A 72,089-nucleotide genomic window follows, 5' to 3' on the forward strand; every position below is an offset into this window, starting at 1 on the left:
TCAAATCTAGATCCTTTAACCCTTTTTCTTTCCATTTTAATGTTCCAAAGATCCCAAGCCCTAATTTATTTTTTCATTCTCTCCTCTCCATCTCTTTCAGACCAAAGCGCCGCCGCATCCTCTCTTCTCTCTCTCCCGTGCTCTGGCGAGGACCACCGGACGGCAGTCGCCGCCTCCCCTTTTTCCCTTTTTTTTTTAAAAAAATTGTTTGTATTTATTTGGGGTATCTAATTAATTAAAAATGTTCTTCTTCTATATACTTGTGTACTTCCTTGCTCATCTCCTTAATTGTTTTATGTCAGTTATTTGTATTAAACGCTTTACTTGTTTATATTAATAGCTAATTTTTTCATTACTTAATCTAGTCCAACCAAAATAATTAAATAAGAGACCTTATTTGTCAAATTGTAACCCCCACATAAATTGTATGAGATATGGTCGGGACCCACAATTATGGACCTCGAGGGGTGCTTAACACCTTCCTCTCGAGGTAACTTGGACCATTACCTGATCTATGGTTTCGCAGACCCTTAAGTGAAATTAGAATTAGTTAGGTTAGATAGGTGCCCTAACGCGCCTTTAATTCGTTAGGTGACAACTCTTCTCTTAAAATAACCCTAAATGAGTTGTTAGGTCGTTGCACTAACCTGTTTTGCGAAAAATGGGGCATGACAATATATATACATTAAGACCATAGAAAAAATAAAGCTTTGTTATTAAAATGAATGAAATAACTTTAATTATCAACTGTAAGAAGAAAAAAAAAGTTATGCCTTCGATTTATTTTTTTGTTTTAGACCACCAATTAGCTTGAGCCGTCCCTAACTTTTTTATGTTTGATATCAATCCATGCTGAGTAAACATTAAAATGATCAGTATTTTTATAAACAGAGTTGAGTTTGACCTAATTGTAACCATCATCATTAGAAATTAACATAATATAAACGTGAATTAATTTGAATGCAATGAATCATGCATTAACGAGACATAAACATAAATGAATCATGATAATAAATTAAGAACAAGACATAATATAAAAGTGGAAATAAATATCGAAAAAAAAGGAAAAAAACTTTCAAAGCATATTAGAGATGCCACATTGCCTTTGTTATTCCAATGGTAATTATGGACCATAGAAGATTTAGCGCTCAAATGAGTCAATCAACCTAATTTCCATCTTGAAAATTTTTATGTTTGTTTTCTCCCTTTTTTCTTTCTTCTTTCATGGAATTTTTTACTCATTCAAGAACGTAGCACGTACTCATGCATGTTCGTGATGATTTTATATGGTCGACAAGATATTATGTTTTATCATTTTTTTGGATCTAATTTTTGAATAAGGACAAGGTAACATTGGAGAGGCAAAATGGCAACAGACGTTGTAACGGTGGGAAATAAAACAGAGGAAAACATAGTATGTTATTCACCTTCCATGATTACAACGAATGGAGTATGGCAGGGTGAAAATCCACTTGATTATGCATTGCCACTCTTCATTTTGCAATTGACATTAGTTGTTATCTTTACTCGTATTCTCGTTTTCATCTTGAAACCATTTCGACAACCTCGTGTTATTGCTGAGATTCTTGTAAGTTTCCTTTCTATATATATTTATGTCATTCTCATTTGTCATAATCTTGAGAAAATTTGATGTTCGAATGGTTATAAAATAAGATGATGGATGTTGATTATCTGGTTTTATGTGAATGTTAGTAGATTGTTATTATGATGGGCGGCTTAAATATTGGTTTTAGGCCACTAATTCTATTGAACCGCCCCTGATTGTTATATTTATTTGATTAAATAGACTAATGTTGTGTTCAATGTTAACAGGGTGGTGTAATTTTGGGGCCATCGGTATTAGGAAGAAGTAAAAGTTTTACTGATACAGTGTTTCCTCTACGAAGTGTGATGGTGCTTGAGACAATGGCAAATATAGGCCTTCTTTACTTTATTTTTCTGGTTGGAGTAGAAATGGACATTGCTGTTATCCGAAGAACAGGGAAAAAGGCGATACCTATAGCTCTAGCAGGGATGGTAGTGCCATTTCTTATAGGGGTTTCATTTTCCTTCATGTTGCATAAAAGTACACAAGAGACTAAACATGGGACTTTCGTGCTCTTCCTTGGTGTTGCACTTTCTGTTACTGCATTCCCTGTTCTTGCACGAATTCTTGCAGAGCTGAAACTTATTAACAGTGAAATTGGTAGGATAGCCATGTCGGCTGCTCTTATAAATGATATTTTCGCGTGGATTCTCTTGGCGTTTGCCATTGCCTTTTCTGAGAACAAAACTATGGCTTTGACTTCTGTTTGGGTACTTCTTTCTACAGCAGCGTTTGTTGTTTTCTGTGTTATAATTATCAGGCCTTTAATTGGATGGATGATAAAGCGAACTCCAGAAGGCGAATCCATTAGTGAGTTCTCTATATGTATCATTCTCTCAGGAGTCATGATATGTGGATTTATAACAGATGCTATTGGAATGCATTCTATTTTTGGGGCTTTTATGTTTGGTTTGGTTATTCCTAACGGTCCTCTTGGCCTTACACTTATCGAAAAGTTAGAGGACTTTGTTTCGGGGATTTTGTTGCCTCTTTTCTTTGTCATTAGTGGTCTCAAGACAGAGATTAGCGCCATTGATGGAGTTGGTTCATGGGCCATATTAGCTCTGGTCATAGTCTTAGCTTGTGTTGGAAAGATTGCTGGAACATTCCTTGTAACACTGTATTACAGAATACCAATCCATGAAGGCATTACTCTTGGTCTCCTCATGAATGCCAAAGGACTCATTGAGATGATTGTGATCAATGTTGGTAAAGACCAAAAGGTTCTTGATGACAAATCTTTTGCAATTATGGTTGTGGCAGCTGTGCTTATGACTGCAATTATCATCCCATTCGTGACGCTGATTTACAAGCCAGCAAGAAAGTTCGCGCCATATAAAAGAAGAACAGTTCAAAGTACAAAACCAGATAGCGAATTCAGGGTACTGGCTTGCATCCATACACCTAGAAATGTTCCAACAATCATCAATCTTCTTGAAGCATCTTGTCCTACTAAGAAATCTCCAATATGTATATATGCCCTCCACCTTGTCGAGCTCACTGGACGCTCGTCTGCCATGCTAATCGTCCATAATACACGAAAATCTGGCAGGCCAGCGCTTAACAGAACTCAAGCTCAATCGGATCATATTATCAATGCATTCGAGAACTTTGAGCAACATGTTGGAAGTGTCTCCGTGCAACCCCTCACTGCCATCTCCCCTTACTCCACCATGCACGAAGACATTTGCACCGTGGCTGAGGACAAACGAGTGGCTTTTCTAATCATTCCTTTTCACAAGCAGCAAACAGTTGATGGTGGAATGGAAATCACAAATCCAAATTTTCGAACGATAAACCAAAATGTATTAGCAAATGCACCTTGTTCTGTTGGGATACTTGTCGACAGAGGACTAAGTGGTTCCACAAGGTTAGCAGCAAATCAAGTTTCTCACCATGTGGCTGTACTATTCTTTGGTGGACCGGATGATCGTGAAGCATTGTCCTACGGATTGAGAATGAGGGAACATCCCGGGATCAACCTCACCGTCATGAGATTCCTCCCTGGACAATCTGCACTTGAAGAGGCAAGATCAGGTTCAAGAAGAAGTAATATGAATGATCCAAATGTACTAACAATAGTAACAGATGACGACAAAGAAAAACAGCTAGACGAGGACTATGTCAGCGCGTTCAGGTTAAGAACAGCTAATGATGATTCAGTTGTATACATTGACAGAGTAGTGAATCACGGAGAAGAGACAGTAGCAGCAATAAGGACTATAGATCAATCACATGACCTGTTCATAGTTGGCAGAGGACAAGGCACCATATCGCCATTGACAGCAGGACTTACTGATTGGAGCGAGTGCCCGGAGCTAGGTGCAATTGGAGATCTATTAGCATCATCAGATAATGCAGCAATTGTTTCAGTGTTAGTAGTGCAACAATATGTAGGAATGGGGCATGGGGATCATATTCTCACACCAGACAGTCCTGGACAACAACTACATGAACATTTCAACTTCGGCTATACGAATAATCGGACACAAATCAGAGGACAACAACCTCAATTCCATACACAACCCTGAAAACAATGTACATAAGATTGTTTTTTTTTTTTTTTTTGGTTCTGTCAATTAATATTTCAAGATAATAGTGACATTCTTCCTTACTTTTTTCGAATTTTTGAAAGACCACCTCCAAGAGTGGAAGGTAGTAATTGGATCCTACCCTATCTATTATGTATATAAACTTACTGATTGAATTACTATTTCTCTGCAAAGGACTAGTCATTTCCTGTTCTCATTCCTTATAAAAGATATATACATAACTTGAAGAGATGAACATCACATTTTATCCAAACTTTACTAGCCCTGTCTACAATAGTTGAGACTTGAGATCATATATAGGTTATTAAGTTGGCCTTATGCAAATGAGCCCAACTTCTAAAGCAACGTTGTATTAATTACTTGCGACCTTTAGGGATGTAAATGTGGCAGGGCAGGGCAGGGCAGGGAAAGCCTTGACCTGCTAAGATTTTGACCTTAATGTTAACTTTCATTTCTCCTCTTTATTTTTTTCACTTTGCAACATGGTATTTGCTTATTTCAATCAACAATGTTGATCTTCAAAGTGTCAAAAGAAAATCCTTCTTTTTACACAATTTCATCTGTGGCTAGAACGTAACAGCAGGATATTCACACAGAAGAAGCAGCAGACAAGCACAATTGTTAGGTATATTATCCAGGAGGTGCATGGACGAGGTAGTAGATATCCTAAGTTAGCCAATAGACTACATGCTATGAATATATATCCGTAAAAGGTAAAATGAGAATGTTGGTTGAAGATAGCAAGGATGGAGCTTATGTCCATGCCTGCTAAGTTTTTTCTGCTTTGTAATGTTCACTTGGTAAATAAAATCATTTAATTACCAAAAAAAAAACTGAACCTTTTGGAGAAAATTCAATGTATCAATTGTTATAGAACCACTTTATCCTATTCAGTGGGCTGCATGCATTCTTCCTTAACCAAAAATATTAATAAAATGAAATTTATTTTTCCTAATGTAGTCTGCTTTTGGTTGAGGAATAGGCTGCTTTTATTTTTCCTCTTTTTAAGGCGGTCAATAGTTGAGGGACTACTAGTTTATCTCTGGTTAATATTCAAACGATATAAATTATTCTAAAAAAAAACCATATTATCTAGCACTGAAAAAAACCAGAGGACAGGAGCCTCAATTCCATTCACAAGATTTTGTTTTTTTTTATCTATATTCTATATATATATATACAGAATATAGACAAAAACGTCTAAATTCACTTGACTCTCTCGATCCGCTCCTGAATTCATAAATATCCATTTTTATTAATCTCATCAGAAGATATCATTTTCATAACTGATAAAAATGGGATACAACAGACCGAAAAGAAGGATAGGACGAGCCTTCCTTAATTCAAACCAAATAAAATAACTCCACACATATTTACTAAAAAAATAAGCAAACCATGCATATACACTCATAAATAATACTGATAGTGCAAAAATTATTTACACTGTCAGTATATATAACTTAAATCCAAATGAAAAAAAAGAAGAAACACAGAAATGGTTTGATAATTTACGCGCATTTGAAACCTTTAGGGGCAGTCTTTCCACAGTTGTTGAGCAACAAGCTGAGTGAAAGAGCAGCATTAAGGTGAGCTCCCAAGACATTAGCTTTAATGGCAGTGCAAAGACAAACAGCAGCATCAACATCAGCAAGATTCTCAATAAGAGAGCAACATGAACTCTTTGATGACAATAATGGGCTTCCAATAACAACATGCACCAAGTCATTCAATAAATTGGCACACACCTTTAATTTTAGTGTGTCCTTTGGGCACTTATGGTATGTTGATGGGGGATTCTTGTGTTGAGTCTTTGGTGGACATGAGATGTAAGTTGAAGTAACCATTGTGAAGAAGAGAAGGTTCAAAGTGATGACGAGAAGAGCAATGGATGATGATGCAATAGCCTTAGCCATTTTTACAAGTGAAAATTTGGGAAGTGTGTTTTTTGCTAGAGCTAATTAGAGGGTACTTGGTGTTGGAAATGAACAAGTGAGTGAGAATTTATAGATGGAAAATGTGAGTTTTTTTGTGTTTTGCTATTTTATGCTCCATGTCCAAATTGATGCAGCACTTTTTTTTTTTTGGAATCTTAATAGCTTAGTTGGTTAACTACCTGAACTCTCATCTTATTGGCAAGAGTTCGATTTCCCACATTGCAATCTCTTCCCTTACTCTCAATAATTTTTTTTTAAAATGTAGCACATTTTTGTTTTTAGTTTATATTGTTTTAAAAATGTCATATTTCTATATTTTGAAACAGTTCAAGTTTATAATTACACAAATATATTTACAACTTATTTAAATTTACAAGTTTCAAAAATCATTCTGTCTTTTTTAAATTTTGTGCCTAATTAAGTAATGNGCGAGAGTTCGCTTTCCCACATTGCAATCTCTTCCCTTACTCTCAATAAATTTTTTTAAAATGTAGTACATTTTTGTTTTTAGTTTATATTGTTTTAAAAATGTCATATTTCTATATTTTGAAACAGTTCAAGTTTATAATTACACAAATATATTTACAACTTATTTAAATTTACAAGTTTCAAAAATCATTCTGTCTTTTTTAAATTTTGTGCCTAATTAAGTAATGTCACATAAATTAGAACATCGGGAGTGACTAATTATTAGTGATCAAGAAAATTTAGAGAGGGACGTGTCCATATTGTGGGCTATTTGCATTAGATATAGAGAGATATCAGGACAAGCTGGCATATTAATGCAATTCTAGATAACCCTATAGCCTATTAATGGCTCCTAGAGAGGCAGAGAATGACATGCAGGAATAAGTTAAGATTAAGTTGTGTTAATTACTACATTGATTTATGAACTAATAGCGCATTAATCAAACAATATTAAACCAAATATATAAAGTGTTAATTTGTAAGTAATTAACAACAAAAGAATATTAATTTTGTAATGGTTAAATTGGTCACGTGAACCCTGTCCTCAAGATGCTACGTAGAGTACTATTTTTGTTAAGAATATTCATGTAGAGAAAGGGAAAGTAATAATAATAAGAAAATCGGTAGCACTCCCTAACATACGTGATTCCATATTCAAGGGGATTCGAACTTGAGACTTCTGATTAAGGATGAAAGAGTCTTTACCACTCACTCACAATCTTATTGATAATAATTATTATTATATAACTGCAGATGACATGTACCTATTTTATAAATTTATAGTCTTTCCTTGGCTATCTTTCTTCAATTTCTGCCGCTCTCCTATCATTTCGTTTTTCGAGAGTCGAAATATAAGAACTTTAATCAATATTTTAAAGTGTAGCATTTTTTCATTACAATTTGTAACTTATATAGTAATATTTTTTGTATAGTTTTCAAACATTAAAATTTAAAATATTGAATTAATCTAATTCAGTTTAGCTTTGAAAATTAGTCAAATTAATTTTCGTGAAGCGAAACGTGACAAGTAAAAGTGAACGGAGGGAATATCATTTTATGTTCTTAACGTATATATATATATATATATATATAATGAAGGATCAGTATTGGTCATGGCCAAGCTATATGAAAGTGGGAAGGATGCTTCTGGACTTGATAAAGACAGAGCCTCAAAGCTCACTGATGATATTTGGGATCTTGTGGTTTTCAATTCTTGCCTTCTTGGCATGGCAATTAGTAGTTGACATGATTTTAATGTCTCTCCATTAATTAATACCATGTGTCCAACCTAAATTCTCTGTCAGAATATTCACTAAAGAGATTCATAATATAAAAAATAAACATACGAAGAAGTCAAGAAAATTCAACATCTACTATAACTTTGTATATGTGGTATAGGAATTTTTAGCAGTAATTAAGTTATTTTCTAATATCGCCACAAAAAATTTTAGCAGTAATTTATCGCTTAAGTCTTTTGCAAACATGTATTAGAGTATTGGTTTAATCTGTTGCATTCTTGATGCCCATAGAAATGTTCTCATTTATGATAGTATGAACTATGAAGATCATTATTATCCTTGAGGCCAGCCTTATTATTACTTAGTTACTTGAGTAAAACTATCAACATCGTGGTTAGTATCAGCCACTTATATTATATTATTTTACTATCGTTAAATATATAATATAGACAAATAAATAATGCCACTAAATAATTATTGTAAAAATATTTAGTTAATGTCATTAGAATCGTAAAAGTCTTTTAGCGGCATTACATTTATTAGAGTATTAGTTATAGATACTAATAAATATTATTGTCGTCAACTATAATATAAAAACATATATAATTGTGGCTAGATAATTGTAGCAAAATTCTTTATTTATCATAGTGTTTGTAGAGCCGTTAATATGGGCTAATCCCGTTGTGACTGCCTGGCCTAATCCGTGATTTGATAGGACTGGGCTACAATTTTTGGAGTCCATTTAAGAAAAGGGTTTTTTAGCCCGACCTGAATAAGCATGTCGATTTGTTGGGCTTGAGAAATATGGATAGGGCCGGCCCGTGGGCCAAATAAAAATTAATTAAAAAATAAAAATAAAATAGAGTATTCAAAATAACAAGAGTCTACACTCAAAATATGTTTAAAGTCTGAAATATTATAATTTAAATACAAATTATGTTTATAAAATATGTACTACATAAAATAAAAAATTTCTAAATTTTTTAGGAAATCACTACATAGGTCATAGCCTGTGGAATATTGTCATAGTTTTTGTATTTTATAATGATCATTGGAAAAGAATTAAGTTAATATTTCTATTTAACTTTTTATGTTTTTACTTGAAATCAAACTTAATAAATATTATATAGATAATGTTATTTGTGTATTTGATTAACAAGTAGTAACACTAACCCCATGTAATATTGTCTTGTCGATATTTATGATAATATTTTTAAATTATAATTTAATTTAAAAAATTATATAAAATATATTTTAAGAAAAGAGGGATTGTCGGGCAAAGCCCGTAACCCACGTACTTGTGGGCCGAGCCAACCATTTTCTGGCCCACACAAAAAATGGGCTAGCCCGGCTTGACCCGTTAAATTGCAAAGCTTGTATGGGTTAGCCTGGATGAAATGGGTCAGCCCATATTGACAGCTCTAAGTATTTGTGTATTTAGGTATTGTAAATATGAAAAAGGAAATAAAAAATTTCAAGCATTTTCCAGAAATAACGGATCTATAATTAGCTCCATTATATATTTATACTACTTCCGGCGATAACGTTTTTAAGATAATTATATTTGTCATCCCAAAATTGTGGTGAAATAATTGGAGAATAAATTTCAAACCAAGTATATATAATATACTGTATGAAATTTTATTTAAACAATACTTATACTTAAGCATATTACTATTAAAGAATTGTGTATATTTTGAAGAATTTGTTTTGAAAATTTGTACGTATTAAGTTGTATTAAAACAATTGGTGACAAATTCTTCGCGTTGCTCTACGTATGAAAGTCATCGTAATTCGTCAATATTAACCATCAAAGTTAATATAACTCATTTGTATATTTTTATCATATAAAGGATCGCTATCATTTTATAAGCAAATTAAATGAGACAATTTAGTAACGTTGAGATTCTTATGTGACTTTTTCATTTGAAAAAAAAACTACTAAAAGTAAATCCAAATGAACTGATACAAAAGAAAAATATAATCGAGATAATTGAAACGTTCAAAAAATCTATTTTCTTATTATGATTAATCAAAAGTAATGATTTAGTGTTTTAATGATTCCTACCTTATTGACGGTTGAATAACTTCGATATTTACAACATAAAACTGAAGATATTTAGTGAGAAGGAAATATTACTATTGAACTGATTTGATAATATGAGCTGAAATTACGGACTCTAGTCACACCTCAATGCCAAATGAAAGCACACAATCGATTGAAGGACTATAAATTGGCTTTCTTTTCAAAATTCCTACGCGAAAAATTATTTTTACAATTTGAATCAGAATCCTAATTAATATAAGGACTTGCATGTACGATTAAAATTAAATCTTGAGGTGTATACATGTTTTGTTCAATAGAATATTTTAGTTGTCATGTTGGTAGTGCAAAGCGAGTGGATCTGGTTTCTTGAGTCTCACATACAATAACTTTCACATGTATCTTCCAAAAAAAAAAAAACTAATCATGTTTCAATTGTACTAATATTTATTACTCCTATTTTTTATTGGGTTTCTTACCATAATGTAAGGCCGGCAAAAAATAAATTTAATTAAAATGATTTATGTATATGTTATGTATCGATATTATATGCCTAATATATAATTGTGTATATATATGTGTTGTATAATAATGTATCATTGATGTATATAATTCATATATATTGTTTATATAATATTTAGAAAAAACAATACGAATCTGACTAGTTTAGGTTATACTAACCTTTGGATCGTGACAGAAATAATTAATGAATCCATACATCTCTATATAGGTAACTGACATATTTAAAATCAGGCCAGCTTGTATATAATAGCAAACTATTAATTTAAATTAAATGTTATAACCATAGTTTGATTTGTATTAATTGTACCCCATAGCAAACTGTTGCTATTTCGCCTCTCTCCCTGGTGAATCTCGCTCGCCACTCTCGTTCTCGCTAAGCAGTCTCTCTCGCTTTTATACAAACACAAATGTGTAAAATGTGTTTGTGTTTGTATAAAGCGAGAGAAAATTGTATATATACATATATTTTTGTTCCCCTCTCTCCCCTCTCCCAGATCTCGCTCGCCACTCTCACTCGCCTCTCTCACTTTATACTGACACAAATGTATACATTACATTTGTGTTTGTATAAAGCGAGATAAAATTGTATATACAAATACAAATGCATATATTTTCGTCTTATACACTTATGATTATACAAATACGATCTTCCCCTACCCAGTTTTCTTTTGTCTTTCTCTCTTTATCGCTTTATACAAACACATATTATACAATTGATTCTTTTGTATATGTATACCGAAACAAATTATATAATTGCTTCTTTTGTATATATGTATAGCGAAATAGCCATAGCAAACATAAAGTTTGCTATGGAGCGCAATTATACAAATTATAGATATAACATACAAATATAATTTTTGTGTTTGCTATATGTGAAAGTTGCATTGGAGAAATGTACTAGAGTACATTATTTCTTGGTAAAAATGTCTATAGCTCAATCTAACTAGATAAATAATTTTTTTAAAAATAAATAAAACAATGCTTATTCTAGAGAGCTAGTCCACTAATATGGGAGGAAGTCTATAAATTACTCCCTTCATGAGCAATAAGACGCTCACACAAACATTTTCCTATAGTATTTAGTATCATCTCTTGAATGGCATTACTTAAGTTTGGTGTTGTTTTCACTATTCTCTTCATGGCAACCACAAGTTAGTATTCATCTTACTTTAACTACAAAATATTGTATTTTTTTTGGGTCACTATGCATAATCTGTATCCACGAAATAGTGATAAGGTCTATATGTACTTTACCTTTTGCAAATTCTATTCAGTGGAATTTAACTGAATATGTTGTTGTTGTTGTTGTGGTATGCATAATGTGTATATATGTATACTCGTTTGTTTCAAATTATTTGTATCACTTTTTTTTATTTCATTTTAAGAAAAAAGTATTGTATTTTTTTTTATAACTTTTTGATTTCAAACCTCCACCTGACATGTTTAAGACCACAAATTAAAGATAATTTTGATACATCCTATATATATTTAATTTATGACTACAAAATTAAAAAATAAAATCTTTACTTTATTAAACTTCATGTCAATCAAAACCAGACAAATAATTAGTACATATGTGACGATAAATATATTTCATACTTATGTAAGTACATGAATGCGCTTGATTAATTACATGCATGAAATATACTTGAATATGTATTTTTCAAGCTACATCGCTCATAATTATTGATAACTATATGTTTGTGTAAATATTTCACTTAATATGTCGTGGTTCTCAAATACGCAACTCATGGCTGCCATTGTTCATCGCAGTTAGGTTCTCCTATATTTTGTAACACATGATAATAGTTCTCAATTTGTAACGAATTAACTATGTTACGGGAATAATAATGGAATATATATATATTTTTTAAAAGCTTTTTAATTAGTACTTGCATGTACTAGATTTATTTTGAATGTAGTAATGCATATGAAATTTATTTCACCAATATACATTATTATCATTCAATTTCTTAGGCGTATTAATCTATCTCAGGATCTCACCTTTTTAATAAATCAAAATGATATATATATATATATATATATATATATATAGTAGTTATATCAGTATTGAGAATATAAGTACATTTAATAGTAATTTAGATAATATATTTTTTGTTTGTCAGTCTAAAACATTTATCGCTACTTGATCGCGTTCAATACATACAAAATGCACTAGTACAAAATTGGAACACTACTATCTCCATAATCAAGATAAATATATTTGCTACAGTCATCCAATAGATTGTCCGATTTCCATCTTAGATTGCGAACAAAAAAAATATACTTACAAGAATCAATGATTTAAGTATAAGTCAAAACTCTATACACTAAAATCATTTATTACATAAGTAAATGAATATATAATCTATTAAATCTTTTATTTATTAAAATTGAATAAATAATTGTTCTATAATAAATATTATGTGAGCAATTATATAACAGTATGGATATATGTGAGTCGTTTATAGAACAATATGGATATATGTGAGTCACTTTCATAACGAGAGGTCTATCAACTTTTAAATAGCGAAATTGAGGAGTATATTATACCCTTTTCCCAATTTCTTTTTAAGTAAATAGGCTACAAACTATTGCAGGAAGAAATTCTCTAGAGATAATACCACTTCATTTCAATTAACAATTCAGATACAATATTACAAACTATTATTAATCTTCATACAATGAGGAAAACTTACTTAAGCACATGGTTAATGATATATATATGTTACCAACAGTACTATTATGCATATGCACTATGAGTAGAAGCTTCTATTTTATCAAGACAAACAAAACTGTATTTTAAATCGGAACTTTCCACATGTTTTTCATGCATAATCAGTAGAAGATTCGAAAAAATGACATTTCTTTTTCTTTTCTAACCACCATTATTATTATATGATAATAACATAATCATGATGGGCAATATGCTGATTTCAACTATAGTTTAGATTATTTTACATACTTGTCTAAAAGAGTACTTGTATGTACATACTACATCTACCTAGTTTTGTCTGGTCTGAATGTTCTGATTATGGTCATGGTGCTTGTTTCGAATTTTGACTTGTAGTCACAATAATGGATAAGAATTTATGTTATGTGTACTAACAAGATAAAATTACTTCAAAAATCTGCACCCTTCCATTACTAGTCTGCAAACTCCTTCCCCTTTTAGCTAGTATGTCCGCAACCCTGTTCTGCTCCCTGAATGTGTGGATTGGCTTTGACCTGCATTCAGATATAATGTTAGTGTAGTGCATGTGATCATCTTGTTCTATCATTGAGATTGCAGTAGTGTTTAAAATTACTTAAACAGTTATGTCACTTAAAAGATAATTAGAGACGCTCTATTTAATAGCATTGTCTCAAAACTTAGAAATTAGAATAAATAATATTTAATGTATTATAACAAGATAAACTTATTAAATGATGTATTAATTTCCCCAATCTCAATTTATATGAAAGTGTTTGACTGAACATGAAATTTAAGAATGAAAAAGAACTTTTGAAATTCGTAATTCAAAATAAGTCATTAATGTTTGTGTAATAGATGGAAAATTAAAATCAAACTATTAGTAAATATAGAAAAACATCATTCTTTTAAAAATGTTTAAAGAAAAAAAAAATGTCACGTAAATTAATATGACTCAATAAAAGATTCATTATACTATCAATGTACACAACATAAATGTAGGAGAAGAAAATATATGAACATGCAATAGAGATGGGAAGATCAAATATCGACGTACAGAAATGGAAACTCTACAAAAAATCTACACATACATCCACAATAATTGCCAGATGATACAGAAATTTTGAGCTAATTTCTTTGAAAATTACCTTAAAACAGAAAAATTGACTTGTTTACACGATTAGAATACAATTGGGGTGTGTTCCGCGGGGTATGTTTTTCAAATTTTTCATGTACGATTTGGTTAAAAAAATTGAAAATATTTTATTTGGACAAACAAGTTATTTAAAAATAAGGATAAAGAAATGACGACATTCCAACTTCCACATTGATTGTATTCTCCTCACCGATCACCTCCTAGGCCCCATCCCCCCACTGCCCACCCACAGTCTCTACCTCCACCCCTACCTCAGATAGTATTCTACTGCACGCCGGGTAGCACTTTTATTGTATATAAATTCTTTTAAAATAATATTTTTTTTATTTATAATACAAGAAAATAAATAAGAAACTGAATTATATTTTTGAAAAAATATTTTCCAAGGAAAACATCTTCCTTTATACTGAACAAACTTTGGTGTACATTGGTTTTCAAAGTCAAGGTCTTTATTCTTCCAAAGCATATAATCCACCCATTTCAACATTGACTGGAGTTTCATGGAAATTTCTACTCTACATGATTAATACTCCTAGTAATAGCAACTTACCTTTTTTATTATTTCTTTTTGGGAAATTATTAAGCAAAAAACAGGGGACTCATTCTTCTTTGGGACTTTAAAGTAATCATAATACCAAAAAGCACCAATGCATCACAAGTTGTAACAACTATAGTCCAAAGATAAACTTATTGCAGTTGAAATGTACACAAAATTAGTTGCTATTGTATTGAAAATTTGAAAGAGAATTCAAACAAAACTGGGAGAAGAGAAGCTCAAATATAATGAACAACTACTATGCATATCTCTCACTTTTTATTATACATTACTCAATAGGTATTCTAATTTCATCTAAACTTGAAGAATCCGAGTCACTGTTAGACGAATTAGTTGGAGTAACTTTCTCATGCTGCTGAATGAATTTTATTATTTCTTCAGTTTCACCAAGAAGACGAATAGCATGTTGGACATTTTCTTCCCTCATCTCTATGGCATTGGAAGAACATTTTTTAGTAATAGCACAAGGCATATTGATCAAATAAGCACCAAGTACACTTGCAATCATAGCAGATATATGATTGAATAAGTGCACTTCTGTCTGATCATCAATTTTTTCGTTGTCCTGTAATATGATTTGGCTCATTTGATACATAGAGTTTCCTGCTATAACTTCAGTTAGCTTTCTTGAGTAATCATCTTTTGTGGCGTAGTCTTGCGCTATGTCTGCAAAATTGTCGAGAATCTCTTTGCTTGTTTTTCCTTGAAGATCCATTTTTTGCAGATCTTGATCAAGCCATCTACGATATAGATATAGCTCCAACCATACTACGTCTGCTGCTTGTTTATTTTTCTCCGAGTTTTCATTGGTTCCAAGGATATCTTCAATGAAGCTGACATACTTGAGACCTTGGCTGACACTAAGCAAGAGACTGTCCACCATTTTGTGATCAATTTTAGGAATTGTTGTGGCAATTGCTGTTAAAGTTACTATAGACATTTTCCAACCAATATGTGGCTCTTGAAAGTGGTTGATGTCAAACTTACTGACTCCTCTAAAATCAGTCAGTTTCTGCAAGAGCTCAATGAGATGTTTTGGCTGCTGTTTTCTACCAATTTCCATCATCCAAGTGGTGTCATCCCTCTTGTTCGCCGTCACCAGAGTCAGCTCCTCCTCGCCTTCCAGATGTAAAACATATCGACTGATGTCTTCCTCCAGATTCTCTGCTGATTCTGATTCAGAGTTGATTATGTTGTTGCACTGCGAGGAAGAATAAAAGCACGAACGTAGCAAACTTAGGAGGAGAATAGGGAATAGTTGCACTATCTTGCTGACTACAACAATTAGTATCTGTACTCTTATGCAATTTAGCAAGATTATATTTTGTATCTGCTGGACTAACTTTCTGCATTTTGGATTCTTGATTTCCAGGGCAAAGGGACTATCTTTCCAATCTTTCAGTCTCTCAAGCCAATGCCTTTCTACTTTAATGCTTATGCTTTTGCTTGACGATTTAATTGTAGCAATGGCAAACCATCTGATAAGTGAGGATACTGTGCCTACTGCCACTCCAGCGGATTGAATCCTCGAAATGCAATATGTTGATCTTCTGTAATCAGACATGGACAGCACATGCGCATCAAATAAGTTGTCACGGAATGACACTTCCAGTAATAGCAGACAATTCAGACAACAGATAGCACAACAAGCAGCACAAGTAGCAGAACGCGCCATCACAAACTGAGGATTTCCTGTTTTTGCCATGACAAAAAATTTACTCAAATTTTCTTTCAGTTTCACTTCAACCGGTTTTTCACCGTCTACTGGATCATCAATTTCAATCATGTTGCCTCTTTCTCTGTACTCCAGTTCCAAATAACTTTTAATAGTTGGAACTGTAAGCGCGGAGAAGCACATGATCACAAATAGAAAAACCATAGAAAGCATAACAACAATATGTTCTGTTTTCTCCGAGTAGATAATACCGGTGCCTAATTCAATGCAGACATTAACAACAAGGGTGATCACAAGAATACCCAATGCTGTCATGCCCATGAGGATGTCCTTGTTATCCATCAGCGCGAGCGATGGCATAAAATTAGCCATTGCTGTAGACATAAAGACAACACTGCTAAGTTTAGCCATCTGATCAATTTTCCCTGGCATGGGATTGTTTAGATCAAGTGGCAACTTAACTACAACCCCTAACAATGTCAATGAAGCAGCATTAAAAGTGAAAAATTTGCATGGAAGCCAGAATTTTCGCCTTCTAATTCCTTGTACTGCATCTGCTAACATTGCAAGTATGCATATCAAAGATGCTGCTACAATATACCTCCCAATCCATGGCATTGGTGCACTGAAATTGTCATGATGAGACATATTATTAATTTGTGATGAGACCTTTTCTTGGAAGAGAGGTAATTTAGATAGAAAGTAATGGCCACAAACTTCCTTATATAGAAAACAACAACATACCTAGCAAAATCCCACTAAGTGAGGTATGAGGAGGGTGTAGTATACACAGACCTTACCATCACCTCGTGGAGATAGAAAGGTTGTTTCGGTTAGACCCTCACCTCTACTTATATAGAAAATTAGACTTTATTCCTAGTCTTGAAGCTCTTTGAGCATGGGCGGAGCTAGAACTCTGGGATATAGGTTCGGTCGAACCCAGTAACTTTTGCTTTGTGTTAAGAAATTCATTAATATTGAGGTTAGAACTCAGTTATTAACACTTGAAGCAGTTGTTTTAGAATGTAGAACCAATAAAATTAAAATTCTGACTCATCTTTTGAGTCTTAGTGTGCAGTTTGACATTTGCTATAGAATTTGATCAGTATGTTCATACCAGAGTACAAGTCAACTAACAATTAGTTAAAACAATAAAAAAAAAATGGGAATTATTCCTTCTGCAATAGAAAAATCCAAATCTTTTGGAGATTATACGAATAAAGTGAGAGCAATGTTTTTGAAAAAATTGAAGATTATAGGAAAAAGTCTATTCAATGCTTTCTTTGACGATAGCGACCTATATTTTGACCTTATAGTACTGAACTGAAATTTCCATGCAACTGATATCTTTTGATTTCTATTTCTAGTATATACACTTTTCAGTGGAAATTTCATGTCATATTTAGAGAATCAAAACATTGAAAATATCAAAATAATAATGAATTTTTTTTACTAATTCTTCTAATGGAAGTAGCGAAAACAAGTTGTATAAGTGACATTCCAAGTTTATTATCTCCTCCCCACCACTCCCATGCACCCCCGAAATCCTCACTTTCCATCCCTATCTGTCTGCATAATGTTTTGCTAGATAACATATAGATATTATTGGATAATATTTTCTTGTTTACTTACCAAACACTAGAAATTAAGTAAGACACTCACTTATTTTCCAAGAATAAAACATTTTCTAGAAAATAAATTTCCATGAAAAACATTTTCCTTCGTACCAAACACTTTAATAGCGGGTTAGAGTTATGAATGTATTAGTAATGTAGGAATTAGTTATGAGTGAATCTATGTAATATATTATGCAGAAATTAGTTATTATGTATTAGTTATACATTTATTAGTTATTCCATCTTCTATCATGCATAAAATAATGCATAGATTCCCTCATAATTATAACTTATACATGTATTAACTAGTTATGTGAGTTTCTAATTGTCTACCAAAGGTCATATTAATTTTATACATGAATGAATATCTTATTTTCAAGATACCTACGGAACGTTGTATAGGTTATACGAAAATTAATAAATGAATAACTTGTTTCTTATCCAACTACCAAATTCCACACTTAGTTGCAATAGTTGTCACAGTCCACAACCCCAACCCAACCCGCTCCTGAGTCAGATTTCCAACTTGTAAGAAGCTTTTTTTTTTTATACTTCATGTAACACTCAAAAATCAACAAAGACTAGAAGAACTAGAAAACTATTATAAATTCTTATCTATGTATGAACAAAAGAAAAGAAAGAAAAAGAAAAAACAAATTAGTAGTAAGTAGTAAATTAGAACCCTTATATTGACTAGCCGAATCTTATAAAACAAAAGTAATATTCTACCTTAATTCCTGCTCAAATAGTCAATGATACTCAGGGTATAGGGTGCTACACTCTAACAATAATTTATCTCAGGGGCGGATCTACAGTAGTGAGAAGTGAGAACGAATTTTCATAACTCAGTAACTTTCATACATATTTATGTGTATATTGACAATTTTGTTTAAATATTTGTTAGGAGCCCAATAACAAAAGTAATTTTTTAATCGAACAGTAAAAATAGAACTTGCTTAAACTTTTGCTACCCTCCTTGATGAGGGTTAAGTTTCTCTTGGGCACATATTATAAAGTTTTGTAATTTGAAACCACAACAAATAGCATTGAAAAAAGAAGCAAATCTACGGTCAAACAAAACCAAACTTCATACGTACTTGGCTATAGAAAGTAGATTTTTCCAATGCAAATTAAAATTAATTAATCTTAGTAGGACCTCAAAATAAATATCGAACATAGGAAGAATAAAAAATAAATACAAATCAGAGAAACATATAGGATATAGCCCATTAGCCATTAGTATTCTTATGACTCATTTGACTATTGAAAAATATATTCTTACAAATGTTACAGACATGAGCAAAATTGTTTGATGCAGAAAAGAACTAATTTTTTTTCTAGAAGAAGACCTTTGAAAATTGAAAATAAAGACAACACTGCATGCAAAGTTTAGTCATCTGGAGTAAGTGATCAATTAACAATAATTAGCTATGTCAATTAATTAAAAATGGGAATTAATTATTCCTTTTGCAACCAAAAAATCCATTTCTTTTGGAGATTTTATACTACATAAAGTTAGTTTTGAACAATTTGAAGATTATGTTGAAATCTTTTTGACCTTAATTACATAGTATTGAAGTGAAATTTCCATGCAGCAGACTTTGTTTTGTTAATTTCTACAATGCAATGTATTCTTGTGCTTCATTTCAATGGAAACTTCATTTCGTATTTAGAGGATAAAAAAATAAGAATTGAGATATGACAAAATTTCAATCTTGATATAAGTTTCTCATAGTAGGATAAATAAGACTATCCACTCATTATTATACCTTTTCAAACTCAATAACATTTTATCAGAGTTTCAACAATATTATGAGGTTCAAACAAGTCTTGCTATTATGACTTTATTATTAGTTTTTGGAGTTTAAATTATGACCTACACATTCAAAATTCAAATATTTATTTAAGAAATATTCAGCATATTGTGTTGGAATTTTTCCGTGTTTTAGTTAGAAGTATTCCAACATTTACTTTAACATTAAAACTAACTAAATTTAAATAATGTCAAAAAATGACTGTTTAGCTTTCTGGATTGATTGAGCCTAGAAGCAATTTTATTTTTTTATAAAATGAAATCAACAAAATAGGAGACCCACAAAAATAAAAAAAAATTAACTAAATGATAACCACTTGACTAGCCCAATCTTATGAAACAGAGTAAGTACCATATTTGTTACTCAATTAATTAATCAACTATGATGATAGCAGGGTAGATATTATTCCACTCATACAAACGTTTGTGATTGGATTTGATTATGTTCCCATTTGTCTAACTTTGTAATCTCTTTTGGTGACTTTTTCCTTATGTTTTGAGAGACATAGAGAATATGCAAAATCTTCTTCCAATCTTAATTTTATTTTCTAAATCCATCTTTTTGACCTCCTCATTTTGGCACTTATTAGTTTTATTATATCTTAATTTTATTATTTGCATATCAATTATTAATTTTTAATTATTATGATCTTAATTATTAAATGTGTTTGTTTTTAAATATGTTTTAACCACCTAATTAATCTAAATAGATTTGAATTATCCTGTATTATGATATGTAACGAAGTCTTATTCAAAAAATTCTACAAAAATAACAGGTTATTAATATAATTTTATTCGGTTAACGCTATTGCTATTGCTATCAACCCACAATTATCAACTGTCGCTGCTGCCGCCCATCTCCCACAACCACTATCACTATCAATCATTATAATAAGACATCACCATTAGTACTAGTCACAATTTACAATGAGCACAATCAACCATCATTACCATGCGGCAACCAATCACTACTGATAATCATCACCACTAGATACTACTCCCTCCGTCCCTTTTTAGTTGTCCACTTTAGAAATGACACACAGATTAAGGCAACAATGATTAGCACAGTGAAGTTACAATTTTACCCTTATGACAACTTTTCACTTCAAAATTACAACCACTTATTTGAATTCAAGTGAAATAAATTGGAGGGAAACAACATACACTTTTACAATTTTCAAGAAGTGTAAAAGTGTAAATAAGGGTATAATAGGAAAAAATTTGTTGTCCTTTCTTGATTTGTCAAAATGGACAACTAAATAGGGACAACTAAAAAAGGAAATATGGACAAGTAAATAGGGACGGAGGGAGTATTATATATTGCTAACCACCGGCATCATTCGTCATCGCTATCAATAATGACATCATCCACCATAACTATTAGTTGTCAACACCAACTATCACCATCAAGCAATATGTCAGCCACCATAAAATACTAATTACTACTCATAATTATCATCATTAGTCATCACCATCAACAATCACTATATAATTTTTAAAAAATACTCTTTTGGTGTAGTAGTAGATTAATTTAGTACTCCATTTATTATGATTTAAATAAACACAAATCTTACATATTCAAATGTTTTAAAGATGGTTTTAATTATTTAGTATTCAGATTCTAATATAGCATTTTAGTATTCATATTAAGATATCTAAATCATAGTTAGAACCATCAATATGAACTATGCATGTTGAACCGGTCAGCCCAATTCTTGATTTGTACTATGATTTTTGAAGTCCATTTAAAAAATAAAAATTTTAAGTTGGCCCGAGTAACCAAACTAGCCCATGAATCTTGAGCAAAGTTGGTTGGGCTAGGACTAGGGTAAAAAAAATAGCAACTTCACATATAGCAAACATAAAAATTATATTTGTAAGTTATAACTATAGTTTGCATAATTGCGCTCCATAACAAATTTTATGTTTGCTATAGAGCTTTTGATTTATATAATTCACTACAAACATCCAATTTTATACAAATTGTTCAATTTTGTATAAATTCATTTATACATTGTAATTTGTATAGTAAGATTTGTATTTGTATAATTATAAATGTATAGGACGAAAATATATGTATTTGTATTTGTATATACACTTTTCTCTCGCTTTATACAAACAAAAAGAACGCATTTTATACTGAAATGTATAAAATGACTAATTGTATACCGAAAATGACTAATTGTATATCGAATCAGATGACAAAAAACGGGGATGTTTGTTGCGAATTACAATTAAAATAAACTATGGCTATAACATTTAATTTGAATTAATAATTTGCTATTTCATACAATTTTTCCTAAAAAAAATAATTAAAAAACATAGAGTATTAAAAGGGTAAATTTCATAAATATACAATAAATTAGTTTTCTTTGCATCAAATATAACCAAATTTTCATTTTCATTTTGCATTAAAAAATAATCCAAAGTTGGTTCTATCGTTAATAATTTGATTTTAAAATGCCCTTATTATTACTTAGTAGGTCAAAAATGTCATTTTTCTTATAAATCTATTATTTATTTTCTTTTAAATACATTTTATTTCTAGTAAAAATATTACTACTTTTAAAAAATTACTGTATTTCTAGAGAGTTTAAAAAAATCATATTATTTTTTTTCCCTTTTTAATCTCATTTTATTAATTAAAATAGCATAACTATATGTACCTTCTCAAGTAATAATATATGTTAGATATATAAGATCATAGTAATCTCATTATTAATTTTATTTTAATAACGATAAAAAAATTTTATAAAACAAAAAATATTTGCATTTCTTAATGTTTTTTGAAGTGAAATAGGATAAACATTTACTAGTAATAAAAAATATTATTTAAACAAGAATATATTTAAAAAGGAAACAATATATTTATTTGGTAAAAAGACATTTTGACTTCAAGTAGCAATAGAAATATTTTTAGACCAAACTACGCATTTTTTGTTCAAATCCACAAACTAGTTGGAGGACCCTTTTTCGTATCCAGCATCGTCCGAAACATTCTTCATAGTCTTCACATCTATGCAGTGCCTTTTCCCTAAAACCCTAAACCCCCAATTCCTTGTCCGTTCCTTCAACACTACTCGCTCAAAGGCCTTCACTGTCCGAAGCATGAGTTCCGGGTCACGAATGTTCCAGCTCAAAGTCGACCCACTTACCGGAAACTCCGAGTGGGTCGTCATTGAAGAAGATGAAGCTTCAGGAGATGCTACAGAACAGCTTCTTGCCAACACTTCTTACCTTGACATGCTTAATGATACTCGAAGAAATAAAGCTTATAGGGAAGCCATTGACAAGACCATAACCAAGCCTTGCCATGTTCTCGATATTGGGTATTCACTAGTTATATTTTCATTAACGAAATCATTTTCGGAAGTTAAATTACTTTGAAATGTTGAAAATGTTATCTCTATCCCGACTGTATTTGCTCCTATCGGATATTATATTTGTAGTACATATAACTATTGAAGAATCACTTGAAGTATCTATGATATACCTTTATGTTCCATTTTGTATAACTTATCCAGTAAATGATTCTCGAGATAAAACATTTTTCATGAAGAATATTTCCTCGACACCGGACGTAGTTTTAATTTAACTTAGCTCAAAAGTCAGGCCCTTTATGTATAAGAATGGAATCAGCAGAAAATGAAGAACTAAACAGAGGGTCTATTATAAGCTCTTTATCGTTTCAGCTTTTTCCGGAATGAGAAGTAAGCAACAAAATTTAAAGGGGAAACACCGAAAGATTGGTTCAAGATGATAATAAGATGAAAGAAAATATATGTTAATAGTAATATGTTAAGTAAGAGCAACCAAATGTAAGAAGGAAAAAAGGCGACAAAAGCTTGGTCTATATAAACTATGACTTTACTGTTGACAAATTTTTGCTACAATTAGGTAGGTCTTAAGACTTGTCTTTGGTAGATGTATGGTTTGTTAATTGGGAGTCAACATACTTATATTTTACATTCTTGTTTTTGATACAAATTGCAGAGCGGGAACTGGTTTGCTATCTATGATGGCAGCCCAAGCAATGGATAATGGAGATTCGGTGGAGAGCTCGGGTTCAAAGGGGATGGTTACCGCATGTGAGTCATATCTTCCTATGGTAAAATTGATGCGGAAGGTTTTGCATGCCAATGGTATGCAAAGAAAAATCCGCATCATTAACAAGAGGTCAGATGAACTAGAAGTTGGTGTGGACATGCCTTCACGGGCAGATGTGCTTGTGAGTACACTAGTTTTTTTTTCTTCCTATTACTAGATCCAGACTATTGACATGGTTATGCTGAACATGTGCCTATGATTGATAAAGTAGTCAGGAAGTTTTTCCACGACATCTAGTCGGGTAAAAAAGAGTACATTGTGGGCTAATCTGTGAAGTTTTACTTACAGAATTTGCTGGATAAAATGAAAGATGCATTCACCTAATTTGCTGTTTAAATATGCTAACAATTTCAATCTTCGTTTTGCCTCGTTTATGTAAACATTATTTAACATGATGCCATTCTACTTCAAGTTTTGTGGATACCGGGCCGGTTGCTGTATATGAAAATTACCAGTCTATATGGCCATTTTGTTTGACACCATTGGCGCAAAGTTTAAAATGTTATGTACTCCCTTCATTTCATTTTAAATGACATTGGTTGACTGGACGCGAAGTATAAGACATTAATTTGACATGTATATTATATAAATGGTGGTAAAAAAAGGTATTGAAGTAGTGGGTCAAAAGGCTAATTTGGAAGAGCAAAAATCACATCAAAGGTATAAAAAGTTTCAATAATTAAATGAATTGAATTTTTGAAAGTTGTATAGAGTAGCTTTATTTGCATTATGGTGTCAACATTGTGCAATGTCTCCAAGTAGAAAAAGTATGATATGAAGCAGAATGGAGGGAGTACAATATAAGTGGTAATGGAATAGTATAATAGTGCTAAAAAGTTGGTAGAGGAAAATTACTTTTACTTGTGTCTTGGTCTCTAACTTTGGATGAGATTCCTCATGCACAACTTTTGAATATTCTTTTTTTTGCGCTCCTATTTCTAAAGGGTGAGGGTGTAGTTATGATATAAACAAAATTCATATCATCACTCTTAAAAATGAACGTCTATTCTCATATATTAAGCTACAACCATTGGTAGGAAAATAAATTTTATCGTGTGTAAATGGTGTCTATTTCTTTAAATGGATACTTCCTCTTCACTACTTCTTACTTGATAATATTTTATTGCTTGAAATAATAACACAGGATCAACTTCTACATAAATTTCAAACTTCCAAGAGTAACATTTACTCAGACTTAAGGGCTTACTTCTTAATTTCTCAAATAAATAAATTCAAGTCTATCTATAGACTCTTCATCATTAAATTGGATGAGACAATAAAGTACTTTATTTTCCATATCATGTAGATTATTTTTTTTGGGGGTAAAGCCGTTTTGCGTTTTTGCGATTTTTCAATCCAAATACTACCGTACTTTATTTTTGTTTGGGTTTCAGTTTGTAATGAGTTGTTTTAATTTGGGTTGGTGGTTTGGTTCCTTTTCTGAACACCTTATCTCAAGTGGAGATTCACGCTGCACATCTGCCATGTTTTATAATGTTAAAAAGATTGAATGGTTGATTGTTAACCAATGACATGGTATTGTTGCATGAATGCTTGCTAATCATTTACCACTCAATTCAGGTAAGCGAAATACTCGACTCTGAGCTTTTGGGAGAAGGGTTAATTCCAACTCTGCAGCATGCTCATGACCAGCTACTGGTAGACAATCCGAAAACAGTGCCTTACCGTGCAACGGTTTATGGTCAGGTGTTTGACCATGGCTATCATATTTAAGTATTCTTTTGCAGATTGTAAGTTTAATTTGTTTCTTGTAGTTTGCTTTGATTTAATTTAATCTTCAGACTACTCTGCATCACGTGGTAATGACATTGACCCGACTAATAGGACTCATGGTCAACTAGGGAGTCAGAGAAGCACAATGACTTACTATGAGTAGTCTATATGCTGACAATAGGGACCAATTTCATAAATCACCTGCCTAAGGCAAGAGGAAACCTCAAAGTAACCAAAAATTAAATGAATTAAAAAAATATCGTCATCTATAATAACATTGTACCATTGTCCTGATTAAAAAAAGGTAGTACCATTGTGATATGCTGTAAAAAGAAAATGGAACATCATATAATTTGCCAACAATCCTACCTGTACCAGGTACTAATTTCTAATGACAGATGTAGAACATTTTGCGTTATAATCAAAACTTTTAGTCTAATTCTTGTTACATCAAAATTAGAAGAATGGGCTTTTATGGATACATATAGATGAATAGAAGAAAAAGAAGAGCTCGTCTTACGCAATACGATCACTATTAAAGAAATTCTACTTTATTTTTCACTATTAGGAAAATTTCCCGTACCAATTGGTTTATATCTGTTCTACTTCTACCAGATGGTGTAGGGTCAGGGTCCTTTGGTTGCAGGCAGTTACTTTTCAGCTAAACCTGCAATTTTCCATAAACTGACTGGTTACTTGTCCTCTCCGAAAACCCATTGGTTCAGTTTTGGGTGGGTCTTGAAAAGTTCACTGACCTTGTTAGCGTGCTATCATTTAGATAGCTCAGTTTCCCTTTCTTGGTTGATCGGTAAAGTCATTTAGATAATTTGTGTGTCCTGATTGTCGGGCTGGGTTTACTATTTTTGCATCAGTTGAAATTCAGGTGCCATTGCAAGTGCTTCTTAGTAAATTTCAGATAAACTCATCTTATATACAGTTGACAGAACTCATTTCAGATCTACAAACTAATCAGATATTCCTTTTATATTTATTGAACTTAGCTAGTGAGTAATAACTTGCCTGCCATCATATTACTTGGTTGCGATATACTAAAATCGTTAGGGTATGTTCCAGCCCACTGGGTTCCTGTGGTTATAAATTAGTTATTTGTTTCCCAACTTGCCTTCCAGCTGGTAGAAAGCACAGATTTGTGGAAGCTGCATGATTTGTATAACACTGAGAAAGAAGTACTAGATGAAATTCGTCTTGTTCCAGAAGGAATGGATTCAGCTTTATGTGTCAAACGGCAACAATTTTCCATGCATTGTGATGCATTGGAAGAAAACATCAAGCTGGTAAAGTACTTCAGAACAAAAGATGTTTCTATATTGACAACTTCTGGGATACCACTCACTTCAATTTATACAGCTATCAGAACCCTTCAAAGTATTTGATTTTGACTTTTGGAGAAGGCCGGATAGTCATCGTGTAATGGAACTGAGTGTACAAGCTACTAATACTGGCACTGTTCATGCTATAATCTCATGGTATTTATTTTGGTTCTGAAGTGATTTTGTTTTCTCACATTAAACAATATATAACTTGGTTACTTTTTAGGTGGTTGCTCCAGCTTGATGAGAAAAGCACTATCTTCTACTCCACTGCACCAAAATGGATAAGTTACCCATCTAGTATGGAAGGATTTAATTCATCTATCAGCTGTGAGTGGAGTATCTCTGTGTTTTTCTTTTCTTTTAACATGAGGGCAAGATTTTTGTAGTTTCTAGAGGCAATTTGGATAGAACTACATATAATCTTGTTTAATTTCTTTTGATATTTCCTGTATGTAATCATAAAAATTAGTACTTCCCTAGTGTTGATTTTGACATAAAAAATACATACCGTTTCATTTTATATTATTTTTGGATAGAACTGGATACTTTTTCACTTGTGGATTTACTGCAAGGAGTACTCTTTCACATTATTATATTTGTTATTGGTATCCTTTACATTCCTATAAATGGAAAAATGAGTAACAGGCTTTCTAGTATCAGAGTCAAACCTAACTCCTTATTTGTGCTTTTATCTGTATGCACTATAGGGAGTCAGAATTGGTGTGACCACTGGAAACAATGTGTTTGGTTCATACCAAAGAAAGGTTTGTCTTTATTGAAGGATGAAGAAGTTAGTTTACTGGCTGTTCACACTGATACTAGCATCTCATATGAAATGAAGACTTTGTCCCAGAACTTGGAACTTGGACAAAGTGAGCTCAGTGCTCAGAAGTACCAAATCACTTCGCTGCCAGAAAAAATTGCATTATATAGTGATGTCAATTGGAGATGCTCAATGCTGAAAGCTATAAAAAATGCAGTAAGTTTTCACATCTATTCCATGGAACCACCAACCAAAAGAATGTTTGTACATCCACATCAATTGTTCAGTTTTTTTTTCAAAAGAATGTTTGCACATGTGCATTCATTAAGTATAGTTCATTAGAATTGAGCAGTGTGAACCTTAACTCAGAAAATAACAACGAAAACATGTTTGGATGTTTGCAATTGATGTTGGTTATCATATCATTGTTTGCTTTTGATGAATCAAAGCCATATGCTTTCAGATTTTCGATGCTTATGGTATTTGGTGCTTCTCAGGTTTACTTTACCCCTTTGAGTTGATTATATTTGATGCATCATTTGATGTTTTATTGCTTCCATTCTCAATGTGTTTGTTCCTTACTATATATTTTTTTATCAAGTGACAAAATTTGTTAAGTTTTCTATGACGTATTTGTTGTGCATATTTCATCATTAGTTTTTGCACTTGTTGTTCACAATGTTGTCGATCCTGATTTTAATCTCTTTATTATCTCACTCAGCACCTTTAAATTTCAATTTGACAGACAGTCATTTAAGTATCTGTTATTAGGTTTAACAAAATCAAGCAGAAGATCAACCTCTTTTCTATTCTCTCCTGCCAACGCCACCGCTCTATCACCCCATTGGCTCATTGTCTCCCATCAGTTAATCAGTTACTTTAGTAGCAGTATTAATAATCTTCAATTGCAAGTCGTTTTTTGTTACAATGCCATATGCCTATTTATCAAGATTGGGACAATAGAGAATGAAACAATGAAAGGAATTCGACAGAGGATCTTTTGTGTGGATTGAGAGGATCGAGGATTTTTGTATGGAATTTCAACACCAATCACCCTCACAAAGCTAAATGTTTACTTAAATCTTTTTTGCTGGACTAAGTTAACCCCTGTAAATTTTTGGACTTCGTCATCTCCCTGATTTTAGATTCACACATCCTAAAGGGCTTAACAAACTGTCTTCTGCTTTTTGTAACTATGCATCCACTTGATGGCTTTTAACAATATACCTTCATCAAAAGGACAAGAAGAAAAAAAGGAAATTGTTGACAACAGGAGAGGGTGAAAGAGAGATAGAAGAGAAGAAGTTCAAAAGCAGAAATAGCTAAGAGGAGATTTTGTACATCAGAAGAAAAAAAAAAGTCATTGTGAAGAAAAGTAGAAGAAATTAGCAAATCAAGAGAGAACAGAAATAGAATTAATGAAAGAGAGTACTGGCTGACCAAAGAAGAAGAAGATTGCATAAAGCTGATTTTCCCTTGTGTTCTTTCTTTGGTGGTTAAATCTTTTAAAGTTGGGTTCAAAGAGAGCACTTTTCTCTTTAATTGCATTACTCTTCACTTTCTGATTAAGTTGTTCGGATACTCCAAAAATGCCATGTAGCCGTGTCAGATCCTCCAAGGATGGCATTTTCGGAGGATCCGAGCAACGTAGCTTTCGAAGCACATTTATTCAAAGAAGCGTCACTTCACCCAGACAAACAAGTAAACTGTAGCTTCTTAAGCAACAGGTGATTACTTCTACTACTGATGGTAGCGTGTAACTCCTTAAGTATTGTTATTTTGGGGGGAGAATTTTTAACTCCTCAAGTATTGTGCCAAATTCATTGTTAAAAGGAAGTTCTCATCAACATAGTTCCTCAAGTTTATTGTTCTACATCTTCTTTTGTTTACTGCCGATATTTTTTTCGTCCTATCCGTTTTCATGTTGTTTCCTATATTAACTATTCTTACTGAGGAACAAAGTAAGCCAGATCATATGTGCTAATAATTACAATCATGCATGTTATTATTGTTTACATGGAACTGACTGCTTGTTTTGCTATTTTTACTAAAATTTTTGACTTCAAATTGTCAGTTGGAGTTAATTGTGCTCCTTTGCTCCTTACAGATGAAGCAGAAAACTCCCTCCTTGTGTGTTGTTGTGGATGATAGCATATTTCTTGCGGTTGCTCTTGCCCATCTCGCCAAAGGGTCTCATGTGCTATCATTGTTTCCAGGACTGCAAGAGAAAGGTGCGCTATATTTGCAAGCTGCTGCAGCTGCAAATGGTTATTCAAAGGATCATGTAGAAGTTCAGAAGATGAGTGAACTGTTGACCTCTCAAAGTAGTCAGGAGAAGGTAGCAAATGTAACAATTTTTCTCTTGAACCTCGACCATGATTGCTTCTTGTTGTCTGTTCTACCCTATTTTTCATGGCATCTCAAAAATGGAACTTTGGCTGCCTAACACTATACCACTTCCTTACAAATGCTGATGATTTGTTGTTTCTCAGCAGATTGACTTGTTAGTTGGGGAACCTTTTTATTATGGTAACAACAGTGTGCTTCCATGGCAAAATCTACGGTTCTGGTAAATATGATGTAACTTGTTCCTTTGATTTTAGTATACTGAGTTGATGCTGTCTGAAATGATTCTGTGCTGCGCTTTTATGGATAGATTATTCAGTACTGGACATTGAATGCTTTAAATTATTTGTTGGAAAACAATCTTGGAATGTGGTCTCTTTAGATCAATGCTTGTTATATTTTTCTTGCATTTGCTTTTGTTGGTGATTTCCCAGCTATACTGTTTTGATAATCTCATCACTGCTGATCAGCGGTTATGTCTTTCATAACACAGCTAAGAGGATTGATGTCATCAACACTGTGGAATTTTTTTACTAGTATTGATTGTAATATGTAATGAATAAAAAAGGGTCGGTTGGCTAAATATGCCACTCTGCCTGTGTGGCGAGTGCTGTATGGCTATTAAGACATATGGCACATAATTTGTGTAACTTTATAGGGTTGGCTCCTTGGCCGACCCTCAAAAAATAAAATAAAATGTAATGAAACTCTTAGCTAGTGCCTCACTGAGTTCCAAATACCACCTGAATCTAATCAGAACACATAGGCACAACATGTCCTGCGAACCGCTTTGGAATTACAATCAGCACTAAAGCACTGCGCCACTGCCTAACAATGTGTCAGTTACTAATAGAAGAGCATCACTTTATTTCTTAGAAGCTGTAGTGGATATAAACCTGTATTTCTTGTTCTAAGCTGACAAGGGAGTGATCGGTCAGTGTTAAAGAACCTTTACTTCCAACCATAAGGTTGGGATTTGAATCACCAAGGGAGTAAAGTGAGAAATGCCACTGTGGCCCTCTTGGCTATAGGGTTTTGAGGAGGGGATGGGGTTAACTGTATCAACGTAATAAAAATTTCATATCATTGTAAGCTGCATTTATAGAGCAGTTACCATTTGACGTAAAACAATCTCCACCTTTGGACATACTGAGATTAGAAACTGCCACTACATGCAATGGTTGAGAACCCTAAGGTCTCAGGTTCAAAACTCAGTGGAGACAAAAAAAACACTAGGTGATTCTTCCCATCTGTCCTAGCCATGGTGGACAGAGTTACCTGGTACCTGCTGCTGGTGGGAGGTGGGAGATATCCCGTGGAATTAGTCGAGGTGCGCGTAAGCTAGCCTGGACACAACGGTCATCAAAAAAATAATTATGTTCCTGTTCTTCAATTCTGCTGCTGCTGTATGACTCTTTATTCTTTTCGTGGAGGTGGAAGTTATTATAATGCCTATGAGAAATGTGAAATTCTTTTCATGGGAATTTACTTATAAAGTATCTATTCTGATTATGATATCATTTGTAGGAAGGACCGAAGTTTATTGGATTCAATCCTATCAGAAGGTGCAGTGATTATGCCTTGCAAAGGATTGTTAAAGGCTTGTGCGATGTCTCTTCCTGTAAGCTCATGGATGCATTCTGTTTGATGCTTTGACCATGAGAAGAGTTAAATTCATGTGGACATGTTAAACTGTTTGTGCAGGACCTTTGGCAAAGTCATCAGTGCCTGCAACATGTTGAAGGCTTTGATCATTCAGTTGTCAATTCCACATTAGGGGCATGTGGAGGTTTACCTCCTGGACAAGAAAATCCTACTCTACCTTTTTCAGTCTGGCAATGTGGGGAGAGCAAGGTAGTTTACATCATCTTTGAGGAAGAAGAATGCTACAAATTAGACTATCTAATGCAACAAAGTTTAAATCTGTTGTTGATACAATTGAGATTTAAAATTGCAGAAAATGAGCGATATAGTTACTATCATGGAATTCAATTTCCTGAAAACAATAAGCCCATGTTCTGGAAAAGCTAAGGTATCAGGTCTTACATGGAAACTGGCAAGATTCTGTTAACAATAAAGACAGTTTGCAACATTAGCTCACAAAACCAAGGTTTCGCAGGTAGAATTTATTACACATGGAAAATGTCATGGATTTGTTCTTTGGATTGACTGGGTGATGGATACAGAAGAATCCATTGTCTTGTCTACAGGACCAGGTGTGTCTTTGAGAAGTCGCTGTCTAGACAATAATTACTAAGACATTTTGTTTGGGGTGTCAAATGCTTGCTTCTTGTTTTCTTCACAAAATTTTGCTGTATCCCTTTATCCTTGAATGAAGTTTCAGTAACTTAGTGATCTTCTATCTGATTCAGAACAAAGATACTGGAAGCAAGGGGTTAAACTTCTGAAGGAGCCCGTGGCTGTGGGGAGCCATAGATCTGCCACCACTGATTGTCACTCAGCAGATATTGAAACGTCTTTCGTTCCATCAACTGGTGACCTCATTGTAGATTATGCTTTCTTATAACCAGGAGTGCATCAGTTGCCTTACCCAATTGGACTTGCTGGGAGTATAATCTTCTCAATGCCATCCAAGTCCAAAGCTGCAAGTCATCGTACTCCTCACTCTAAGTGGCATAAATACATCAGCAATGAAGGTCTAACACAAATTCCAAGGCCACAACTTCAAGGATATTAGGGTGATCAGCACTACTTACTGTAAAATACTGCAGTCTGCAACTCCTTGATAGCGAGTTACTGTAAGATTATATTACCCAAATGTGATCTTGTGTGCAGAAGTTTTGCATCTAGGTTTGTAGTTTCGATTGGTTTGATCCAACATTCTAAGCGTTTTCTACATGTTGCCATTTTACAGGTCATTTTCATCTCACTATTAGTTTGTTGAAAGAATTGCTTCTTGCTGAGCTGCCACCAGAAAGTAAACGTGAAATAGCAGCTACTTCATACTGATAATTTATTACTCTTGGAAAAGAAAGGATCCTTCAAAATTTCATGCTTAATGTGTCAAACTCAAATATATGTTTAAGAGTATTTAGATATCACTGGAATACTCTCCCAGTGTGCCTTATCATATCCATTTTTAATGAGATACCATACATCATTGTGTCAATTTTGTCATAAAACACAACTTTCATGTCTCCATCACTAGAGAGAGGGAGCGCTTTACCCCTAAAGTAAGATTTTTTGGTGTGAATCTGGATTAGTTGGGTCTGGTAGGGAACTTGAAAGAATAAAGGAGATGGTGAATAATTCATTGTTACACTGTGTTGCTGTCATTCATTTCCCACTAAATTTCTATCAGTACGAAGGAACAAAAAATAATACTAGGCCCCAAAATTGGTCCTGATCACATGATATGAAATTATTGCTCAACAAAATTTTCGGTTGAGAAATAATTTCATTTTTCACCTTCAAAAGACTCGAAAACAGTTAAATGAGTGACATATTTGTGGGCTCAAATTACCATCTATTCTTATAGTAGTACTGTCCAATAAGAGTTATTGTGACTTTTTTGTCTTTCAATAATCCCATGCACGTCACTTCAGTTTTTTTCTCTTTTTATAACCTTTTGGAGCGTAGCATCAATTCATCAATGTTTAAGTTCCCTTTTCCCTTTATGGAAGTATGTGTTTCTNNTTTTTATATTAAAAAAAAAGTTTACTACAAATACATTTTCAATCTTTTTAATATACATAAAAACATTGATTATGATAACATTTTTACCCGTCCCCACACTACCCCCACCCCCTTTCTTCTACCCTACGCCTTCTTCTTCATCTTCTTTCCGGCAACATTTCTCTTCTTAAACCACTCTATATCTTCTCAAACTACTTGTAGACTCATTTTTTTAAAAAATAACAACAATTTTTCGTACCTAATACGTGAGAGAAAGATATAAAGTGAGACTCGTACAAGAGTGATGAAGAAGCGGAGTTTGTTAACGAAGTAATTATTTCAAATCGGCTGCAAAGAGAAATCAAGAGGACCCAAATTAATTTTATCTAATTCTTTAATTTTATTTTTTTATAAGTTAAATGAGTTTATATTTTAATTCGAATGGTGATGTTTGTTTGGAGGTGCTGGAAATGGAGCTGACGGCTAAATTTTTATACTTCAATGTCCAATTTTTTTTTTCTGGCAGAGCTAATTAGTTGATTTTCATTACTCCAATGTCCAAAAATCTTGTTTCTTCTTTCTTTAGTAGATCCAATTATTTGATTTAAAATAAAAAATACACTGTAAGTTTGATTTTGAAAACAAGTGAAGAAGACGACTGAAATTAGGGGGAGGGGAGGAAGGGGGTGGAGGATTTTCCTTTTTTGGATTAATTTTTTTTTAAATTATTTACAATGCCAACTGTAAGTTTTTTTTTTTTAAAAAATTAAAATATGATTTCAGATGTCTTCACGCGCCAAAAGAAGGTGAAAAACACTTTTTCTGCCATATCAGCATTTTGTGTTTAATAGGTAATTTTTTGAACAATTTAGGTGTTCAATAGGTACTGGCCCTAGTTCAGGTGTCTAAATGAAATATGCGGACAACTTTAAGGGGCCATCGATGACTTAAGCCTATCGATTTTTAATGAGATACCATACATCATAGTGTCAATTTTGTCATAAAACACAACTTTCATGTTTCCATCACTAGAGAGAGGGAGCGCTTTACTCCTAAAGTAAGATTTTTTTGGTGTGAATTTGAATTAGTTGGATCCGGTGGAAAACTTGAAAGAAAAAAGGAGATGGTGAATAAATCATTGTTACACTGTAAAGCTGTCATTAATTTCCCACTAAATTTCTATTAGTACGAAGGAACAAAAAATAATACTAGGCCCCAAGATTGGTCTTGATCACATGATATGAAATTATTGCTCAACCAATTTTTGGGTTGAGATATAATTTCATTTCACCTTCAAAAGACTCAAAACAGTTACATGAGGGACATATTTGTGGACTCAAATTACCATCTATTCTTATAGTAGTACTGTCCAATAAGAGTTATTGTGACTTTTTTGTCTTTCAATAATCCCATGCACGTCACTTCAGTTTTTTTCTCTTTTTATAACCTTTTGGAGCGTAGCATCAATTCATCAATGTTTAAGTTCCCTTTTCCCTTTATGGAAGTATGTGTTTCTAAAACATCGACTTATAGTATGCTATATAAAGGGTTAATATATGAACAAATTTATACGTCAACATTTAGATACTGCGGCATCTATCTTCCTCTTCATGTCCGAATCATTTTAGTTTTATTTTTTCACATATTGTCCACTACGGAGGTCACTCTCATCTTATCATGTACTTTCTCATTTTTAATTTTGTCTCTCCTAGTATGCTCGTATATTCATCTAAGCATCCTGATTTTTGCTACGTACTTTTATCTGTAGTATGTGTGAGTTTTACCTTTAAACCTTGATGAAACATTAATGACATTTCAATTAATCACTAATTTATATTCAAAAAATTCTGTTTATTTATAAGATTGATTATAACACTTAAAAAGGGGGTTTTCAATATTTGATGTGTATGAGCTAGTATTTTAGAGGAAAGTATTGAAAAAATCTTTGAATTGATGTAAATTATTAATTTTATCTTCGAATTATTGAACAACCTTAATAACACCCTTCTACTTGACTAACTAAACTTAGATACACCATCAATCTGTCACATGACATAACAATTTGTCTCAAACTCTCTGTAGGAGCATGAAACTCTTAATAAAAAATTGAGAGAGGTGTTGAAAATACCCTTAAACTTGACAAAAAATTAGGGTGTATTTTACTCATGTTGCAAAATCGGGGGTGTATTTAAGTTAGTCAAGTAATGAAGTGTTTTTAAGACTGTCAATAATTTGAGAATGAAGCTAATAATTTGTGCCAAGTTTAAGGGTGTTTTCCCTACTTTTCCTATTTTTTATCAGTTGAGCTAGCAAAGCTCTGTTTTTCCGAGGTGGAACTAGGAAGGATAAAATGTGGCATAACAATAAACATGTTCTTTAACTTGGTCTTAACTGTCATTCATACCTTCCAATTTTGGATATATACAAATAGATAATTAAACTTATATGGAGTTACGTTGAACAAGTAGACACATAGGTCCTACCTGACGTACGTCTCACATTAATTGCCGACAGGGGCGACTCTACAGCTTTGTAAAAAAAGCAATTGTCTTAGGCCTCAAAATTTGTGGGGCCTCATTTTTTTTTTTTTAAAAGTTATAAGTATTTTTTTTTTAAAAAAATATAGTTATATTTGTAGAAAATAATTTTTTTTCATAAAAGAGCAAAGAAGTAACAGAAGTTTGACAAATTATGAATACTATGTCTCAAGAAAGATTAAATAATTGGCTATAATAAATTTCATAATAAGTATATATTCGAAATTTAAGGCCTCCATACGGATTTGGCTTTAGGCCACCGGTTTATTAGAGTCGCCCCTCATTGCCGAGTAAAACATGTGTGTCTACTTGTTCAACTTTATACAAATTTAAGTATTTTGTTTTTACATAATCAAAATTCAACAACATATATATCCTGGATAGGTTTTTGTATTACACCCTACAAAGTTGTTGTGATGTTGATATCTCATTCACAAAATGTACCCCATTCGATGTTGACTTACATATACGCATTTCAAACACATTTTATTTGGACTATATTCTCTGTCTCTTATTAATACTACTAAATTAATAATACTAATAATTATTTAATCTCCAAATCTTTCTTCAATTTTTCTCACTTAGCTTATATCATCCATTAGCAACACAATAATAAAAAAAACACACAAACCAAATCCATGGGTTTGCATATACTTATTGTTTTAAAGCTGAATTTGATAGCATCTTCTGTGAGTTTAAATACTCCTTTAATTATAAGCTTATTATGCCCTTTTATAATAAGGCTAGCTGCTTGTTCCTTTAAACCTCTTCACCAAATTCACTATAATTTGGTTCATTCTATGAGCCTTTTTTTGTTCCAGATGAGCCAAATTACCTTCAACTCTCAACCCCCTGCAGCTCCTCGGAGTACTACGCGGTGGGGAAGAGCTGTTCGGCTTGTCTACGAGAGGTTTACACGTGCAAGACACATACAGTTCCATGAGACGGACGAAGAAAGCTTGCGTGATCTTTCCATAATTGCTCTTTGAAGTAGATTTCCCATGGACGTTGAAACTCTTTGGACTAGAGAGGCAAATTTTGAATTTAAATTTGTAGATTCAAGTGCTTGTCCCTCAACCCATCGTACTATTAATGTTACGATTTTGTAATTTTAAAAATTGACTCTTTCGTTTATATATTATCGTGCACACGACATATGTTGGGTTCAGTTGAATTCATTGATTACATTCCCTGCCTTTTTTTTGTTGGTACTGTTATTTTTTAATCATGTCTAATTTCTGCGTCAAAGCTCTTTGGGCACGAGTTCTAATAGTAGTTATGTCAAGTGCCAAATTCATAATTTAAATTTGATAGGTATTGAATAATTGTATTCTTAAAATTATGAGTTTAAAATCTAATATTTTTTTGAAATTCCAACTGTTCTTTCACATAAATAATGATGCACCATACTGAAAATGTTGGCGTTATGGTCTGTATAGGAGTTAAAATTTTGATCAAGTCAAATTGTAGTATACATACATATTTTTTTTTCTGTTTACTTAACTGCATAATTTTATTTTTCAACGAAGGGGCATCAATTGACACATAAAAATCAAAATTATTTTTTCATAGATATATGTCATATATTGAACACCGTTATATAGTCCAGAAGCTTAGCTCATCAGTGATTGCAAGGGTTCAAACGTACTTCATGGTTTGTAGTTCAAGTCAAAACGTAATTCAAGACCCAATAAAGTGAGATTTTTTTCATATTTTAAAATAAATGAATTTTTAAAGTTAAAGAGTATTATTGAAACTTTTATTCCATAACTATTTGCACATATTTTACAATATGTTCACTAGTCTTAAAATAAATTTTATTTGTCATTTTTTACGGATCAAGAAAAGACAATTTTTAAAATATATTTTACTCTTAGTATTATTTAGTTATTCTCAAATTATTTTTTAAGAAATTTAATATAAAACATCAATTAGTAGGATTAATGTGATAAAATAGTTGACTATTCATTAAATTTTAATGAATATGACAAGTTTATATATGACAAATAAAAATGAACAGAGAGAGAATAATAAGTAGATGTTACGATTACTCATTCACACTCAAGTTTAGATGAGACTACCATGTACTTTTCTTCGTTTTAGTTGATTTGTTGTATATATTTTTTTGGATTTTTAAATTTTTTCGTTCTAATTTTTTACATAATATATTTAGGCGAAGATGATTTGATGCATATTTTTTGTCGGAAAGGATTTATGTGGAGTATATAAATTAAATGTTAGATATTATAAGTATATATTTAATTTTGCACATTCTTAATACAACGGCGAAGATATTTTGCACAATTTTCTCTAAATTTTTGACTCTGCCATTCTAAGATCATAAGATTAAATGATAATTTTAATAGACTCTACATATCTTAAACTTACAATTACAAGATTCATTTTTTTTTACTTTCTTAAATTTAAGATCAAATTAAAATTAAATAAATAAATTAAAATTAAGAGAGCAATCCAAAACAAAAATTAATGCAAAAGCAAGAAAGAGACATTTCAATACTAGTGAAGAAAGGTACAAGTAAATTACTAATTAGTTTGTTGTGACATTAATATGTTAGGTAGCAAAATTAAAGTTGGAGAGCTAATTGTCTTCTTATAAGGACAAAAAAAAAATTAAGGATGATCGATCATCTAGGGAAGGTTTAAATGGAATATACACTACTTTTTCCAACTAACATTAGAAAATGTCATTATTATAATAGTCCAGAAGAATCCTAGGAGCGGAATCATGATTCATCTGAATATCCTTTATGAATATATATATATATATATATATATATATAGGGTCATTTGCTCTTTAATTATATGAGATTTTTTAATTCATTAACTAATATTTCAAAATAATTACTGCAACGTACTGTTAAGTCTTCAATAATAGCTTTAATTTTACTTTTTCTAGTTCAATATAAATGAACGGTTAACATTTTCTTTTGGTTCAAAATGATATTTTATAATTAAAAAATGTATTAATTATAATTTTTCAAAATTACTCATCTCTTTAATAGGGTTTAGGTATTTAAATGAAATTGCAAAAAGTTTATTTATGCAATTGATATAAATAAATTAGGAAAAACTATACAACTACACATACATCACTACCATATATACTATATTTACCTCTAGTTTAAAATAATTACACATATTATCACTTTTAATATATATACCATATATTTTAAAAGATTTAATCAAATACACAAATTTCTTAAATACGGTATTAAATAATTATCTTAAATTTAAACTCCTTAATTAATGGTTCATTAACAAGTCAAATTTTTTTCTACTCACATCCGCCATCCCCCCCCCCCCCCCCCCCNACCAGCCTTCTTTCTTCCTCCGGTCCTCAATTTTGTGAATCAAATGTCGACTACATGACTTGTTCCTCTTCATGAAACACAACACTTCGTCCAACAAGTATGATGTATCAACTGTTGCAATCATCAGGAAGGGGATGCCAATTTTTTAATAGAGATGACTCTGCAATATGCAACTAATAAATCACCTTTGAGATTTCTAAAATTAATTTTATATTTTTTTATTTTGTTGTTTCTCAAACACATGGCTGACCATTCTCAAAATTGGATGATTCTTGTTAAAGGTACTACACATTAACAATATTATACTAAATCAAACAACTTTTATTTGTTTATTTTCACTCATGAATTTCTCATTGCAGGGACTGACTCTTCATCCACCAATATTCAAGTCGAGAATAGATCTAAGTATAGGTACGGCCCGATTAAGATGGAAGAATTACGCTAAGCTTTAATTAACAGAACCCATCAAATGCAACAATGTGTATCTAGTTAAGAGTTTATGTATCTGAGTTAAGATTATATGTATCTATGAGAAAAAAATCATATGCTAAAGAAAGGAAGAATTTTGAAATTGTTATTCAAATTTTAAAAGTTTGATCAAACAGGCTAGTAATCAGATTTTATTTAGCCTGACATCGATCATTAATTAATGATGTAAAGATATTGAGAAAAGAATCCATTGTGTTGTCTAGACAATAATTGTTGAGACATTTTGTTTGGGGTGTCAAATGCTTGATTCTTGTTTTCTTTTCACAATATAATACTCTTCTAGTGTGCATTAGAGGAGTCAGAAAGCTTGTGAACTTATGTGGTTTATCAACTCCTAATCAAATTAAAGTGAAAGTAAAAACGAGTTTTGGGGAGTAAAGTTGAGGCTCCACTTCACACTTCATTTTGTCACAAAACTCACCTTTCATGTCTCCATCATTTCGTGCCAATGAAAATATGAAATAATGGTTAAGAGTTAAGACTTTCGGCTGCTTGATCGAGATGTAAACCATTAAAGGTTTCGATGGTATGATTGACCTATAGTGAAAAGATAGATCAGACATATATATATATTTGTCAATTTGACGCTTAGGTTCTTATCATGTTATTCATGGATGTTAGAATCCGTTAAACTATAAATTTTATAGGTGTAAAATTACTTCTTTAACTTGTAAAATATTACACATTGGTTTTAATTAGATAAATTTTTTTTGCAGTGATTTAGAAATTTCCGATGTGATGTGACAGCTAAACTTGAAATTTTTGAACGATCAAAGAAAAAAAAATCTAATTAAAATGTAAAAAGTTCTATCAAAACCATTTAGAAAGATATTACTCAAATATAAGATTTAAATTTCTAACCTCTCTTAAAAAGGTACGGTACCTAATCATCATAACATTATATAATACTTTGAACGTGAGCTTACACATCTATATTTAAATATTTATTTAAAAAGTATAACACTACTAATCTACTATATATGATCTAAATACACTCCTGCCCTAGTTAAAATTCCAGATCAACCTTGATAGTGAATAAATATCTAGGCAGGTAGCACTTTACTCCTAAAATACTTTTTTTTTTTGTGTGAATCAGACTTGGTGGGAACTCTTTATTTTATTTTTTTTAAAAAAGAGATGGTGTATAAATCATTGTTACAAAAATTGCTGAGATATTTTAAAACTAGGCTCCAAAATTTATTGCTCAACAAATTTCTGGGTAGAGATAGAATTTCATTTTCCACTGTAAGCAATTATTTGTGGACTCCAATTTACTCCCTCCGTTTCAAAAAGATTGATCTGGTTTGACTTGACACAAAGTTTAAGAAATTAAAGAAGACTTTTGAATCTTGTGGTCCTAAATTAAAGTTATGTCAAATGTACAAAATTGCCCTTAATCTTGTAGTCTTAAACATGCCACGTGAAAAGGAAAGCAAAAAGTAAAATGTTACCAAAAAAGGAAAGAAGTCATTTTTTTGAAACTGACTAAAAAGGAAAGGAGTTCATTCTTTGTGAAACGGAGGGAGTACCATTTATTGTTATAGTACTACTGGACAATAACACTTCAGCCCAATTGTGACTTTTTTTAAAAAATAATTCTATACACGTCACTTCAATTTTTTTAACCTTTTGGAGCGTATCGTCAAAATCCGCTTTATAGTATGCTATATAAAGGGTTAATATATGGACAAAAATATATGTAAACGTCTAGATAATGGGGTATTTGTGCTCCGTCTTATTATATCCAAATTATTACAATTTTATTTTTCGCTCATTGTCTATCATAAAAGTTATTCTCTCATTGCTACATACTTTTTCATTTCTAATTTCTTATCTCTTTTAATATATTCGTATATTTATTTAAGCATCTTATATTCAATATTTACTTTTATTTTTTTGGACGTGTGAGTTTTTGACTTACTATACATCCATTTAACTCTATATTTCCAAGGATTAACTAGTATATAGGAAAGATAAGAAGTAGTTGTGATGTTGACTTCTCATCCACAAACTGTACCCCATTACATATACTCATGATTTCTATACATTTTATTTTGGACTATATTCTCTTTCTCTCTTTTTAATACTATTATTTAATCTCCAAGTCTTTCTTCAATTCTTCTCACTTATATCATCCATTAGTTCCACAAGCAAAAAAAAAAAAAAAACCAAAAAAATTAACTTATTAGTTCATGGGTTTGCATTTACTGATTATTTTAAAGCTGAATTTGAGAGCATCTTCTCTGAGTTTAAATACTCCTTTAATTATAAGTTTATTATGCCCTTTTATAATAAGGCTAGCAGCTTGTTCGTTTAAACCACTTCATCAAATTCACTATAATTTAGTTCATTCTATGAGGCTTTTTTTCTTCCAGATGAGCCAAATTACCTTCAATTCTCAACCCCCTGCACCTACGCGGTGGGAAAGAGCTGTTCGTCTTGTCTACGAGAGATTCACACGTGCAAGGCACACACAATTTCGAGAGATGGATGAAGAGAGCTTGCGCGCTCTCTCCATGATTGCTCTTTGAAGTAAGATTTGATTTCTCACGGACGTTCTGTCCATGAGAAATCAGGAATTTAAGGTGAGAAACAATTTTCCCACGAGCACATATTCTGATGAAGAGGTAGATTTTGAATTTAAATTCGAAGATCTAAGTGCTTGTCGATCTATCGATCGTATTACTTTTAAGTTACGATTTAGTAGTTTAGTATCTTTTGATTGAAATTTTAGTTAAAAATAATAATATTAGGTAAGTTGGATCTGTTGATATATATATATAAAAAAAATACACTGGCGTTGTGGTACATTTCAAAGCTTCTTTTGTCGGTACTGTTATTTTTTAATCATGTACAATTTCTGTTTCAAAGTTCTTTGGGCATGAGTCCTAGCTAGTAATCGGAGAGTTAGACTCAAAATTTAAATTTAATGAATTTAAATATGGTATATTTTTTGGTTTCTTCCGTCAGCAATAAGTATCAGAATGTTTAAATTGCTTAATAGATTAGCTTAAAATATGGAGATTATTTTATTTTAGCTGCTAAATATGCGTTAAAATTTGTTAAGCATCTCTTTTAAACAAGGAATTTGTGGTAGGTAAAGTGCCAGCAAATAGTTAGGGCCTATGAGCAGCCTGGCAACAATTTAAAGCAGCAGTCATGTAAGTGATTGTGGAGGAAAAATAAAAACAAAAACTGAAAATAAAGAAAATAATGTCATTTTTTCAAAAGGCATAATACATAAATATATCATTTTAACTTAGTCTCATTTTACATTTATGTCATCCAATTTTGAGTGTGCACAAATAGACACGTAAATTTGTATAAAGTTGAACATATAGACACACGAGTCCTACGTGTCACAATACACGTAGGACATAAATTTCCATGTAGGATGCCATGTAGAACGTTTGTGTCTATTTGTTTAATTTTATACAAGTTTAAGTGTCTACTTGTGCACACCAAAAATTGGAGGGCATAAATATGAAATAAGGCCAAGTTAAAGAGCATATTTATGTATTATGCCTTTTCAAATATTGAACTTTTAGACGAGATAATTTATGTGTTTTTAACATTTCCTCTAATTTTAACTAGAGAACCTTGATTGCCATAATTACGAAATACCTTTACTAGTTGTTACGATAATTCAGTCACTTTAAAGTTTAGATAAGACTAGGAATGACACATCAACCATAAACCTGTCCAATCTGTTTAGATTTAGATGAGTTAATGACCCGTTTAGTTTGACTTGTTTAAAATCTGAGTTGATATATCGTTTATTTTGACCTATAAGAAATTCTATTTAAATTTTTTTAAGAATATTTTTAATATGGTATGTAGTCATAATATATGGAAACAAGATTAGGTACTCAAATAAAATTTAGTAAGAATTGGACTGGTTGAGTTAATGACTTAATTTTTAGTCCATTTTAACCTATTCTATTTCAATTCAAGTAATTTCTGGACGGATCAATAACCCACTTATCAACTCAACTCATTTTAATATACTTAATTTCAACTTAATCCATTCATTTAATACTCGTAAATTAGACTACTAATAAGAAAACAAAAATTGCAAAAGCATCTAGGGAAGGTGAAGAAAATGTACAAGTGAAATGAATTCATTTGATGTGACATTAATATGTTACATTGCAAGCTGGAGAGCTTTTCTCCTTACCGGGACTAATTAAGGAGAGAATATCTGGGGAAGGTTTAAATGGAATGGTACGATCCCTCCGTCACCCCAGAATGAAAGGGGTGATCTCTTAGTTCTTAGTCTGTGAAGATGCGTTGTTAGGTGCTACATTTAATTTTTCCATTGAGGCCGAACCTAAACCTGTGCTCGAGAGATAGCTGTCCATACACTGATAAGGGATGTATGGATTCTCGAGAAGAGAGGAGCCATGGTGGTCCCCCCCGGACCGCTGCAATTATCGTATTGAATTTTGTTCCACGTCACAAAAACAAAATCCTCTTTGTTGATGTCGAATTTTCGGTAAAAAATATCCGTTATATCTAAAACTTAATCTACACGTACCCTTCAATTAATATATATACTACACAAAAATTGTTGGATATATTGTTTAAGAGACGACGGGCACTATCGATTTCTCATAATTTAAATTTTATTATATATTAAAGTAAAGATTCGCTTCGGTCTTATAATCTTGATCACACTTGTTACGTGCTTCAGCAACATTCCTTACTTGAGCACTCACACTTGCTTGCTCTCTTGCTTTCTTACCTACTTGGTTTGTTACTTAGTTTCTTGCTTGGTTGCAACTCAAATGGACCACCTCTATTTGTAGGAGGTGATGGAAGAATCTAGAGAAATACATATTATTCTATTCTAGAATATTCATAGCTATAATAATAACTTTTAGGGGCATGCTTTCTCTCTCGGCGCAAGTTAGCTTAACCTGCGCCCACCATGGGTAAGCGAGTTCGTATGCCCACACAGAAAGCGATAATGGCACGGGAAGCACTGCAGATGAAGGTTAACTCACAGCGAGGACGAAAACCAGGTCAGGGAGAGGGGAATACAACTGAAACAAGTAAAATGGATACTGAATCGAGCAGCAAATCAGTAGGATCTAAAGGTGTAGTTGAATTGAGTATGCAGAGTGGGGATTTAACTTCGAAGCAGCGAAAAAACAAAGCTCCAATAGGTACAGGGATGCCAGTACAACGGAGAAGACACAGAGTAATGAAACAGTACCATGCAATAAGGACATGGTGAGACAACAACAAAATCAAGCGTCAACCATCTGGAAGGGGATTATGCAGACTACTGGTGACAGGAGCCTTATGGAATCGAGTGGGAGTAAGCAGTCATGGGCGGATGAAGTGGAAGAAGAAATTGCATCATCAGGTAAACCTAAATCAATTTGGGATAACTTTGATATTGCAAAATTGTCTAATGCTGGGTACAAACTGGAATTTGTTCCTCCAAAAAAGAAGGGGGATATTGTTGAAATAGAACTGGACGATATAGAATCTGAGATTATGTATTAGGGAAATGCTGTGGTATGTTACGTGTTGGGTGCACATCCTCCATTTCAGGTGATACAGGGGTACATTCAAAGGCTATGGGGGAAACATGGAATTGATAAAGTGGCTATGCTAAAAAATGGGGTGATTGTAGTAAGATTTGAGACAATTATTGGTAAGCAAGAGGTGTTATAGGGAGGGATTTATCATTTTGACAACAAACCATTCATAGTAAAGGAATGGACAAAGAAGCTAGAATTTACTAAAGAGGAATTACAAACTGTACCAATCTGGATTAAATTGCCAGGGCTTGATTTCAAATACTGGAGCAAGGCTGGACTAAGTAAGATTGGAAGCTTGGTTGGCAAACCAATGATGGTGGATCATAACACGGAGGCTAGGAATGGTCTAAATTTCGCTCGAATATTGGTTGAGGTGGAAATGGGTACACAACTACCAGATGTAGTAAAGTTCAAAAATGAGAAGGGCAAATTGGTTGAACAATCTGTGCAGTATGATTGGAAGCCAATACTTTGTAAGTTTTGCAATAAATATGGTCATGAGGAAGAAGTGTGTAGATTGAAGAAGAAAGGGCCTCAAATTACTCAACATCCTCCAAAGATAAATGGTAAGGGGGAAGGATAAAATAAACAATGGCAAACTAAAGAAGGTCAAATTGGCATAGTGATACAACATCAAGATAAGGGACAACAAGAGAACAAAAAGACAACTGACAACATGAAAGAATGGCAAACTCCAGCTAGAACAAGGAAATCTCCTCCAAGGACACCTCCAGGTCAGTCATCTCGGATAGAAAGCATGAATTCTTTTCAGGTACTACAAAGGAAAAATGAGTTGAAAGTTGATACAGAGAAAGTGGGTGGACAGACTATTCTTAAGTCTGGAAATGGTTAATCTCCTCAGCTGGAATGTGAGGGGTCTGAATGGCCCTAATAAGCAAAAGGAAGTTAAAATCCTTTGCAATGAAGAAAAGGTAAGCTTGATAGGCCTACTGGAAACAAAAATAAAGAGTGGAAAGATTGGACAATTGGCTGATAATATGTTTGCTGGCTGGGAATATATCACAAACTTGGAAAGACATTATAATGGCAGAATATGGGTTACATGGAGGCCAGATTACTATCGAGTGTCACTCATTAGTATGACTGCTCAACAGATTATTAACTCAAAGCAAAAGTTGTAACAAACCTTGGCTGGTGGTAAGTGATTTCAACTCCATGTTGAGTGCAGATGACAGAATAGGAGGAAACCCTGTTACTTGGGTTGAAATCATGGATTTCAATGAATGTGTGACTGAATGTGGACTGATGGAATTTCCAACTCAGGGGAATAGATATACATGGAGTGATAAGCATGAAGAGCATAGAATTTTTTCAAAAATAGACTGGATATTCATTAATAGAGATTGGCTGGATACAATGCCTTGTTGTAAAACCTTATTCTTACCTGAGGGTATTAGTGATCATTGTCCAGCAAAAGTAATGTTGACTGAGGAATATAAGACCAGGAAGTCTTTCCAGTTCTGTAATGTATGGAGCAAGCATCCACAGTTCCAGGAGATAGTACAAGAAGGATGGAATGTAAATATAGAGGGATGTATGATGTACAAGGTAGTGAGAAGATTAAAGTTGCTCAAAAAGAAGTTGAGAGTATTACACTCACAAGCTTTCCAGAATATAGTGAGTAAGGCAAATGATGATAGGGCCAAGCTGCAACAGGCTCAGGTAAAACTACAAACAGATCCAAGTAATGTAGAATATCAAAAAGGTGAGAGCCAACTGTATCAGAAATTCAGAAGATCTTCATATATGGCTGAAATATTCTTACAACAAAGAAGCAAGGCTACTTGGATAAGACTGAGAGATGATAATACTAGGTACTTCTACTCAGTCATTAAACATAGAAAGTTGAAGCATGCCACAACACAATTGAGAGACAAATCAGGAAACTGGCAAACTGACCCTGCTGTCATTGCAACACTATTTGTGGAGTATTATGAGGAAATTCTAGGCAATAAGACAGTGAATAGAAGGCCAGCAGATGGGGAACTAATAAGGAAAGGAATGGTGCTTGCAGAGGAACAATAGTGTGAATTAATTAAGAGTTTTGAGCTAGCAGAAGTGAAGAAGGCAATATTTCAGATAGATAGTAATAAAAGCCCTGGACCAGATGGATTTGGAAGTGGATTTTATAAATCAGCTTGGCCTATTGTGGGAGAAGATATTACAAATGCAGTGCTAGAATTTTTCCAGAACAGCAAGATTCTGAGGCAGATTAACTCAACTAGTATTGCACTTATTCCCAAGATTGATAAGCCTGAATTTGCCAGTCAATTCAGACCTATCTCTTGTTGTAATGTCATTTACAAGTGCATATCAAAATTAATTTGTAGTAGGCTGAAATTAGCTATTAGTATTATAGTTGCAAAGAACCAATCAACTTTTGTCCAAGGAAGATCAATGATGCATAATGTACTCATTTGCCATGATATCTTGAGACATTACAATCGGAATAATGCATCTCCTAGATGTCTTATGAAGATAGACCTGAAGAAAGCATATGATATGGTTAGTTGGGAATTCCTGGAGGAAGTACTTATTCATTTTGGGTTTCCTGGACAGTTTGTGAAGTGGATTATGTTGGGAGTAACAACCACCATGTTCTCAGTCAAAGTAAATGGGGGAAGCCATGGGTTTTTTGCAGGTAGAAGAGGATTGAGGCAAGGAGATCCAATATCTCCTTTGTTGTTTGTACTTGTGATGGAGTACCTGTCTAGAACACTACATACAATGAGTCAATTACCAGACTTCAAGTACCACCCAATGTGCAAGAAACTGAAACTTACACACCTTATATTTGCTGATGATCTGATGATTTTTTGCAAAGGAAATGTGGACTCAGTGAATANGAACATATAGACACACGAGTCCTACGTGTCACAATACACGTAGGACATAAATTTCCATGTAGGATGCCATGTAGAACGTTTGTGTCTATTTGTTTAATTTTATACAAGTTTAAGTGTCTACTTGTGCACACCAAAAATTGGAGGGCATAAATATGAAATAAGGCCAAGTTAAAGAGCATATTTATGTATTATGCCTTTTCAAATATTGAACTTTTAAACGAGATAATTTATGTGTTTTTAACATTTCCTCTAATTTTAACTAGAGAACCTTGATTGCCATAATTACGAAATACCTTTACTAGTTGTTACGATAATTCAGTCACTTTAAAGTTTAGATAAGACTAGGAATGACACATCAACCATAAACCTGTCCAATCTGTTTAGATTTAGATGAGTTAATGACCCGTTTAGTTTGACTTGTTTAAAATCTGAGTTGATATATCGTTTATTTTGACCTATAAGAAATTCTATTTAAATTTTTTTAAGAATATTTTTAATATGGTATGTAGTCATAATATATGGAAACAAGATTAGGTACTCAAATAAAATTTAGTAAGCATTGGACTGGTTGAGTTAATGACTTAATTTTTAGTCCATTTTAGCCTATTCTATTTCAATTCAAGTAATTTCTGGACGGATCAATGACCCGCTTATCAACTCAACTCATTTTAATATACTTAATTTCAACTTAATCCATTCATTTAATACTCGTAAATTAGACTACTAATAAGAAAACAAAAATTGCAAAAGCATCTAGGGAAGGTGAAGAAAATGTACAAGTGAAATGAATTCATTTGATGTGACATTAATATGTTACATTGCAAGCTGGAGAGCTTTTCTCCTTACCGGGACTAATTAAGGAGAGAATATCTGGGGAAGGTTTAAATGGAATTGCTATTATCGTATTGAATTTTGTTCCACGTCACAAAAACAAAATCCTCTTTGTTGATGTCGAATTTTCGGTAAAAAATATCCGTTATATCTAAAACTTAATCTACACGTACCCTTCAATTAATATATATACTACACAAAAATTGTTGGATATACTGTTTGAGAGACGACGGGCACTATCGATTTTTCATAATTTGAATTTTATTATATATTAAAGTAAGGATTCGCTTCGGTCTTATAATCTTGATCACACTTGTTACGTGCATCAGCAACACTCCTTACTTGAGCACTCACACTTGCTTGCTCTCTTGCTTTCTTACCTACTTGGTTTGTTACTTACTTAGTTTCTTGCTTGATTGAGACTCAAATGGACCACCTCTATTTATAGGAGGTGATGGAAGAATCTGGAGAAATACATACTATTCTATTCTAGAATATTCATAGCTATTTTTTTCTAGAACTACATTTCTAGAACATTTCTAGACTGTTCTCTCTAGAATACTCATTCTAGAGATTTTCTTTCAATTCTCTACAACTCCGGAATATTCTAGATTTTTCTTGATTTATCTTAAAGTAAATAATTAAGTTGGTGATGAATTCTTAACAAAAATCACAGTGTATTCAATGTTAATTAGCCTTGTTTTGGTGCTAAACTTTGATGGTGCCAAATCAGATAACATGAGAAATGTAAGAACAAGAAGTGAATGACGGGGATTTTTGGATTGCATTCGTACCGCAAATAATGGAAAACAGAGCTCGGGGCTTGTTGAAGTAGCTAGGTTAAGTTCGTTTGGTTCGCGTTGATCATATCTTATGTTTATCCTGAATGTTTTTTTATTCAAGTCACGTTTATCCTGAATATAATTAATATATCATGTTTTATGTTTAATTAAAGCAATTGGTTACCTGACTTCTTAATTAAGCACTAAAATGACTCATGTTGGTTTGCATGGAAAACGGTTAAGACGAAGGATAAATTACAAGAAGTGGCATTGCCTAAATTTAATTACTAAAATTTATTAAATGACAAATACAAAACTAGCATACTCCCATTTCTTTCTGTATTAAAGAGAAATCAATCTAAGTAGAGCAAAATAAAGATCAGATAGGCAATTTCATTGTCTGCAGATATTATTTTTTGGTCAACATATATATGTGGGTACAAACAAATTGAATTTCATTGAAATTGGAACCTAATATAAATACCTCAAGGAATTAAAATAAACATTTAATTTTAACCAAGGGAGAGGGCACGGAAACACTTTTCAATTCGGATTAATTCCCTTGCCACATGAATCATGTATGGTCTATCATCTCCCTTATCAGCTGTGCATTTCTTAACAAGATCCAAGTAGTCTTCCAACTGTTGTTGAATCTCAATTCCATGCTCTTCTAAAATGATAGGATCCGCTATATCCATTACATTATCCTCTTTAATATAGCGATCGACAAAGTTGATTGGAAGATTTTTAAAATCTATTGTCTCTTCCAGAATTATAGAATCCAGTCTATTCATAGCACTACCCTCTTCTGTATTGGATTTAGCGTCCTCTTCAAAATCTATTCTCTCTTTTGAATTTGTAAAATCCGCTCTTCTAGAAATACTGTTCATGTCCTTTCCGGTTAATAGCTGAAAGAGAAGAATCCCAAAGCTGTAGACATCAGTCTTTTGAGTAATAATACACTGCTGGAGATATTCTGGATCTAGATACCCAATTCTTCCACTCACATGATCAGCTACTACCTTCAATTCCCCTGGAGGTAATGATATGGAGTTTGAGAAGTCCACTATTTTGGCAACGCTGCTCTTCTCATCTATTATCACAATAGATGGATTTATAAATTTGTGGATGATGGGCGTAGTAAATTCAGTATGGAGGAAAACGATTGCAGAAGCGACATCACGTGCAACTCGTAATCTATTTCCCCAAGATAATAGCGATTTTCTAGTTTGATCATAAGGATTACCCTTTTTGAAAAGTAGATCGAAAAGAGATATACCTTCAACATATTCATACACCATAACTGGTTGTTCAAATTCTAGACAGCAACCAACAAGTCTCAACACATTCTTGAGATGACTCATCTGAGCAGTAATCGCTATATCTCGGTGGATATTGCTGGATGAACGTTTGTTGAACCTAACTAAAACGGTGCGGTTGTCTAGCAATCCCGTAACCATAGACATACCAGCAACGTCCATTTTGCTGTTAGAGTGTCTAATTGCATTGTCGATCTCTATGGCAGTGTAGTAATGGATGGGAATTCTGCAATTTCCGTCGCATAAAGCAAGAAGCTCCTCAAGCACGCAACTTCCATTCTGTAAATAACAATCATGCTCTTTCTTCCGTCTTTCTGCAGAGGCGGAGGAAAAAAGCTTTTTCCTTGTGAGTAGTCCTCTGAAAAAAGGCATATTCTCTAATTTTGGAAGTGACTAGTCTGGATGAATTGGGATTAAATCCAATAAGGCATATCACTACTCACAAGTGGGAAGCTGCTTCCTGCTGGTCTTAATTTGTGCATTCAATTCCATACAAAATGACAACAAATTGAGTTTCCAAGCACTTTCATTGAAAATTAACAATGGGGAGGCATATCAGTGTGGGTCACAAGGATGGAATGCATGCAGTTGGAAAAACGTCTGCCATATAGTGCCTTACAACTTACAAGGCATGGGGTTCGGCCCGCCTTATAAGTGTGGTCACTCTCACGTCTTACATCGTAAGTTAGCGACCATTAACCTTTTTTGGCATAATATTTGAAGACAAACTACTTGATTAGACATACATTTACTAACATGTATACTAATTTTACGAGTCCGGAGCCAAAAAGGTAAGAAAGTTTTTCGAAAATTTCGAAAGGGCAACAAAATTAATTATAAAACCAAAAGAGAAACTTTCTGACGGAGAATCAAACAACTTCTAAAATAGGGTAGCCGGCGCAATGCACGGATTTCCATGCACCTTGCAAGGCGCAGCTGTCATGAGCCCTGTAAGGCTCTGCCGTCATGCGCCTTGCAAGGCCCATGGAAATCAGCGCCTTGCAGCTGTTTTATTTTTTTAAATTTTTTTTGTTCATTATTAAAAAACGAGTTAAATTTTCAATGGTTTGAAAATTATAAAGTATAGAACAATTGACTTCATATTTGGTGTTAGTCAGTGGGATGTTAGGAAAAAAGTGACATTTTATCCCCTCATTTTTTTATTTGATTAATTAAATTCAATTCTAACCGTGTAATAAAAACGTAAAAAGAGTAGATCAAAGTGTGAAAACTTTTATGCCATGGAATATAGCATCAAAATGGCAATTTCATTGTCTGCAGATCTTATTTTTGTTTATTAACATAAATATGAGGGTTCAAACAAACTGAATTTCCTTTAAATTGGAACCTAATATGAATAATTTAAAGAATTAAAAATAAACATTTAGTTTTGAGTAAGAGCCAGGACACGGAAACACTTTTCCATTCGACATAATTCCCTTGCGACATGAATAATGTATGGTCTATCATCTCCTTTCAAAGTTGTGCATTTCTTAACAAGATCCAAGTAGTCCTCCAATTGTTGTTGAATCTCAATTCCATGCTCTTCTAAGATAGTAGGATCTGCAATATCCATTACATTACTCTCTTTAATATAACAATCGACAAAATTGGTTGGAAAATTTTTAAAATCTATTGTCTCTTCCATAAAGTTATCTTCTTCAACTGTTGGATTTAGCAGTAACATTGTGGATGAAGAACAAGGTATATTCAAGAAGAACAGAGAAGCAGTAGAATCTGATTCAAATGAAATGAAGACAAGAAGATGTATATCTTCTAGAAGGACAGATGGCACCATCTCATCCTTTGGATTAGAAAGTGTTGGCATAAATCCTAGCCCTACACCTGCATAGGATATTTTGTACAGAATATAGAATTAGTTATTCTTTGGACAAATGATGTTTAGCCAGCTGTATAGTTTGTTATTTTCTTTCCCTGCACAGTAGTTGTATAAATATGTTGCTTTACAGTGAAGAAAAACAAGGAAAAATTTCTCAATATTCTCTTCAATTTTGACATGGTATCAGAGCTATAGGTTAATTCTTGATCCTATTCCTCTTCATTCTATTTTTTATTCTTCTCCCTTGATCCAAAAATGCCCAGTACTGAGGAAGCTCCCATTGCTGCTACAGTCGTAGCTTCTGGATCTCCAACTATGGATTCTAATGATCCATTGTTTCTTCATCCCTCAGACTCTCCTGGCATGATCCTCGTCAACACTGTTTTTGATGGTCATGGTTTTGCAGGATGGAAGAGGGCTCTCCTCATTGCACTCTCAGCCAAGAACAAGCTTGGTTTCATAGATGGGAGTTGCAAATCACCTGCTGCTGGTTCAGTCAACCTTAGGCTGTGGAATCGTTGTAATGACATGGTGACATCTTGGTTGTTGAACTCTCTCTCTAAGGAAATAGCAGCTAGTGTCCTGTATTCACAGAGTGCTGAAAGCCTTTGGGCTGATCTTGAGGATAGATTTGGACAGTCTAATGGTGCCAAACTCTATCACCTGCAAAAAGAGATCAGTGATTTAGTACAGGGTACTAGTGATATAGCAGGCTACTTCACTAAAATCAAGCCATTATGGGATGAGCTTGATGCTCTCCACTGTTCTGTGATTTGTACATGTAACTGCACTTGTGGAGGAAAGAATAAGAGGCAGAAATCTCTACAAGATGAGAGGCTCATTCAATTTCTAATGGGTTTGAATGATAGCTATGGATCTGTAAGAAGCAATATCATCATGATTGCTCCACTACCTAGTGTGAACCTGGCTTACTCTCTCTTAATCCAAGATGAGAAACAGAAAGAGATCTACCACAATCCTCAGTCTCCTGCTGACTTATCCTCCTATTCAGCAGTCCAGCAGCCTATTCTTGGTAACAAATCTCAAGCTTATGAGTACAAGGGAAAGAAGAACAGTTTGGTTTGCTCTCATTGCAAGAAGCCAGGACATTCTATTGACAAGTGTTACAGGATAATTGGATTTCCTGCTGATTTTCAGTTCACCAAGAGTCCAAAATTCAAGGTGGGAATCAAAAGCAATGCAGTCTTGGGATCTCCTAATGCTCAGCACACTGTGTTTGCTGAAGTAGATGGGAACCCATTCTCCCCTCAGCAGCTTAATTACTTACTTCAAATGCTTAAGCATGCTGATCTTGGAGACCGAGAGAAGTTGATCACACAAGTGGCAGCTAATATGGTTCACTGTGCTGGTAATATTTTTCATATCCCTGTTGATTATTCTACTTATGTGAGCACTGATTCTTGGATCATTGACTCTGGTGCCTCTGAGCACATGTCCTATGACACTAAATTCTTCTCCAGCATTCATCCTCTTCCCTCTCCCTTAACTATCAGTCTTCCTAATTCTTTTAAGGTCAAGGTTACTCATGGGGGGTCTGTTTCCCTTTCATCCAAGCTGATTATTCATGATGTTTTGTTTGTTCCCTCTTTCAAAATAAATTTGATTTCTGTCAATAGATTTTGCAAACAACATCACTGTCTGCTAAGTTTTTCTTCTACTCACTGTTTTATGCAGGACCTTTTAGTGAAGACCCCTCAGGTTCTTGGTCAAGCTAGAAATGGCATCTATGTCCTCCAATCACCAGTTTCTCCTCTTCAATGTAGTTCTAAGAATAGCTTAGGATTATTTTCTAGTCTTTCAATTCCAGAATGTAATGCAGTTTCTTCTACTAATGTAGTTTCTTCAAAATTCAGTTCTAATGTAAGACTATGGCACAATAGATTGGGGCATTTACCCTTTTCTTCAATGAAATCTATAAGTTTCCTTTCTTCTTTGCCTAATGTTGATTGTCCTTGTGATATTTGTCCTATAGCTAGACAATCTAAATTACCCTTTCCCAATAGTTCTCTTAAAACTAATCATAAGTTTGAGCTAATTCACATAGACACTTGGGGACCTTACAAGTCATCTACTCATGATGGTTATAGGTATTTTCTCACTATTGTGGATGACTTTAGTAGATGTACTTGGACCTATCTTCTTTCCACCAAGAGTAATGCTTTCTTTATGCTCAAGCATTTTTTATCTCTAGTTGATAGGCAGTTCAATTGCAAGGTTAAAATTATTAGATCAGACAATGCTTTAGAATTGGGGAGTGGTACTGTATCCTCTGAGTTTCTTGCTTCACAGGGGATAATTCACCAAACCTCTTGCACTGGGACACCTCAACAAAATGGCATCGTTGAGAGGAAACATAGACATCTTTTGGAAACATCTAGGGCCCTTTTACATCAGTCTAAGTTACCTATATGCTATTGGGGTGAATGTCTTCTTACTGCCACATTTTTGATAAATAGATTCCCTTCCTCTGTTCTTAAGGGTATGACACCATATCAAGTTATTTTTGGGAAGCCTCCTTCCTATGATTTTCTCAGAACTTTTGGTTGTCTATGTTTTGCATCTACTCCATCACATAATAGGCCCAAGTTTGCTCCTCGTGCCACTTCTTGTGTTTTCATTGGCTACCCTCAAGGCAAGAAAGGATATAAACTCCTCGAACTCTCTACCAGAAAAATACTTATCTCTAGAGATGTTTCTTTTCATGAGTCTATCTTTCCCTTTTCCTCTAGTTCTTCCACTCAACATATTTTTCCCCATTCTTCCTTTTCTCCAGACCCATTTGATGGTACTGTTCTTCCTACTTCTCCCCCTATTTCTCCTCATTCAACTCCTCCTTTACATCCTACTGCACCTATCATTTCTACTGATGCTTCTGATTTAACTGACACGCCTTCCCCCTCTATCATTTCTTCTGCCCCTAGGAGATCCACTAGGACCAGTAAAGTTCCTAGTTATCTAAGTGATTACTTGTGCAATTCTGTTGTCCTAACTGATCTCTCTTCACATTTTATTGACCCTGTTGTTCCATCGACCTTGCATGTTTCTGCTCTTTCTATTATTAATCAACAGGTACTTGAATCTATCTCTCACATTAGTGAACCAGTTAGCTTCTCTCAGGCAGCTCAACACCCTGGCTGGCAACAAGCTATGACATCCGAGTTTGATGCCTTAGAGGCTAATCAAACTTGGACAGTAGTTGAACTTCCTGTCGGCAAAAGGGCTCTTGCTTGTAAGTGGGTTTACAAGGTAAAGCATCACTCAGATGGGACTGTGGAAAGACTAAAGGCTCGTTTGGTGGTTAGAGGGGATACTCAGCGTGAAGGAGTGGATTTTAATGAAACTTACTCCCCTGTAGTCAAAATGACTACTATCCGGTGTCTACTTGCTGTTGCTGTTAAGAAAGGTTGGGCTTTGACTCAACTGGACGTTAACAACGCATTTTTGCATGGCAATTTACAGGAGGAAGTGTTTATGAAGTTCCCTCCTGGTATGAACAGTCCTGGCCCTAATCATGTCCTCAAGCTAAACAAATCTCTGTATGGATTACGCCAAGCCTCTCGAGAATGGTATTCTCGTCTCACAGCTGCTTTAAACTTCAAGGGTTTCAGTTCTTCCCTCAATGACTATAGTTTGTTTTTTAAACGAGTAGGAGACTCTATTTCTATAGTTGCCGTATATGTCGACGACATCATTCTCACTGGTAACAACCTTTCCGAGCTTGCAGAGTTGAAACATTTTTTGCATAAGGAATTTAAGATTAAGGATTTGGGCGACTTACATTATTTCCTTGGATTAGAGGTCATTCGGGAACCTCAAGGTATCATCCTATGTCAGCGGAAATTCACTCTTGATTTGCTCTCTGAATATGATTGTGACCACCTTCCAGCGTCTTTTTCTCCATTGGATCCGTCTTGTAAGCTTCATTCTGATTCTGGCGACCCCATTGCTGACCCTTTTACTTATCGCCGACTTGTGGGTAAATTGAATTATTTGACTCATACTCGTCCAGACCTTTGCTTCGCTGTTCAACATCTTTCCCAATTTATGCAGCATCCTCGTGTTCCCCATTTCACTGCTGCCCTTCGTGTTGTTCGCTATCTCCGTCGATCCCCTACCCAAGGTCTGTTCTTTTCTTCAACTCCTTCATTGTCTCTCCTTGCTTTTTGCGATGCCGATTGGGCATCGTGTGTTGACACTCGTCGGTTTATCAGTGGTTTCTTTATAAGCATCGGTGGCTCTCCCATTTCCTGGAAGTCTAAAAAGCAGATCTCTGTGTCTTTGTCCTCCGCCGAAGCGGAATACCGGTCAATGCGGCGACTTGTCGCCGAATTAACTTGGCTTCACCGCCTTCTCACAGATCTTTCCGTCTCACCTACCCTACCCATCCCCATCCATTCCGACAGTCAAGCTGCCCTTCACATCGCCCGCAACCCTGTTTTCCACGAACGGACGAAGCACGTCGAACTTGACTGTCACTTCGTCCGTCAACAGTTCTCCGCCGGCTTAATTTCCTTAAACTTTGTCCCTTCCTCTTCTCAGCTTGCCGACATCTTTACTAAACCCTTGTCTGGTCCTTCCCACTCTCGTTGTCTTTGCAAGTTGGGTCTCTCTTCAGTCCCCTCCAACTTGAAGGGGGGTGTTGGATTTAGCAGTAACATTGTGGATGAAGAACAAGGTATATTCAAGAAGAACAGAGAAGCAGTAGAATCTGATTCAAATGAAATGAAGACAAGAAGATGTATATCTTCTAGAAGGACAGATGGCACCATCTCATCCTTTGGATTAGAAAGTGTTGGCATAAATCCTAGCCCTACACCTGCATAGGATATTTTGTACAGAATATAGAATTAGTTATTCTTTGGACAAATGATGTTTAGCCAGCTGTATAGTTTGTTATTTTCTTTCCCTGCACAGTAGTTGTATAAATATGTTGCTTTACAGTGAAGAAAAACAAGGAAAAATTTCTCAATATTCTCTTCAATTTTGACATCAACAGCGTCTTCTTCATCAATATCTGTTGTCTCTTTTGAATTCACTCTATCTATAATATCATACGCTGTATTTCCTGTTAATAGTAGAAAGAGAAGAATCCCAAAGCTGTAGACATCAGTTTTTTGAGTAATAATACTCTGGTAGTAATATTCTGGATCTACATACCCTAATGTTCCACACACACCATCACGTTGTAGCTCCAATTCCCCTGGAGGTAATGATATGGAGAGTGAGAAGTCCACTATTTTGGCAACACCATTCTTGTCATCTATTATCACTTTGTAAGGCTTTATATCTCTGTGGATGATGGGAGTAGTAAATTCAGTAGAACTTCTTTTGTTCCTAATTACTTGTCTATTTTTGAATTGACACACTTATTAAGAAAACAAATAATTGACATAGTGAGTTTATTGTTTTACCCTTATTAATTATGAAGTGGATGAATAAAAATTTAAAATCTTCAAGAAGTTCTACATTTTCCAAAGTCAATTCATTGAGGGTATAATTGGTAATTTTTTTTTTATCCTTTCTTGATATGTCAAAATGGACAAGTAAAAATAAAAATTGGACAAGTAATTAAGGACAGAGGGAGAAATTTATTGCCTACGAAATATCAAACTTCATTAAAAAGAAAAGAGCAAATATGAAAAAAAATTCAACATCCATCTTAAACTTTGAAAAATGAAAATCTTAGTAACTCCGTTGTTGGCTACGTATACTCCCACCTTGTTTGTGAGGATTCGATTCCCCCCTTCCCATTTCCCCTTCCGATCCCCTAACCCCAATTTTTTAGAAGAAAAATAAAACTTTGAACAATTTCATTATTTTGAGTAATGAAATTTTTTTCATAAATTCACTTAAAATGAAATATGGATAAATTCTTTTGGCCCAGATGGCTTTTGACACAATAAACTGATTTTCATTTTGGCTTTTTTATCCTTCCCTTTTTTTTCCAAATTTAATATTTTTAAATTAATTTATTTTGGAAAATAGTGATATTAATCCCTGTATTATTGCATACTTCCAGTTTTAATTCGTTTGTTATTTGATTGTGTACATTTAATCTTTAATTATTTATAGTGTGGGGTTTTAGTCCTTGAAGTTAACACAAGTTTATTATTTAACAAAATGATTATTTTAAAATATATAAGATAAAATAAATTAAAGGGTTGGTGATTCTAAAAGCTTGAAGAATTATGTGTATGAGAAAATATTAAATGTAGTAAAAACAAAATGTTTTAATTTTTTTAATAACGAAAAGATGTTAGGATATCATAGATAGCCTTAAGGAGCATATCCACTTGCTAAACCCTTTCAAATATAATCATATTTAACCTTGATTAGTAACCATTGAAAAAGACAAGAAGAATGAGCTGCTAATAAATAAAAAAATTGGAGCAAATAGAGAAACAAATGAGTTAAATTTATATACATAATTGTTCAAGCATTTAACATCATTAACACGTTATTTTATTTTTATATATTTTCAAATAATCATTTTGTTAAATAGTTAACTTTTGTTAACTTTAAGGATCAAATTCACACACTACAAATAATTGAATGTTAAATGTGCATAGTGTTGAAAAATATATATAATAGATGGAGAAATATAATATCAAAATAATCAATACAAGAATTACGATAAATACTACTACAATAATATTCTTAAGTAATATATATATATATGAAAATGGTGATTTAGAAGAAGAAATTTATATGGTTCAACCTGAAGGATGTATTATTCCTAAACAAGAAAATAAAGTTTGTAAGTTAATCAAATCTCTTTATGGCCTAAAACAAGCTCCTAAATAGTGGCATGGAAAAATAGATCAAGTCTTACTGAGAGACTATTATGTATCTATTGAAGTGGATAAATGTGTTTATACCAAAATGGTAGACAATGATTATGTGATAATATGTTTATATGTTGATGACATGCTTATATTTGGTACAAGTTTAAATATTGTGAATAGTACCAAATTATTTGTCTACTAATTTTGATATGAAAGATCTGGGTGAAGTAAATATGATTTTGGGAGCTAAAGTAACAAGGAGTGAATATGGTATAATGTTGTCACAAGAAAATTATGTGGAAAGACTTCTTAAATTATTTTGAATCTTTTGATGTGACATAACCACTTCTTATGATGCTAACTCTCAATTATGGTGACCCAGTTGCTCAATCTAAATATGCTCAAATTATTGGAAGTGTATTGAATTTGATGAATTTTACTAGGCCTGATATTGTCTATGTTGTGTGTAGATTGAGTAAATATACTCATAATCTCAATAATGAGCATTGGTTTGCATTGAATAGACTGATGAAATATTTGAGAGGAACCATGAGTTATGATATCATGTGTAGTGGATTTCCTTCTACTTTAGAAGGGTATTTTGATGCAAACTGGATCTCTGATTCAGATAAGACAAAATCCATTAGTGGATATGTGTTCACCTTAGATGGTGGTGCAATATCCTGAAAATCAACTAAAAAGATGATCATTGCTAGATCGATTATGGAGTCAGAGTTTGTAGCTCTGGAGCTGGCTGGTTCTGATGCTGAGTGGCTAAGAAATTTCTTAGCGAATATCCCTTTAATAAAGGATGACTTGTTGATCCTTTTGATGAAGGATGAATTATTGATCCCTTCGATGAAGGATAAATGTTGATCCCTTTAATAAAGGATGAATTACCATATGATCCCTTTGATAAGGATGAATTGTCTCATGTATTTATACACTGGGATTGTGAAGCCGCAGTTCTTATTGCGAAGAATAAATCTTACAGTTGTAAGAGCAGACACATGAAATTGAGGCATGATGTCGTTAAGTAGCTACTGGAAGATGGAATAATTGCAATTAATTATGTGAAGTTAGAATTGAATTTGACCGATTCACTGACTAAACCCGTGGGAAGAAAATTAATTATTCAATCCTCAAAAGAGATGGGGTTAAGGCCAATATGATTGTCAATAGAGATGGTAACCCAACCTATGTGATTGGAGATCCCATGAAGTAGGTTCATATGGGTAATTACAAGTCAATATTGACACTGCGCGCTAATAGAGAATGCTTGAACTGCTACTAATTATGAGGGATGAGTTATTAACTCTTAATGAATTCATAGTCCTTATGGATGGTGTATTTAAAGCAGTATACACTTGATGAATTCACCTATATGAGAAGTGGAGTGAAGCCGCTCCTATGAGATTTTGGCCTAGTCTCTAGAGCTCTCATGAATACCCGGCACACGCATGGCTTATTGGCACAAAACCGCGTTGAACAACAAAATATAAGGATTAAAATGTGATTGGTAGAATCTCTGTCTTACAAAAGAATAATTGGTTCATAGAAATTTTATATTTCACCAATAATTCTGTAAGTTAAATTTTATTGGTCTAAGTTTGGTTCATAGTCTGAAAGACACCAAACCTATAACATTTCGATCATACAAAATAAAGCAAGTCGAGTTCTTCTATTTCAAAATTATTTTAAAACATATGGGGGATTGTTGGATATTTTAAAATAATTTAAGACACATTTTGTGTTGGATATTTTAAAATAATTTAAGACATATTTTGGACACTATTAATTTGTGACATAAGCGCTTATGTCATTAAGTTGATGACTAATGTGCTTATGCCGTCAACTTAATCTCCAAGTATTAATCTACTTGTCCCCAAGTTTAACTTCTTTGTCTCGAAGTAATGCTCCCTTTGCCACCAAGTTATATTGGGTAATATATTTTCCAACATATAGTCAAATAACACAAGGATTAAAATTGAAATCATGCGATAATATACGTTCAACAACATCTATTATAATGACGTGAATCTGGCCCAGCTCATGTTAATTTGAGAATTCTATGATTTCTTAGCAGAGAAGATATTTAACATATTCAAATGGCAAATGACAAATACAAAACTACCGATAAATTACAAGCAGTGGCATTGTCTTAATTTAATTTCTAAAATTAACTGAAAGACAAATGCAAAACTAACCTGATCCCATTTAATCTTTTTGTGGATTTGGATTTTGGTGATGGTATTAAATCATTTGATTTCAATCCACCGAATTCAAATTTATAAAAGGAAAACTAATTTTACACGAAGTTTGGTCTACATTATCCAGATCCTAATCGCTCAAGACAATCGATTTAGCAGCAAACGTATTCTTGAACAATAATTTGTACTACAAAGTGTAGCTCATAAGAAAGTATTTCAAGAGAGTGCCTCTTCATCTTCCTCCATGATTTTTTAGGAAAGTACTGCTGCTAATTAAGATACTCCATTGTTTTGTCTCTTTAGATTTTGACTTTTCTTTATGCTCTGTTTATTTCCAACACTGGACCAATTTTGGGCCTGATTGTGTACAGATTTTAAAATAGAAATAAATGAGGCTTTTAAGCCTCAAACTTTTGGCATAAAAAAAAAAGAATTCCTTATCTGCGGATATCATTTTTTGTTCAACATAAATACTATGATTGTACAAACAAACTGAATTACCTTTAAATTGGAACCTAATATAAATACGTTAAGGAATTAAAATAAACATTTAATTTTGACCAAGAGTACTGAGGGCACAGAAACACTTTTCAATTCGACCTAATTCCCTTGCGACATGAATAATGTATGGTCTATCATCTCCCTTATCAGCTGTGCATTTCTTAATAAGATTCAAGCAGTCTTTCAATTGTTGTTGAATCTCATGAATTCCATGCTCTTCTAAGATAGTGGGATCTGCAATATCCATCACATTACTCTCTTTAATATAACGATCGACAAAGTTGATTGGAAGATTTTTAGAATCTATTGTCGAATTCATAGCATTATCCTCTTCAGTATTGGATTTAGCGTCTAATTCAAAATCTATTCTCTCTTTTGAATCCACTCTTTTCATAATATCGTACAAGTCCTTTCCGGTAAATAGCTGAAAGAGAAGAATCCCAAAGCTGTAGACATCAGTTTTTTGAGTAATAGTCAACTGGTGCTTATATTCTGGAGCTATATACCCAACTGTTCCACGCACACCATCATGATCTAGTAACTCCAATTCCCCTGGAGGCAATGATATGGAGAGTGCGAAGTTCAATATTTTGGCAGTGCCGCTCTTCTGATCTATTATCACATTGTGAGGCTTTATATTTCTGTGGATGATGGCCGTAGTAAATTCAGTATGCAGGAAAACTATTGCAGAAGCAACCTCACGTGCAACTCGTAATCTATTTCCCCAAGCTAATAGCGATTTTCTATTAAGATTATCCTTTTTGAAAAGTAGATCGAAAACCGATATACCTTCAACATATTCATACACCATCACTGGATCTTCAAATTCTAGACAGCAACCAACAAGTCTCAACACATTCTTGAGATGACTCATTTGAGCAGTAATTGCTACATCTCTGTGGATATTGAATGTTGTACATGTATTGAACCTAACTAAAACAAGGCGGTTGTCAAGTGATCCCATAACCATCGACACCATGGCAAGGTCCATTTTGGTTTTAGAATGTTTAATTGCATTGTGGATCTCAGTGGCAGTGAAGTANCTCATGAAATATGGAGGACCCTCGATCGCTTGTTCAACAAGAAGAATGAAGCTCGGCTGCAGATGTTGGAGAATGAATTGGCTAACACCACTCAAGGTAATCTTTCTATCTCCGAGTATTTTTTGAAGATTAAGAACTTATGTTCTGAGATATCTTTGTTGAATCCGAAAGAGGCTATTTCTGAAGCACGAATGAGAAGAATAGTCATTCGTGGGTTGAAACCTGAATATATTCCATTTGTGACGTCGATTCAAGGATGGTCTCAACAACTATCCTTGGAGGAATTTGAGAATTTGTTGTTGTCATAGGAGTTACTAGCCAAACAGTTAAATGGTGAATTTGTCAACAATGGAGAAGGATATGCTCTTATAGCCAACAAGAGGAACTTCAAAGGAAAAATAAGAGATATGCCGCACACTTGATCCTCAGGTGGTTCAAGCTTGCCTGGAAAGAAGGAAGAGTCTTCTAACTATTATGGTAAGAAGCTTCCCAGATGTTATCGTTGTATTGAATTAGGACATGTAAAAAGATATTGTCAAGCCAAAGAGAGCAATATGACTCAAAAAGTTCCTACAGAAGAAGAAAAGTGGGAACAATGTTTAGTAGTCGAGGCTCAAGCAATAGATGCCATGATTTCCATCAATCTTGAAGGAGATTGGATCGAGGATCTAGAATATAATATAGCTGATCACGTTGAGAAGCAAGAAACTGATGTTGTCGACATGAAGCAAGAATTTTTTAAGGATGTTCTCAGTGGTGACAGGATAGCTACTATTGAAGAAATCAAAGAAGAAGATCTTGAACAAGCAATATTTGAAACTACATGTGCTAGTGGCGACCTTTACAAAGAAAGCATTGAGGGAGATGTATTGGAAGCGATAGTATATGGCCAATCATCTGTAATATCAAGGTCAATTATTGACTCAGAGCAAATTCTGAAAGTAAATGGAGAAAGTACATATCAAATAGAGGAAGAAGATTAGAGTGAAGTCTCAAAGACAAATGATATGATTTCTGAAGCTGCAAAAAAATCTATTGAGGAGATGATAAGAGAATATGGCGGTGGATCTTATGTTGGTGTTGAGACTTCACAGGAAATTGATAGTGTTTCTCTGGATAAAATAATTGTCTAGTAGTTACGAGAAATGGGGAGTTTGAGAACTCAACATGGATCAACTGATGATGAAGAATCTTTATCATTTGATGAAGCAAGAAGAGTTCGGAAGAAACTGCCGAGATTCTCACCAAGATGTGGCTCAAAGCTGCGTTTGAGCTCTTCCACGACAAATGTGGGGTAGTTTCCAAAATATCACTTTAAGGGGGAGTGTGAAAAATTAAAGTTGATTTTTTGGAGGTACAAAAAATATCTTAGATATTTAGTAGAACTTTCTAGAATTTTGTAGAGTAAATATCTTTGATATTTATACTTAAGAAAAATCTAGAGGTTCTAGATAATTAGATATTTATAATAAAGTACAGAAATATGTAGGTTCTTGTTACATGGTTAGAAGATAAGGATATCTATATTTTTCTTGTAGAAGTATCTAGAATAATTTCTAGAAGCATCCTTATACAAGTATAAATAGGGGTGGCATTAGGCATTTGTATATAACCCAAAACCCCAAGAACAATCCAAATCAAAGAGTCTTCTTGTATAACAAAGTTCTTTTATCCAAAATACTCTTTCTCCCTTCTAGCTTCCTCTTCTTTAGTTGAATCTTCCGATCTTAATTAACGATCTTGGGCTAGCAGAAGTGTTCTCTGATTATACTTTTCTTCTGCTATTCTCTACAGTTTGTATTTATTGCACCTCCAACTTGAGGGGGTGATAGAATTAGTGAGTAAAGTCAAGGTAGTTAAAGTGTTAGTGAAAAATTACAAAATAACAAAAATATAAAATTACAATTGAAAATAAAATGAAGAAATAATAATCTCTTCAGGTTGAGGCGCGGATATCTCGCTCTCTTTAAGGAGATTCAAGTCTACTGCAACACATGTTTTTCACCAGTCCAACAGTAGCCTTCTTGATGTGTCCCCTCCAAGATACAACAACCTAATCCCAAATATAACTCAACAACTCTGGACAAGAGTTGAGTTCAAAACTCCACAAAAAGAACATCTCCCTTCAACTAATAATAACTCTCTTTTTTGACTAACTTTATGCACTCTCTATTTTCTTGTGTGTCTAAACCAAATGAAGATCACCACTATTTGTAGATGAGGATGTTTTCCTAGTAATGAATAGGAAGATAATGGGATAGTAAATAGAAAAGATAAATGGCCTAGATGTTACATAGGTTACAAGGCATAATGGAGGAAGAATAATGAGATTTCAATATGGAGGAGTAATGGTCGTAGTTGACCACTACTTGTTCTAACAGAATAACACAACAGCCAACAACAAATAACCCAAGGTTCTAGCAAAATTTATCAACATTGAAGAATAACAACTAAGCCAAAATTCAACGGACAAAAGTAATGCACTATGACGAGTAATCCGAAGTTTCATATTATGTTTTGGCGGTAACATGTAATTATAGCCTTCGTACTATTTTATATTATTTTATGGACATTTTCTTATTGGGTAAACCGAACTGATAATGATCAAAAACCGATAAACCGAAAACCGAACCGATAACGATAAAAGACTGATAAACCGAAAACCGAACCGATAACAATCAAAAACTGATAAACCGAAAACCGAACCGAACCGACCGATGCACACCCCTATCTCAGGCACCGCACTTCCATTCTTTAAATAACAATCCTTCTCTTTCTTCCGCCTTACAGCAGAAGCAGAGGGAAAAAAGGTTTTTCCTTGTGAGTCCCCTGATGGGAATCATGCAAATAGCAATAATATCAATTATAATGACGTGAATCTGGCATAACTCATGTTATTTTGAGAATTCTATGATTTCTTAGCAAGAGTAGATATTTAACATATCCAAATGGCAAATGACAAATACAGAACTACGGACAAATTACAAGCAGTGGCACTGTCTGAATTTAATTTCTAAAATTAATTGAATGACAAATGGAAAACTAACACGGTCCATATTTCTTTTTATAAACCGAAAAATTAAGGATGAATCAATCTGAATAGAGCAAAGTAAAGATCAAATTGGCAATTTCATTATCTGCAGATATCACTTTTTTGTTCTACATAAATATGATGGTACAAACAAACTGAATTACCTTTAAATTGGAATCTAATATTGAACGTAGACACAATTTACAGAGACTACTAGAAGAGAAAGAAGAAGAATTTCATCTATGAGCTCAAAGGCTAACATGTACAATGATAGGAACATGTATTTATATTTGTTTCTGTAACTAACTATTGAAGAGTTAGTTGTAACAACTTTTAAGAGAAAAGACTATACTACCCTTAATCATCCTAACCACCTTTTAACTACTTAACAACCAACTAATCTGATGAAGTCTCATTACTCCCCTTCAAGCTAGGAGGGGCAAAAATGTTCAACACTCCTAGCTTGGATAACAAATACTCATGTTGACTTCTGGACAACCCCTTTGTCAAAATATCTGCTGGTTGTTCTTGTGTTGGTATATAATTCACTTTGATTGAACCTTGTTGTATCCTTTCCCTTATGAAGTGACAATCTATTTCTATATGTTTTGTCCTCTCGTGATAGACTGGATTTGCAGCTATTTGTATTGCTGCTTTACTGTTACTGTATACTTGTATTGGCAGCTGCACTTCAACTCCTACTTCCTTTAACATCCCAAGTAACCATACTAATTCTGACACATTTGATTCAAGGCTTCTGTACTCAGCTTTAGCTGAACTTTTTGAGACTGTGGTTTGCTTCTTTGCTTTCCATGACACTAACGAGTTGCCTATCTTGATCATGTAGCCTGTAACAGACCTCCTAGTAAGTGGACAAGAGGTCCAGTCTGCATCACAACATGCAGTAACCAATTCATTTGAAGAACTAGTCATTAGCAGACCCTGTCCAGGCTGTTTCTTGAGAAATCCCACCACTCTTAAAGTTGCATCCATATGTGACTTCTTTGGCTGCTGTAGGAACTGACTTAAAGTTTGAGTGCTAAATGATATATCTGGCCTTGTCATGTTAAGATACAACAGTTTCCCAATTAGCTTTTGATATGATGTTTGATCCACCAGCTGATCTTCAGAATTCCTTTTGTCCCTTATTTGCTCATCATACTGTTTTGATGTTAGCTTGACATTAACATCAATGGGAGTTCCAGCAGCAAAATGTTGCTGACATTCCTACTTCAACTATAAGCTCCAAGATGTACTTTCTCTGATACATAAGTATGCCTTTTTCTGTCCTAGTGAACTCAATGCCTAGAAAATACTTTAGTTCACCTAGATCCTTCATTTTGAAACACTTTTGTAAAGCTTGCTTTGTCTCTTCAATCAATTTAAGACTGCTTCCAGTAACCAACATATCATCTACATACATAAGTACAATGACTATACCAGCTTCTGAATCTTGAATAAACAAGGAATAGTCATACTGACTTTGTCTGAACTTGAGAGCAACAAGAGCTTCAGTCAGCTTGTGATTCCATTGTCTTGGTGCATGTTTGAGACCATATAGTGACTTTGTCAGTCTACAAACCTTCTCCCCTTGACTGACAAAACCTTGAGGGAGCTGCATATAAATTTCATCCTCTAAATCACCTTGAAGAAAGGCATTAAAGACATCCATCTGATGATAAGCCATTTTCTGGATGCTGCAAGAGAGACTAGATCTCACTGTTACTATCTTAACCACAGGTGAGAAAGTCTCCTTATAATCTATGCCTTCTTGTTGATTGTAGCCTTTAGCCACCAACCTTGCCTTAAATCTCTCTATTTCACCAGTAGCCTTATACTTAATCTTATAGACCCATCTGCAGCCTATAGGTTTCTTTCCTTGTGGAAGATCAGTAACCACCCAGGTATTGTTGTTTTCTAATGCTTGAATTTCCAGTTGCATAGCATCTATCCACCCTTGGTCCATCACAGGTTTAGAATATATACCAGGTTCCTTCAGTGAAGAAGAAGCAACAATATAACACTGATAGGAGGATGAGAGATGATTATAGCTCACATAATTTCCCATAGGATACTTCACTGCCTTTTGTGTAACAAAATTTGTTATCCAAACATGAGACTGCTTAGTTCTAGTGGACCTTCTGATATCAGTTGATACAACAACTTGTTGACCCTTTTGACTAGAATCCATAAGAGTGTCAGTACCAGAAGAAGAACTTCCTGAGCTTGTTTTTGCTAAAGGATCACATACTGCAACCAAATTATCATCTGGAATCTCAGGCATATGTTGGACATGTTCTTAATCTCCAAGTTGTTCAAGCTCCTGACTTGCAAGGCCAAGAACATGACCTTCATGCTCAGGATTATAGGATACATAAGCTGGCTGAGACAACTTTTGAAAATTTACATCTGAACCTCCTTGTAATATATCTGTGAATAACTGGTGTCTTCCAGAGTTTTTGTCATATGAAAAAGGAAACATGTCCTCCCGAAACATAACACCTCTGCTTACAAAAAATACTTTGATGGTAAGATCCAGAAGAATGTACCCTTTTTGTGTTGTTGAATACCCCATATGAATAGTTGACCTGGCTCTATGCATTAGTTTATCATGTTCAGTAAGACTTTTGGCAAAGCATAAACAACCAATAGTCTTAAAATGTGAAAGTAATGGTTTGCTACCATATAATCTCTCATAGGGAGTTTGAAAATTAAGTACACTGCTAGGGATTCTGTTGATAATATAGGCTGCTGCTAATACACAATGCCCCTAGTACTTGATAGGAATTTTTGCCTGAAATTTGAGTGCTCTTGTAACTTCAAGTAGAAGTAGATGTCTGTGTTTTCTTCCAGCTACCCATTCTGTTGGGGTGTATATGGACAAGATCTCTAATGTATAATACCTAACTTTTGAAACATGCTTTCACAAGTAGAGTTTACAAACTCAGTGCCATTATCAGACCTTATTGTCTTAACAGTCTTGGCAAAGTGATATTGAACATATTGCACAAACATTTGTAAGGAGACACAAACATCATATTTATGTTTAAGAAGAAACAACCAAGAAAATACTTGTTTCCATCAAAAGTAGTTGTATTATATAGACCCCAAAGGTCTACATGAATTAACTTGAAATATTCACAACTTTTGATACTGCTAGTAGGAAAACTTAGTCTAGTTTTCTTGGCATAAGGACAAACTAAACACTTAGACACCTTACACTGACTTTCTTTATTCATAGAAAACATTCTAACAAGTACACCAGAAGAGACATGTCCTAGCCTTTGATGCCACAACTCCATATCTGTAGAAACTTGAGACACATTTAAAGCTATATCCCTTTGATTACTGACATGCTTTTGAGTATACAGACAACCTGTTTCTTCACCAATTTGCTTTACCTTTCCACTGTAAAGCTTTTGGAAAACATAACAGTTAGGAAAAAAAGTAACTGAGCAGTCTAACTCCTTTGTTAATTTGTTGACAGACATCAAATTGTACTGGAAGTCAGGTAGATACAACACATTGGAAATAATACCATTATCTCCTAATGCACATGAGCCTCATGTGTCACTTGAGTACTATCTCCATTAGGTAAGTACACCACCTTAGGAACCTCTAATTTTGAAACAGTGCCTTTGATAAACATATCTAAATCAGATACCATATGATTGGTAGCACCAGTATCTACAATCCACACTCTGTTAATACCAAGAACATGTAATGATTTACCTGCAGTATGAGCAGCAGCAGGTGTAGCATTACAATCTAATGAGGCAATGTCTGTCTTGTGCTAAAAATCTTTGAGAATGTGATCATATTAATCCTTTGTGAAAGTGCAACCCTTCAACAACTTCTTTACCTCCAGTTCAGCTTGACTCACCAACTTAGAAGAACTGGAAGGACCTGGTACACCATGATCACTCTGAGGGCTATCAGGTTTTCTCCCCCATCCTAGTACCTGCACATTAGTATTCATACCATAGGAGAAGTGAACCTGATCAGGATTGCCATCTGATGCAATACCTTGTGGCTTTCTTTTTGACTTGAAGTCAGGTGGATACCCTATAATCTTGTAGCAATACTTCTTGCTATGACCTTTACACTTACATAAGTCACAAATCAAGACTGAGTTCCTCTTGAATCTCTAATTTACACCTGAGGTAGATGCAGATTTAGAATACATAGCCACAGAGTCAGCACTAACTGTGTTCATTCCCATGCTGATGTTGACATCACTGCCTTTTAACTTTCATCTCCCACTATCATAACATAAACATGATTAATAGTAGACAAAGGATTTAGTATCAAAATCTGACTTCTGGCCTGTTGATAGGACTCATTTAACTCCATCAAAAACTGATACAGTTTCTGCCTATTCATGTGAGCTACAAATCCTTTTGATTTATCACAATTGCAACAAGGTGCAGGCACTAAAAGTTCAGACTCATCCCATAAAGTTTTAAGTCTTGTATAATACTCAGAAACTGAATTAGTACATTGTTGCAATGTTGCAATGTCTTTGTGAAGACTATATGTTCTAGAGCCATCTACTCTATCAAATCTCTTTTTCAAGTCATTCCAAACTTGCAAAGCACTCGAAGCAAAAGCAACACCACTAAGGAGACTCTTAGATACTGAGTTCATTAACCAAGACAATACAATGGCATTTACCCTCTCCCATTGCCCACAATTATTCACCATAAACTTCCTTCCTGCAGGACCCGTCCACCAATCCTATCTTATTTCTTCCCAATAGAGCTAGTGTAATAGATCGACTCCACAATGTGTAATTCTCAATGCCAAGCAATTGAAAAGAAATAAGGCTAACACCACTCACATCAGTAGGAGTAAGAAACAGATGATGGTTATAGTCAATACCTTGAGATGATGAGACTGTATTAGAAGGCAAATTGAAGGAACAATCAATTTCTCCATTGTTGATACCTCGATCTAGTTCTTCAGCTACTCGATCTGGAGACATAGTGATCAAACTCGTTGCGGAATAAGAATCAAACTCAGTTAATAAAAGTTGTGAACTCCAATCTGCAGATCAACTGGGAATCTGATGAATCTGTGAATCGACAAAGCAACTCTTTGATTCGAATCTGATGAATCTGTGAATCGACAAAGCAACTCTCTGATTCTTCAACCTAA

The 72,089-nt window shown here is 33.6% G+C and overlaps 7 protein-coding genes and 1 non-coding gene across 11 annotated transcripts; 3 read left to right on the forward strand and 5 right to left on the reverse strand.

The window, feature by feature from the left end:
- Positions 1-1,091: 1,091 nt before the first annotated feature.
- On the forward strand, positions 1,092-4,137 carry LOC125851668 (cation/H(+) antiporter 15-like). Its single transcript, XM_049531436.1, has 3 exons — positions 1,092-1,119; positions 1,362-1,588; positions 1,834-4,137. Exons 1-3 carry the CDS (start codon positions 1,092-1,094, stop codon positions 4,135-4,137), a joined length of 2,559 nt encoding a protein of 852 aa, XP_049387393.1.
- A 1,363-nt stretch (positions 4,138-5,500) lies between these two features.
- LOC125851686 (14 kDa proline-rich protein DC2.15-like) lies at positions 5,501-6,148 on the reverse strand. Its single transcript, XM_049531458.1, has one exon. It carries the CDS (start codon positions 6,069-6,071, stop codon positions 5,667-5,669), a length of 405 nt encoding a protein of 134 aa, XP_049387415.1. The 5' UTR covers positions 6,072-6,148; the 3' UTR covers positions 5,501-5,666.
- Positions 6,149-15,036: 8,888 nt separating this feature from the next.
- LOC125851669 (uncharacterized) lies at positions 15,037-17,091 on the reverse strand. Its single transcript, XM_049531437.1, has one exon. It carries the CDS (start codon positions 17,089-17,091, stop codon positions 15,037-15,039), a length of 2,055 nt encoding a protein of 684 aa, XP_049387394.1.
- Positions 17,092-22,843: 5,752 nt separating this feature from the next.
- On the forward strand, positions 22,844-33,224 carry LOC125851677 (protein arginine N-methyltransferase 1.6). 4 transcript variants are annotated; one of them, XR_007444924.1, is made up of 15 exons: positions 22,844-23,201; positions 23,866-24,100; positions 25,561-25,686; positions 26,844-27,008; positions 27,082-27,200; positions 27,271-27,374; positions 27,755-28,026; positions 29,918-30,157; positions 30,303-30,379; positions 31,684-31,777; positions 31,861-32,010; positions 32,114-32,188; positions 32,276-32,372; positions 32,529-32,915; positions 33,032-33,224. XR_007444924.1 is itself a non-coding variant. In XM_049531448.1 (14 exons), exons 1-14 carry the CDS (start codon positions 22,891-22,893, stop codon positions 32,681-32,683), a joined length of 2,220 nt encoding a protein of 739 aa, XP_049387405.1. In that variant the 5' UTR covers positions 22,844-22,890; the 3' UTR covers positions 32,684-33,224. The 4 variants fall into 4 exon arrangements, 3 of the variants coding, with proteins under 3 accessions (XP_049387405.1, XP_049387406.1, XP_049387407.1); XM_049531448.1 differs by having other exon boundaries at positions 32,529-33,224; XM_049531449.1 differs by having other exon boundaries at positions 29,918-30,148; positions 32,529-33,224.
- On the forward strand, positions 30,719-30,839 carry LOC125851688 (U11 spliceosomal RNA). The gene has a single exon (XR_007444925.1). It is a non-coding gene; the product is annotated as a U11 spliceosomal RNA (small nuclear RNA).
- Positions 33,225-50,530: 17,306 nt separating the features above from the next.
- On the reverse strand, positions 50,531-52,305 carry LOC125851674 (serine/threonine-protein kinase ZRK1-like). Its single transcript, XM_049531444.1, has one exon. The coding sequence runs from the start codon at positions 51,871-51,873 to the stop codon at positions 50,695-50,697; it is 1,179 nt and encodes a 392-aa protein (XP_049387401.1). The 5' UTR covers positions 51,874-52,305; the 3' UTR covers positions 50,531-50,694.
- A 10,500-nt stretch (positions 52,306-62,805) lies between these two features.
- Positions 62,806-63,849, reverse strand: LOC125851678 (serine/threonine-protein kinase ZRK4-like). The gene has a single exon (XM_049531451.1). It carries the CDS (start codon positions 63,847-63,849, stop codon positions 62,908-62,910), a length of 942 nt encoding a protein of 313 aa, XP_049387408.1. The 3' UTR covers positions 62,806-62,907.
- A 5,382-nt stretch (positions 63,850-69,231) lies between these two features.
- Positions 69,232-71,916, reverse strand: LOC125851670 (uncharacterized). The gene is made up of 6 exons (XM_049531439.1): positions 71,634-71,916; positions 71,252-71,569; positions 70,795-71,030; positions 70,489-70,725; positions 70,179-70,348; positions 69,232-69,436 (listed from the first exon to the last, which is right to left on the reverse strand). The coding sequence occupies exons 1-6, from the start codon at positions 71,914-71,916 to the stop codon at positions 69,232-69,234; spliced, it is 1,449 nt and encodes a 482-aa protein (XP_049387396.1).
- Positions 71,917-72,089: the final 173 nt, after the last annotated feature.

This window comes from Solanum stenotomum, unplaced genomic scaffold (genome assembly GCF_019186545.1).
Source record: "Solanum stenotomum isolate F172 unplaced genomic scaffold, ASM1918654v1 scaffold28496, whole genome shotgun sequence".
Classification (NCBI taxonomy): domain Eukaryota; kingdom Viridiplantae; phylum Streptophyta; class Magnoliopsida; order Solanales; family Solanaceae; genus Solanum; species Solanum stenotomum.

Coding starts and splice junctions, on each gene's coding strand:
- LOC125851668 (XM_049531436.1), top strand. CDS start 1,092: ATGCCACATTGCCTTTGTTATTCCAATG. Junction 1,120..1,361: donor TTGCCTTTGTTATTCCAATG/GTAATTATGGAC, acceptor AACATTGGAGAG/GCAAAATGGCAACAGACGTT. Junction 1,589..1,833: donor GTGTTATTGCTGAGATTCTT/GTAAGTTTCCTT, acceptor CAATGTTAACAG/GGTGGTGTAATTTTGGGGCC.
- LOC125851686 (XM_049531458.1), bottom strand. CDS start 6,071: ATGGCTAAGGCTATTGCATCATCATCCATTGCTCTTCTCGTCATCACT.
- LOC125851669 (XM_049531437.1), bottom strand. CDS start 17,091: ATGTCTCATCATGACAATTTCAGTGCACCAATGCCATGGATTGGGAGG.
- LOC125851677 (XM_049531448.1), top strand. CDS start 22,891: ATGCAGTGCCTTTTCCCTAAAACCCTAAACCCCCAATTCCTTGTCCGT. Junction 27,375..27,754: donor ATTTAATTCATCTATCAGCT/GTGAGTGGAGTA, acceptor TATGCACTATAG/GGAGTCAGAATTGGTGTGAC. Junction 30,380..31,683: donor TGGCAAAATCTACGGTTCTG/GTAAATATGATG, acceptor TATCATTTGTAG/GAAGGACCGAAGTTTATTGG.
- LOC125851674 (XM_049531444.1), bottom strand. CDS start 51,873: ATGCCTTTTTTCAGAGGACTACTCACAAGGAAAAAGCTTTTTTCCTCC.
- LOC125851678 (XM_049531451.1), bottom strand. CDS start 63,849: ATGGACCTTGCCATGGTGTCGATGGTTATGGGATCACTTGACAACCGC.
- LOC125851670 (XM_049531439.1), bottom strand. CDS start 71,916: ATGTCTCCAGATCGAGTAGCTGAAGAACTAGATCGAGGTATCAACAAT. Junction 70,726..70,794: donor TGAGTCAAGCTGAACTGGAG/GTAAAGAAGTTG, acceptor AAAGATTTTTAG/CACAAGACAGACATTGCCTC. Junction 70,349..70,488: donor AAGTGACACATGAGGCTCAT/GTGCATTAGGAG, acceptor GTTTTCCAAAAG/CTTTACAGTGGAAAGGTAAA.